At 40.2% G+C, this 58,360-nt stretch overlaps 1 protein-coding gene across 6 annotated transcripts; it reads right to left on the bottom strand.

Moving 5' to 3' along the window:
- Positions 1–5,257: 5,257 nt before the first annotated feature.
- On the bottom strand, positions 5,258–58,034 carry LOC140192102 (MFS-type transporter SLC18B1-like). 6 transcript variants are annotated; one of them, XM_072249919.1, is made up of 19 exons: positions 58,019–58,034; positions 57,611–57,705; positions 54,538–54,674; positions 52,198–52,293; positions 51,168–51,241; positions 47,941–48,032; positions 43,735–43,871; positions 41,395–41,490; positions 40,287–40,360; positions 33,626–33,773; positions 26,933–27,089; positions 24,241–24,377; positions 20,486–20,587; positions 13,860–13,951; positions 9,683–9,778; positions 8,688–8,762; positions 7,251–7,344; positions 7,073–7,119; positions 5,258–5,770 (listed from the first exon to the last, which is right to left on the bottom strand). In XM_072249919.1, exons 3-19 carry the CDS (start codon positions 54,577–54,579, stop codon positions 5,716–5,718), a joined length of 1,614 nt encoding a protein of 537 aa, XP_072106020.1. In that variant the 5' UTR covers positions 54,580–54,674; positions 57,611–57,705; positions 58,019–58,034; the 3' UTR covers positions 5,258–5,715. The 6 variants fall into 6 exon arrangements, with proteins under 6 accessions (XP_072106020.1, XP_072106016.1, XP_072106018.1 ...); XM_072249915.1 differs by lacking the exons at positions 57,611–57,705; positions 58,019–58,034 and adding an exon at positions 56,897–57,066; XM_072249917.1 differs by lacking the exons at positions 57,611–57,705; positions 58,019–58,034 and adding an exon at positions 55,132–56,886.
- Positions 58,035–58,360: the final 326 nt, after the last annotated feature.

Raw genomic sequence — 58,360 nt, 5'->3', positions numbered from 1 at the left:
TATTTCCAGTTGTAATTTGTAGTCCACATCCCTGCAGCTGTTTGGAGGCCTATAAATAACTGCCATCAGGGTCCTTTTACCCCTGCTATTTCTTAGCTCAACCCATAAAGATTCTGCACCTTCCGATCCTATATCACCTCTTTCTAATGATTTAATATCATTTCTTACCAATACAGCCACGCCTCCCCCTCTGCCTACCTTCCTATCCTTCCGATACACCGTGTATCCTTGGACGTTCAGCTCCCAGAGACATGCATCCTTTAGCCAGGTCTCAGTGATAGCCACAATATCATACCTGCCAATCTGTAGCTGTACGACAAGATCATCCACCTTATTCCTTATGCTGCGTGCATTTAAGTACAACACCTTAAGACCAGTATTTGATATTTTTTGCTTTGATTTCACTGCAATTTTATTGCACTGCAACTCATCCCAATGGCTACAAATTTGCCCCATCACCTGCCTGTCTTTCCTGACATCTTTACTGCTCACTATCTTAGATTTATTTCTGTTTTCCCCTTCCTCCACTCTATCATTCCGGTTCCCATCCCCCTGCCAAATTAGTTTAAACCCTCCCTAACAGCTCTATTAAACTTTCCCGCCAGGATATTGGTCCCCTTCGGGTCCAGGTGTAACCTGTCCTTTTTGAACAGGTCTTACTTCCCCCAGAAGAGATCCCAATTATCCAAGAATCTGAAGCCCTGCCCCCTACACCAGTCTCTCAGCCACGCATTCATCTGCCTGATCCGACTACTATTGCCCTCGCTAGCACGTGGCACAGGTAGCAATCCCGAGATTACTACCCTGGAGGTCCTGCTTCTCAGCTTCCTTCCTAACTCCTGGAAGTCTCTCTTCAGGGCCTCCTCCTTTGTCCTATCTATGTCATTGGTACCAACATGTACCAAGACAACTGGCTGCTCACCCTCGCCCTTTAGAATATTCAGGACCCGATCCGAGACATCCCATACCCTGGCACCTGGGAGGCAACACACTATGGGGGTATCTCTGTCAGGCTCACAGAATCTCCTGTCTGTTCCCCTGACTATGGAATCCCCCACAACTACCGCATTTCTCTTCTCCCTCCTTCTCTCCTGCACAACAGCGCCAGGCTCAGTGCCAGAGACCCGGTCACCGTAGGCGTCCCCCGTCAGGTCATCCCCCCTCAACAGCATCCAGAACAAGATATTTGTTGCTGAGGGGGACAGCCACAGGGGTACTCTCCACTATCCGGGCATTTTCCTTCCCTCTCTTGACAGTGACCCAGTTTTCTGACCCCTGTAGCCTAGGGATGACTACCTCCCTGTAGCTCCTGTCTATCACCTCTTCACTTTCCCTGATAAGCAGTAGGTCATCAAGCTGCAGCTCCAGATCCCTAACACGGTCTCTGAGGAGCTGCAACTCGGTGCACTTGGCGCAGATGTGGCCATCAGGGAGGCTGGAAGTCTCCCAGGATTCCCACATCTGACACCTTGAACAAAGCACTAACCCTGCAGGCATGCTATCTAATTCTACAGGAATGAAACAGGAAAAATAACTGTACTCACCTACTTACCTCGCCAAACAGACGAACTTTTTAAATCATTAGCTCGTACCGTCAGCTGTGACAGCCCTGCTGTTCCTGTCTGTCTGGGCCGATTCATGAAAGGGGTGGCGGGGGGGGGGAAGAAAAAAAAAGTTGGTTCTTCGCTCTCGCCTCTTCCCGTTTACCGCCGAAGCCCGTTGAAGCCAAAGCCCTACAGTCTGCTACCACTCACTCTGCTGCCCGCTGTATAGGGAGGGAGCAGCCAACAGATGAGTGACATGGGCAGTGAGGTTAACTTGGTTTAAGGTTGACATGAAATATAGGAGCAGAATTAGGCCATTTGGCCCATTGAGTGTTCTGCCATTCAATCATGGCTAATCCTTTTTTCCCCTCAACTCCATTCCCTGGCCTCCTCCCCATAAGCTTTGATGCAGTGTCTATCAAGAACCTATCAATCTCTGCCTTAAATACACCCAGCGACCTGGCCTCCACAGCTGCCTCTGTTAACAAATTCCGCAAATTCACCACCTCTGGCTAAAGAAATTTCTCCACATCTCTGTTTTAAATGGACGCCCCTTTATCTTGAGGCTGTGCTCTCTTGTCCAAGACTCCCCCACCATGGGAAACATCCTTTCCACATCTACTCTGAAAGGCTTCAATGAGATCCCACTCATCCTCATGAATCCCACACGGATGCACATAGCTGAGATTGAGCACGATTGAAGTTTCAGGCTGAGATCCTTTAGCAGGACTGGAGAAAAAGATAATTGATTGATTTATCGTTCCACTTTATTTGTAGGAATTTGCAGAGAATTTCTCCAGTATCTCGGGAAGCTGATCTCTGATGCACATGGGAGGGCCAGAATTACTGCTGCCCACTAAAATATCAGTTTTGTACCAGATCCAAGCTTCAAATATCAATTTCCTTGATCAACCAAAGTTTGTGATGGTACATTGAACAGTGGAGAATTTCATTGTTTGTGATAGAGAGGTGAAATATGGAAAATGGCAAGTAGCCTACATTTTCCAGGAGCTTATGAACCTTTGTTAGCAGAGGGCAGTGTGGTGAAGCACGTAGGTCGGAGGAGGACCTTAGCCTTGCCGCTGCTGAATATAAGGTTCATCATCCTATGTTTTGGTGAGTTAATGATGTGTTCAAACTGATTACACACAAACTCTAGTGATATCTACATACCTCAGATGGACTACTGATTTCAGATAATAATGATTATAAAGTGTAGTTTTCACAGTTCTAACTTTTTGCTAATACTTCTAAAAATTAAGCCTACTGCCATGTTAAGTCTTTGCCAGTGAGATACAAATGGAAAAATGGTTCTGTTGCAAACTCTTGGTTAGTATCATGGTTTGCATACTATTATGGAACACTCATTTCTGTAAACATATGAATTTAAGGAGGGCATTCCACAATCCTTCCTGGTTGATGGAGTCAAAAGCTTTAACGAGACTGAAGGAGACAACATAGAACATATGAAGCTGTCAACCAATATCAAGTCTGTTGTGCATCTACACAAATGAAATGATTAATGGAGCAGCTCTTTAGCCATCAGGAAAAGGTGGTTAAGGAGAACCTTGGCGATGACCTTCCCTATGGCCGACGTATGGGAAATCTCTGTCTAATTGCCGCATTTGGACACATCTCCTTTCTTGAAGAGGTTATGATTACAACATCCTTGAGGTCCTCTTCCTTTTGTTCCCAGATGAGAATGATAGAATTGTGGATTTGTTACTGAAACTCTTCACTTCTGAGCTTTAGGATGACAGTGGGGATACTGTATGTTCATAGAGCCTAATATTTTGGGTTGGGACATGTCATTCTTGTCGTTGGTCAGGAGTGGCAACCAGGCTGGCCTGAATGAGCTGGAGTCATGGGCATTCACATCAAGCACAGAGTCATAGTTGAGAGGGTCTTTGAGGTGCTTCTATCAGTGGGCATTGGCAACCTCTCCATTTCTGATGAATTCATCACTATTCTGGCTGCAGAGATTTGGACCTTGGGCACTTCAACCATGGTTGACATTGCAGACCCATGAGACCCACGTCATTACTATGAGTGAGTTATAGACCCGCTTGCATGTTCTCTACCCATCATCTGCTCTTACAGTTATGGGTTTCTGTTGGACATCTGCCTCCAGCTACCTGTAGAATTGTTTCTTTTGTCACCCACGTCAATCCAGTTCTGGTTCTCTCTGGCAGAGATCAGGAATTTCTTCACAGGTGCTGTTTTAGCAAACTTCAGGGCAACACATAAGTAGTGGTCATTGTGGATCTTGTAGACTGGAAGCTACCCCGTTTCTATGAGTTGCTGATGAGGAAAAGATGTCTTGTGTGGCCGTTAGCCTTATTTCAGCAGTTCTTCTTTTGATAGTGATATGGTTGAGCCAGGTTGATGGAGATAATAGAGGTTAGGTGATGTTCAGTGCGGTGGTTATAAACACCTGGAATGGCACGGGTTCCTTGTTTGGATAATGTTTTAATCCAGCCAAACTGGGGTGTTGGCCAAGACAGTCTTCATGAAATAGGGTGCTCATTATGACAAGGCTACAGATGTTTTGTCAAGAGAAGGACCTCAATGGAATCAATCATTCCCTGTTCCTTCTTTACCAGTTACACATTGACAGAAGGACACCTCTCCTCACCCATGTGTTACAGTCACCTCAGACAATCAGTTTTCTTCCTTTGCCATAATTTTTCCACGGTTAGAATGCAAGTACTCCTTGGTTCATATGAAAGTACTAAGGTGGGGATGGCCATGTTAATCAGTTTAGCACATTGAATCCTTTTTGAGAGAGGATTGGTGCAACGGTAACAAAAACCAATTTTCGTCGGGATCAATAAAGTATAGCTATGACTATGATTAAGGTCACAAAGTGATTATTAATTCTACTAAGAAGCCAAACAAGTTCTTCATGACAAACACACACACTCAGCAGACCAGGCAGCATCTATAGAAAAAAAGTACAGTCCCTGTTTCGGGCAGAAACCTGTTGGCAGGACTGGAGGAAAAAAAGCTGAGTAGTAGATTTAAAAGGTGGAGGAAGAAGAGTGAGAAACACAAAGTGATAGATGAAGTCTGGAGGGGGAAGGATGAAGTAAAGAGCTGGGAAATTGATTGGTGAAAGAGACAGAAGGCCATGGAAGAAAGCAAAGTGGGGAGAAGCACCACAGATCCTTGCTAAGGCAGGAGTTCAGTCTAGCATTGACAAAACTCTCAATGCATTTCATCACGGTAGGTGTGAGTGCTACCAGGCAACAGTCATTAAGGCAGCTCACATTATTCTTCTTAGGCACTGGTATAATTGTTGCCTTTTTGAAGCAAGGTCTTGATCCATCATTGACCAAGACAACTGGTAGACAGTCCCTGCTACACGAGTATTAATACCTCAGATGAAGTCACAATCTGGTATGTGCACACTCATTCACAGGTGCCACGCACACATACCCTTCGTATCTCACCCAGTAACCAGCTCCCAAGTTCGGGGGTGTAACTAAGTTTGCTATCAGGTGACCATTGCCTGCTGCAAGCTTCCAGAATTTTGTTTTTATGTATTATGTATTTATAAAATAATTTCAATATGTTCAATTTTTTTAACCCAAGATTGTAAAAAAGATCCCAACTAATCAATCTGGTTGTTACTGAAGATTCTCAAAACTATTCCAGTAGAGTAAAATGATGAATTTATTTTACAAATGTCAAAATAAACTTTTATTACCAGCTTTTTCTCAGTACTTCAATTGTTTTCACAGTATCCTGATAAAGGAGATCTAAAGGAAATAAAAAACCTACTTCCGTCTTCTTTCAGAAAACACACTGCCACATTTCAAGTTTATGAAAAAGGGTTACACGTATTTGAAGGTAGGAAGTGAACAAACAGAATGGAATTCCTAGTGTAGCTTTATTTGTGACAGGTTGATTGTGGTGTGAAGGACTTCAAATTGCACTGGGAGAATGCAATTTTCATACTTCTACATCATAAAATGGTATTTCACATAGAGCTTTGTAGAAGCAATGTAAAATATTTAAATTTAATTATCAAATAGAAGAAATAACAAGCAATGTAAATAGTCCAAACACTTGTGAAGTTGCTCACTATGTAGGTGTGTGGATATCCTAATAATTAAAAAATGATCTCCAGAAAGACTGTAGTGCATGTAAATATTCAAAGCTTCCACATTCAATCTGATAATAGTTGTTCTGTTTCTTCTGCTGTGTTGCTCCCAGAATGTGACCTTCATAAAAACAAAAATCTAAATCACATTTCCTTCAAAGACATTTCACTTAAGAGGGGTAGGAGAAAGACCGTATCACAAAGAACCAATTAAAGCAAACATTTTATTGTTAAAACATAAAACATAATTACAGGCAGATTATTTCTCTGATCCAAATGTTAATTATTTCCCAAACAATGTGTGGAGCAACAAATACTCAAAACAAAAAAAACACATTTCTGTGACCCATTTTGGTTTTAAGGATCTGCTGAGCACCCACAAAGCAATTTTTTTTTTGCATCAATGAAGTACAAGAACAACCAACTTAAAGAACAGAGAAATGTGGCTGGAGTGCATTTAATCAAGGTATGTGTAGAATAGTATGGAGTTACAGAAAATGGACACAGAAATGAAGACATACAGATGATAAATTTCCAAGAAGATGCCTGATTTGAAGGTGGAGGTGTTTCCAACTACAGGTCAAGATATGCCAGGTCTTAGGTAGATTAGTCATTATTTTGACCATTAATACTGACGAAACAGCTGGAGTGCTTTTTAAAACTACAGCCATATTGCGGTCAATGGAAAAGTGAATGAAACGTCCAACTGGCTGGAGTCACTAATGAAAATTGTTGTGGTTGATGAAAACCAAATCAACTATGCCCCAAACCTTAAATGCAGGAGCTCTTGCAAAAGCTACAAATATTTAAAACTGACTTCCATACACATGCCAAAAGCAACACCTTAGCAGTGTGAGAATCAACCAAAGCATCTGTGAGGGAAAACATCACACCTGTATCTGTAGAAGTCTCTTCCCTTGTTTGGGGAAATTCCCATCCTGAGCTGTTTACCATCTGCAGGTGAACACCCAGACTTACTGGCAAGAAATTTTCTGGATTCTCACAGAAAACAGAAAATTTATTCACTGGGATTATGTACAGAATCAACAATGCAACAACTGTCAGCCTCAATTTCAACAAACAGCTACCTTCAGTCATGTAATTTGTACCATGAACATGGAAATGGAAATCATTTTTTTTTTACATCAGCCACTACTCTCTCTTCTGACTGCTACCCAAAACTATCTGCTATAAAGTACATATTCTCTTCCAACATTTCAACTGCACCTTCAGCCAACCTCCACTTGTGTATAAACAAAGTTTATGGGCACACTCTTCAGAGTTTATGGGCAGTTAATGCCCCACCCAGTAAAATGGAAAGGAAGACTCACAATATTAAAGACTATTCTTTAAAACCTTATGTTTCTTATCTGCATATTGTGCGAATGCTTTATATACATGAATATTAAAATATACTACAAACCTTTTGCGCACCTTTTCCACTATTAAGTACACACCCAATAATGTACCCTAAAAGAGAGAGGGAGACCATCATGCTGAGAGGAATTTGATACCTAATTTTATTTTTTTTTTAAGAAATAGTAGTGTATAATTAACACTACACTGATTTCTCTGTACATATTCAAAACATGCTTACTTACAAAGAGAAATGGAAAACCTCCTTGCACAGCTGCAGCCCACTCAAAATCTAATCTGTCATACAAGTATCCGCCCAGTGTTGGTCCTACAAATGATCTGGTTTAAAAGACAATGTTAGTTACCATCTGAAATAGTAAAACATGCCAAGGTAAGCTTTGCAACTCTTCACTCTCATAACTGGCCCTGGTTCACACCATTAGCTATATTGGTGTCAAAAGGTCTTCTTCCTGGTAGGAAGCCAGAGTGTAAGGTAGGAGAACTATTACCGCCTTACCATTCGATGCTGATAACCAAGGTTACCACCAGCATTATTGAAATCTGCAAAGTGATAGGAACAATTTATCAACTAGTGGATGATACAATCAATTTAATTCATCAAAGTTAATACCTGTATTGACCCTTAAAATCCTTGCTTCTTTACATTTGGATCCAGGGTTACAAAAGTAGTAGGAAGCTGTACATTATTATTATTAATCCATGAGTTGAAGAAACCCAAAGCATCAAAATATATAGAGTCGGTATGTCTTGAATGCAGGATCTTCAATGCACTCATTGCTGACTCCTACTTGCCATCACAAGCCAGGAAATTAGGGATGGTCATTAGATGTCGGTCATGCCAACAATGAGAAATTCCCATGAATGAATAAATAAAGATGGGTGCAAAATAAATCTGCAGCAAGTACATCTGTCACAGCACACAATTCTGCTCGTTAGCAAATTGATATGGCACCATTATTCTATTTTAGAATGAAGTACTCTTTTAGAAGTAAACTGGCAAGATCTTCTCCAACACTATTTTTTTTTTTAAAAACACCTAGCAGACATAGGTCAAAATGTACTTATGGATTATCACACAACACTGCCACATTCAAGACATTATTTTTCATATCCCTAGTTTCACTGATTTCTAGTACAGGAAGTAAATCAGCCTATCAGGAATTACATAACTTAGACTCTTCGTGAGATTTCAAATGCCTAGAAGTGAATCTACTAGTGTCCAAATCATGTTAGATTTTTTCCCCATGATCTGACTGTCTATACATGGAAACTATCTCTGCTGTCCATACAGCCCGGTTTTATATCTGAGACTGTGCTTTTTCGTATGGGTGTCAGATATCTACATCAGCATGTAAATTTGCACCAGTTTTAATAAAATAAAAATATTAAATTCAAGATATGTTACTCATTAATACCTGCTTCTTAAATGTGCTGCTGTCAATTTTGTATGTTTGTGTTTCTATGCTGTTGGATCATACAATGACAATACTTGGAGCATAAAGTATCATTTATATGATTTGCAGACAGCTGCACAAAGTTCAGTCATGTTGAGTTGAGAGTTTAGAATGGAAATTTAAATAGAAAAGCATTGAAACTCCACAATACACTTGGTTAACTGAGGAACTACTCATTCAAGGGTTTCTAAGTAGATAAGTACATACCCAAGACACCAAAATGCTCCAAATAATCCAGACACTAAACCTAAAGTGCCTAGTCCTTCTTCAAATCCATTTTCACTGAACAAAAGAAAATCACCAGCGTCAATTATTACATTGAAATCTCTTTCTAATGCCTTAGAATAGTTTCCTACCTATGTCCTATGCATTGTATGCACCCTCTAGTGATCAGACATTGTGTAGCCTTCTAAATTATTCAGTTAAAATTATCACACAGCCAAGTAAAAAAGCCCTACCTTCACTTTAAAAATAAATGAAGATCAAAAATAGAGATCATAACACTGAACATCCCAACAACATTTTGGTTATTCATAAATAGTAGGTCTATATTAAAATTAATTCATGTATATAGATATATTTATTAGCCAATTCAGAAATGTACAGAACCTCTGTGGAGCGATTTATCTACTTGATATTGAATTTGCATGGAAATAATTGAAGTCAGAACTTCAGGGAAATCAACTTGGTTTAGGAATTAGTTGTGTTCCTGGAGGTCAAATGACAGCCTGCATCAGTGCAAAGCTGAAACCATTAATGCAGGCATTAAACTTATGGAGTTATTGCAGCATGGCTATCATAAACTAACAGACAACTTTAAAAGATAAGAAATTTTCTTTATAGAAAATTACACACAGAATTCTGGAGATGGTGCAGTCTCATGCATCAAAGAGGTAAACCATTTGATCAAACAAGATATGCTACTTTAGGGCCATAAACTGAAACAACTCACAAAAATCATAATCTGAACATCTGGATATTTCTAACTTTCAATACAGCCTCAGGAAAGATTAAAACAATCCCGATATGGAACAATTATATTTTGCTACCTCTGCTTTCAGTAAAATTATATCAAACAATTTTAATAATGGGTATAATCGATTCTTTAAAAGTGCACGGGGCTTTGTGCTGATCCCTTCACAAACAAGGAAAAAATATACTACATCTTTCCTTAGCAAAGATTAAAAAATATTGGTACTTACTAAGCACAGGTAATGACTTCTGGAAAAAGGGGAATGCCACACAAACTAAGTGAAAACCCAGTTACCACCAGCATTAAAATAAACAACCACAGCTGGCTGCAAAGAAAGGAAATAAAATAAATCAGTGAGATTTTTAAATTAAATTTGTTGTCATACTTCCCACCCAAAATAACTTGAAAATGCTGCAAAATATCAAATTCCTACCTTCTGATCAGCACACAGAATGTAAGAAACACGAGCATATCAAAGGAGATCAGTCCGTGCAGCATCCCCCACCACTCAATTAATTATGGCTGACTACATCCTGTCCTCACACCACTTTCCCTTTCTCTCCCCATTCCAGCTAACACCCCTGTAGATCAAATTTCTGTTCATTTCTGCCCTTAATATATATGAATATATACATTAAATATATTATATATTATATCTCTGTGTGTGTGTGTATGTATATATATATATATAGTGAGGGAGGTTCCTCCCACACTAGACAACGTTTTCCTGTTAGATCCCAATGAAAATAAAACAGATAACCTTCCACTCTTTCCCAGTTCTGAGAAAGCTTCAAAGCTTCTCTGGTCTAAAATATTAACTGGTTTCTCTTTTCACAGATGCTACTTTATTGGCAGAGTTCTTCCAGTACTTGTTTTTGAATGGAAGTGGAAAACCCCTTATTCTAAAATTTGCCTTCTAGTTCTAGATAATCTCTCCAGGAAAACACTCCCTGAATATCCATCCCATTAATCCCTCTCATCTTCTCATACTTTTCAATAAAATTACTTCTTATTCCTTTAAATTCTAAAAAGAAAAGGGCCGACCTGTTCAATCTCGGTTTATACATCAACCACTTCACCCAAGGAATCAAATTAGTGAAATTTATCTGCACCATTTCCAATGCACGTACAGTATATCCCTCAAGTACGGAGTCTAGAACCTTACACAGTACTCCAGGTATGGCTTTATCAGCACTCTGTAAATCTGCTTTAATGTCTCCCTAAGTTTATACTCCACATCCAGACATCCCACCTCTCCCGGAAGTTCCGGGAGTCTCCCGCATATTAATAGTGGCTCCCTGATGCCCGCAAATTATATACAATATCATGGAAATCAATTTTTTTTGAGAGCGAGCGAAAGAGAGAGCGCGAGAGCGACCGCAAGAGAGAGCACGCGCGAGAGAGCGAGAGCAAGTGAGAGAACGCAAGCCAGAGAGAAAGCAAGCGAGAGAGCGTGCGAGCGACCACAAGAGAGAGAGAGAGAGTGGGAGCAAGAGAGCGCCATGGCAGAGTGTTCCAAAAAAAATATAAAACGTACGTCACCCCAGACTACACTAAAGTGCACCCCTGCCTAATACGGGTCAAAATAATGACAGTGTTGCTCGCTGCACTGTTTGCAACAGTGACTTTTCTATTGCCCATGGTGGGTTAAGACTGTAAAGGACATGTTGAGGTAAGTTTAACCGGTGTTATTCATTCATTAGCATAGCTAATGTCACTTAAACTAGCTGGCTAGCTGCTAAGGAGCTACTCTATTGCAGATATCCCACCTCTCCCGGAAGTTCCTGGAGTCTCCCGCAAATTGATGGTGCTACCTCCCTGAAATGAGTTTTTGCAAGGTGGGATGTCTGCAAATCCCTCCCAATAATGCCAACATTCCATTAGTTTTCCTAATTACCTGCATTCCAATCCTTTGTTTCATGCACTTAGATCCCTTTATAGAACTATGTTTAGTCTCTCTTCCCCTTTTAATAATGTTTTTCATTCTTCATTTTATAGTTATACTCTGCTAATTTCTTTCTCATTCTATTAACCTATCTGTATGCCTTTGCAAGCTCTGTGTGTCCTCAACACAACCAGTGCATCTATTACCTCTAGCCACTTGCTTTGAGAGCAATGATTCAGGAAAAGTCTTGGGACATATAAGCCTTCAGTCCTGTTACTTGGTATTTTTTTTCAAATAATACAATTTGCTTTGAGTTCCTCCCGTACTAGATTACCTTTCTCTGTCAGGTTGCTTTTTTTGTGTCTACTACCATGAAGACCAATCCCAATCCCAAATAATCATTCGGGATCACTGCCATTCCTCTATTTTCCAAAATCATTCCCTAAAAGACCCACAACTGCTTCAGCTATGCTCTACCTTTGGAGGTATTGAGAGAAGCTCTTACTGTCTAATATTATTTATTCTTCCTGTACTCTAAATACTTGCTGTACCTGTGTCCCAACTTCTCGCATCTAGACTTCAGATCCCTTTATACCACTATGCTTAGTCTCTCTTTTTTGGTAATAATATGCTTGCATGTTCTATCTTTAATCCTTTTACATTTTTAAAATAATATTTTGTTGGTTTCTTAAAATTTCCAAACGCTCTGACCTATCACTAATATTCACAATATTGTGTCTCTTTTCCCTCAATCTGACACCGCCCTTAATTTTCTTGATATATATGAGTGCCAGAGTAAATATTCAGCTTGCAGTATAGAAATAGAGAGACAATAAAGTTGTTGATATTATTTTGAGAAATCTAGTACTTTATGTCTCCCTGACCGTCTGGGTATAAAGGTGCACAAGATATGCAGTCAATTTATCACGAGCATTTGGTAAGTATTTGTTAGCCAACTTGTATATAAACTAATACTAATGCATTTATTTATTTATATTAGGAGCCACCCAATTAGTCCACTCCCTTACTCCCCCCCACTGTTCTTCAATTTCCTCCCCTTTCAAGTTATCATCCAATTTCATTCTGAAAGTTACGATTGACCTAACTTCAACCATCTTTTTGAGTATTATACGAGGGGTGATTGATACGTTCGTGGCCTAAGGTAGAAGGAGTCAATTTTGGCAAACCGAGCACATTTATTTTTCCTACATTTACACACTTAGTCCAGCAGTTGTGGAGCATACGGATCCCTTCTTTGTAGAAGTCAGTGTCTTGGACCTCCAAAAGTGGTCCACAGCAGGGGTGATTGATATGTTCGTGGCCTAAGGTAGAAGGAGATGAGTTATTAACTTCAAACTTTCTGCATTTTCACTCAAAGAGTTGAACTGCACGTGCATGTAACAAGAGTTGTGTAACTCATCTCCTTCTACCCTAGGCCACAAGCTTATCAATCACCCCTGCTGTGGGTCACCTGGAGGTCCAAGACGCTCTCATTACATGCACATGCAGTTCAACTCTGAGTGATAATGCTGAAAGTTTGAAGTTAATAACTCATCTCCTTCAATCACCCCTGCTGTGGACCTCTTCTACAAAGAAGGGATCCGTATGCTCCGCGACCACTGGACTAAGTGTGTACATGTAGGAGGGGACTATGTTGAAAAATAAATGTGCTAGGTTTTCTAAAATTGACCCCTTCTACCTTAGGCCATGGACTTATCAATCACCCCTCGTATTCTAGATATTGCATAACAGTCCAGATTTTGCTGCAGTTATAATGGCATGGCGTTGGCACTTGTCTTGTTCTTGTTACATACACCTGTTAGGGTGCATTCTCCAGTTTCCTTATAAGGTAACTGTAGCCTTCAGCCAGGAGCAGATGTCATCAGGTGGTTCCCAACCTTCACCGAGTGTTTCGACCCTTAACCATGACACTCTCCAGTTGGTGGGCTGGCAATGGTGGCCAAATCACTGCCCATCTGCTCCTGGCTTCCAGCTCCCCTCCTCTCGCCTACTCCAAATCCATTTAAGATTTATTATGAGGTAAAAATGACCATACTTTATTGACTCCACATTCAAAGTGTTGTATAGATATCCTGACTTTTGTAATAAAAAAGTCCCTGCAAAGGTTGCATTGATGCAATCCTTGAAATCAAAGATGTGGTATAATTCTGGGCTATTTCTCACTCTAAGGACTGATGAAAAATTTTAAAACGTAGATTTGGAATTTATATCTTTTTCAAACCAGTGGCAAAGTAAGTATGTTGCTCAGAAGGTTCCATTGCATGGAAAATTTAAATTTTGCTCATAGGGTGTTATGTCCTTACAAAACTAATAGTTCTCCTTCAGTGTTATGTGTACATGGTAGATGACTGAAAGTCTCTGTTAACAAACTTGTTAAAAGTTACATGGGCAATCTTATGGATACTGGAGAGTAGAAAGCCACTGATTCACTGCTCATAGCAAATTCCCAATAGTGCTACAAATAAACAAACCTATGGAGACAATAAAATTAAATACCTACCTCTTAATGTGAAAAATGGGTGCTGGCCCCAATAACAGAAAGCTCAATGCAATCATCCAATTTCCAACAAACACCAGCCCTGTTCTAATTCTCTGGAGTTGGGGAAAGAAGGAAAATACAAAAAAGACAAAATGAGAACCCTCAATTCCTTGTATGAATTCTAGACTACGTCATTAGAATTTCAAGGTACAAGCATCTACATACTATACCAATGTGCTACATGTGTATGCTTGGTGATAGGATGTAATGATTCCGTTTCAAAATCAATTAGTAGAAGTAGGATTCAATCCTTACATTTCAATCTAATTTGTGTTGTCAAATCAACTTAGCCTGTCTGAATGAACTGTGCAATCAAAGATGTAACTTTCTATCCTACTGGTGGTCAATGGGTTAAAAGGCACCAAAAGAAATCATTCAGGTCAACTAGAAGGGAAAACGCATTAGGAAGCAATCCCGAAGTCTACACCAAAATAACAAGTCAAAGAGAAATTGTTTATGGTTACTTTCTTCTTATGGTTGGAGTTTGACATCAGCCGATTGCTAAATATCACAAACAGGTGAAGATATTTCATTAAACAATAGATATCTTATAAATTTTCACACAGTATGGAGGTACCAAGTGATACTTAAGAGTTAAGCCTCTATTTTATTTTGACAAAATGCATACCATATCAGTCCTTCACAATTACACAATAAAGAGAATTCATTAGATGCTGATAGGCCAAATAACAGAAAATTATCAAAAAATTAACATTTTCTTTTCAAACAATGATATAGTGTAGCACATTTTGAGGTATTTGCGTTTTAATTTCATTGTTTCAGGTTTGACTTTTTGTTGTAATTGTTAATTGCTCCACAAGGGGTTTCAACAGCCTACTTCATTCCATCCCACTCATTAGCATAGTCTCCACACAGCTAATATACTTTACAAAGGCCTGCATTGAGTATAAATCTTCTGTTATGTATGATACAGAGGTGACTATACAGTACTCATAAAGTACTTGGTTAGCTGAACGACACTGCTTCACATTCTGAGTCATGAAAAATACTGTCTTTCCATTAAAAACCCCAAGGTTATCAGTTGCACTGAGACAACAAAACTGTACATCTGGTTTACACAGGCAAGCTTAGAGCTACAAAGCTTATAGCTGAAGACATGACAGTGGCAACTTTCACTAACTGTGAACAAGCTTGCCAGTGGCAGAGCCCAATCCAAGCAAGTAGATCATTTCTAGATGCACAACCTGAACATCCAGGAGTACAAAAACAAATCTTGCAAATATTTAAACTAGCTAGCTTATTTGAACTGTACAAACAGGGAATGGTCAAAGACTGCAGCTTTTGAAACAATGTCCAATGTAATAGGGATGTAAAAGTAGTTGCAATACCTATCATGATGTATATCACAGTAGCACAGAGGGCTCGTCCACTGAAGCAGTGTTGGGTAGAGCTCGGGAGTAAGAAAGATGGAGTCATACTGTAGGTCTTCCAATAACCCCACAGATGACAGAGGAACAGATGTACACGCAGATTGTGGAAAGAGGTGAGAGCAACAGGTTTGTTCTAGCGGTAACTTCCCCAATACTGACTGGAAGTTAGACTGAGCAGAATTTGTTTGGTGCATCCAGGAGGGTTTCTTGAAATAATATGTCATTAGTCCAACCAGGAAACATGCTTTACCATACGTCATATTGGAAATGAGTCTGGTAAAGGAACATAGAACACAGTACGTACAGCACAGAAACAAGCCCCTCTGTCTGTACCAATCATGATGCCAAATTAAACTAACTACATCTTACTGCACATAATCTATCAGCATCCTTTCCCTGTATGTTAATGTGTCTGTCCAGATAAACATAACTATCATATCTGCTTTTGCATGTTTCAGGCACCCAGTACCTTTTGTGTCAAAAAATAAACTTTCCTCGCACACCTCCACTCATCCTAAAGCTATAACCTGCAATATTTTGACATTTCCACTGTGGGAATGACTCTGACCATCTCTCCTACCTGTGTCAACTCTACCTACCCTATATACAGTTGAAGTGGGAAGTTTACATACACTTAGTTGAAGTAATTAAAACTCGTTGTTTAACCACTCCACAGATTTCATATTAGCAAACTATAGTTTTGGCAAGACATTGAGGACATCTACTTTGTGCATGACACGAGTAATTTTTCCAACAATTGTTTACAGACAGATTATTTCACTTTTAATTGACTATATCACAATTCCAGTGGTCAGAAGTTTTCAAACAAAATCAAACAAAATCAGCCAAGACCACAGAAAAATAAACTGTGGAGCTCCACAAGTCTGGTTGATCCTTGGGAGCAATTTCTAAACGCCTGAAGGCATCATGCAGCCGTCATACCGCTCAGGAAGGAGACTCATTCTCTCTCTCGAGAGAGAGAGATGAACATACTTTGGTGCAAAAAGTGCAAATCAATCCCTGAACAACAGCAAAGGACCTTGTGAAGATGCTAGAGGAAACAGGGAGACAAGTATCTACATCCACAATAAAACAAGTCCTATAATCTACATAAACTTGAAAGACTGCTCCAAAACCACCATAAAAAAACCAGACTACAGTTTGCAAGTGCACATGGGGACAAAGATCTTACCTTTTGGAGAAATGTCCTCTGGTCTGATGAACCAAAAATGGAACTGTTTGTCCATAATGACTATCGTTGTGTTTGGAGGAAAAAGGGTGAGGCTTGCAAGCCAAAGAACACCATCTCAACCATGAAGCATGGGGGTGGCAGCATCATGTTGTGGGGGTGCTTTGCTGCAGGAGAGACTAGTGCACTTCACAAAATAGATGGCATCATGAGGAAGGGAAATTATGTGAATATATTGAAGCAACATCTCAAGACATCAGCCAGTAAGTTAAAGCTCGGTTGCAATTAGGTCTTCCAAATGGACAATGACCCCAAGCATTCCTCCAAAGTTGTGGCAAAATTTAAGGACAACAAAGTCAAGGTATTGGAGTGGCAATCACACAGCCCTGACCTCACTGAAAAAGCATGTGCCACAAAGGAGGCCAACATACCTGACTCAGTTACACCAGTTCTATCTGGAGGAATGGAACAAAATTCCAGCAACTTACCGTGAGAGGCTTGTGGAAGGTGACCCAAAATGTTTGACCCAAGTTAAACAATTTAAAGGCAATACTACCAAATACTAACAAAGTGTATGTAAACTTCTAACCCACTGGGAATGTGATGAAAGAAATAATACTGAAATAAATCATTCTCTCTATTATTCTGACATTTCACATTCTTAAAATAAAGTTGTGATCCTAATTGACCTAAGACAGGGAATGTTTTCTAGGATTAAATGTCAAGAATTGAGAAAAACTGAGTTTAAATGTTTTTGGCTAAGGTGTACATAAACTTCCGACTTCAACCATATCTTAATGGGAGAGCATTTTGGAAATAGTGATCATAAGATAGTTATGGATGGAAGAGCCATGCACCTGTTCTCTATCTGCACTGTATTTTAAGTTGCATGTTTATTATAGTAACTAGGCATGAGCGGGGGCGTGATAAAAGTGAAGGGAATAAGTTATGTATTTGCGCTTTGCTCGGGGCAGTTTGGAGCTGCGGTCTGACGGATGTCATATCTTTTGTTGACCACTTAGCTACACTTCAAAATTGCATGTTTGTAAATACATACCTTTGATTTTTGGAACGATCATTACTGGAGTGAATGAAATGCATGTCATACAAGTATAACAAATCTGTGGGGGTTGCCAGCAGCAGCAGCAATCGGTTTGTTTGAATTGCCACTACAACAGATAAGATTAAGAAAAGACCTTGGGGAAAGTAGTAAACTGGAGGAAGGCTAATTACAACAGTATTAGGGAAGAGCAAGGGGAAGTAGATTGGGAGTAGCTGTTATTGGGTAAGTCCACATCTGATTTGTGGGAGTTGTTTAAAGGCCAGCTTAATGGGAGAGCATTCAGGACCAACGTGTTCCTGCAGGAAAGAATGACGAGGATAAGAAGATTCAGAACTTTGGATGGCGAAAGATGGTGTCAAAAAGAAAGCATATGTAAGGTTTAGGAGGCTGAAATCAGATAGTGCCCTTGGTGAAGTTAAAGGAGGCAGAAAAGAACTTAGAAAGGGAATCTGAAGGTTGCAAACAGGACATAAAATGTCCTTGGTGAGTAGGATTAAGTTGAATGTCAAGGCATTTTCTATACTGTATATATTATAAAGGAAAGAGTAGAAAGGAAGAGTGAATAACCACTCAATGCCTGGAGCCAGAGAAATTGGGCAAGATACCAAATGAGTACTTTGCATTGGTATTCCCCAAGAAGATGGACATGAAGGATAGAGAAATCAGAGAGAAGCCTGCTGATATTCCAAGACATATTGACATCACAGAGGAAATTGGTGTAGCTCATTTGAAGAACATTAAGATGAAGGAATTCCCATGGGCAGATAGGATCTATCCCAGGTTATCAAGAGAAGCAAAAGGCCTGATTGCTGGAGCATTTTTAAGAGATCCTTTCTAGCTACAGAATAATTGCCAATGTTATTCCTCTGTTTAAAAAGGGAAATACGGACAAACCAGGAATGTATAGACTGCTGAACCTTGCCTCAATGATAGGGATATTACTGGAGAAGATTCTTAGGGATAGGCTTTACTCACATCTGGAAATCCATGCACTTATTATGATAAGTCAATGTGATTTTCAGCATGGCAGATCATGTCTTACAAATTTGATTGCATTTGTTTTTAAAAAAGGTGACACAAATTGATGAGGGTGTTGTCTACATGGACTGCAGTGAAGCATTCGACAACACCCCTCAAGGAAGGCTGATCCAGAAGTTAAGACATGGGTTCCACAGACACAAGATAGATTGAATTCAAAATTGACTTGGTCTTAATAAAGAGAGGGTAGTGGTGGCACATGGCCAAGTGGTTAAGGCATTTGTCTAGTGATTTGAAGGTCACTAGTTTGAGCCTTGGCTGGGGCAGCGTGTGTGACCTTGAGCAAGGCACTTAACCACACATTGCTCTGCAACGATACCGGTGCCAAGCTGTATGAGTCCTAATGGGTCCCTTGGACAACAATGGTGGCGTGGAGAGGGGAGACTTGCAGCATGGGCAACTGCTGGTCTTCCATACAACCTTGCCAAGGCCTGCGCCCTGGAAACCTTCCAAGGCACAAATCTATGGTCTCATGAGACTAACGGATGCCTATGTATTAAAAAGGGGTGGAGGAGAGTTATTCTTACTGGGTGGGGTGTCTGTGACCTGTGCTGGTATCTCGATTGTGACAGTTGGACATAGGCTGATTAGCAAGTTCATAGATGACATGAAAGTTGGTGCCAATGTGGATAATGAGGAAAGTTGCCAAATGATGTAGCACGACATAAATTGATTGGAAATATGGGTGGAGAAATGGGAGATGGAGTATAATCCAGGTAAGTAAGAGGTGTTGCATGTTGGGTGGTCAAATGTAAGAGAAAAGCATACAGTAAATGGCAGGAGAATTTGAAGCATCAATCCGCAGAGGGATCTTGGGGTATAAGTCCACAGCTCACTGAAAGTGGCCACACAAGTTAATATGATGATAAAGATGTCAAAAGGCACACTTGTCTTTATCATATGAGGCATATAATGCAAATGTTACAGGAGTATAAAATTTTCGGTTCGGCCACATTTGGTGTATTGCGTGCAGTTCTGGTAAAATGTATTATAGAAAGGATGCAGAGGCGCAAAAGTTGGTGCAAATGATTCACCAGGCAGAAAAGTATTAGCTATAAGTGAGGTTGGATATACTTGGGTTGCTTTCTCTGGAGCATCGGAAGCTGAGGTATGATCTGATAGGAGATATAAAATTATGAGAGGCACAGATAGTGAAGATAGTCTTTATTCCAACTAGGGAAGTGGCAAATATTTAGAAGGCATAGTTTTAAAAGGCGAGAAGGGAAAAGTTTTTGTTTTGTTTTACAAAGTTGTAGCAGGTGCCAGGAACACACTGACAGGAGAGGTGATGGAACAAAATATTATGTTCATGTTAGGAGCAAATGAAGCGTCCATCCAAAGCATTGCTTGTAAGTTAATGTTAAATCATTTAGAAGTTAAGCTGAAGATATCAATCAGATTTTGCAAAAATAGAATGTTGAGTTTATTAGACACTAACCTACATGCTAATGGTTTACACGTTACTTACCTGTAGTATCTACTTGTCGGAATCTTAAAATATTTGCCTGCAGGAAACTTAGCTGAGCTCTTACTGAGTTCTGTCTATATCTACTTGTGTGAATGGAGCAGTGGAGTGACTGTACTTTATTTTGTTGTTTTAATTTCACTCCTTATTCACTATGTCATGCCATTGAGACTGCAATAAAACCAAGGAGCTAGGAGGCTATACCCTGACTCTCATGTCATTTTTGAATAGAATTTTGCTGACTCTCTAGTTAATGTTACAACACCTCAGCAAAGGCAGTACAGAAGTTATGACTTTTTAAAAATTTCTATAACAAGCATGTTAGATTTCTTGAATGCCATCAAAAAATCAATTGAATAAAAGGAATTTATTACGGTAGATAAACAGTCCGTATAAAACTCTTACTATAAAAAAGATATCAAAGCTAGTGTGCATACTTACAGGTACTTTATCAGACAGATATCCAAGAAATGGGGCGGATACTGCATAAGTCACAGAATGCCCCAGGAATACCAGTCCCACAAATCCAGTACTTAATTTGAACTGAAGAACATAAAAGCATGTTTTACAGTCAGAGCTGCACAAATCAGATGCAGTGCTAAGTCAATAGTATTTAAAAAGCAACTGATTAAACAAGCTATATTGGAATGACCTATAAACTGTGCTACTTATGAAATTGAAAAGAAGTAATTTATCCAGGATATCTGTTCTACTTTACTTCATACTTTTATCAGAAAAGTAAAAGGCAATTGTCCTCAACTTGAAAGAATAATCTTGAAAATGAGGAATCAAACAATTTCACCTTGTGTGTAGTTTATGCAAGTGTACATATAAGTACACTGCAAAGAAAAGGTTTGAGATTGCTCATGCTAAAACCTACAGAGAGTAAAGCTTTGAGAGTTCAAACAATATATGCAATCTGAGAGTTGAACAACACAGAAACAGGCAGTTTGGCTCTCCATATTCATGCCAGTCTTTTCACCCAGCTACACTAATCCCATTTGCATGCTTTAAGCACACATCTTTCTATGTTATCGCCTCTTCTGTTTGTGAATTCCAATTATCAACCGCAATGCTCAAAAAATACTTCAGAATCAGGTTTATTAACCATGTCTTATATAATGTGAAATTTGTTGTTTTGTACAGTGCACAGTACAGCACAGCCATACAATACACAGACTTAGTTATTATAAATTATAAAACACTGTAAATAGTGCAAAATAAAGGAATAATGAAGTAGTATTCAGGACTCTTCATAAATCTGATAGCAGAGGGGAAGAAACACTTGGCCATGGAGAGGCAAACTGCCTGTTTCTGAACTGTTAAATGTGGGTCTTCAGGCTCCTGTACCTCCTCCCTGATGGTAGCAATGAGAAGCGGCCATGATCCAAATGGTCCCTTCTTGAGGCACTGCTTCTTGACGATGTCCTCAAAGGTAGGAAGGGTTGCGCCTGTGATGGAGTCTACAACCATCTGCAGCCTCCTGTGATGCTCTGCATTGGAGCCTCCGTACCAAGCTATGGTTGAACCAGTCAGAATTCTTCCGACTTCAGAATTCTTCACTTACAGAAATTTGCAAGAGTTTTTGGTGACAGACTAAATCCCCACAACCTCCAAACAAACAGCAGATACTGGAGTGCCTTATTTGTGACTGCATCAATGTGTGGCCTTCGAGCCTCCCCCCCCCCCACCCCCGATCCACTTGAATACTCCTTTCCTCCCAACTTAAACCCAAGCCTTTTCGTTCTTGGTATCCTCACCATGGGAAAAAGATTCCCACTAGCTACCCTGCCTGTGCCTCTCATAATTTTATATACATCTATCAGGTCATCCATCAGCCTCTTTCACTCCAGGAGAAACAAATTCAGCCTATTGAACCTCTCCCACAATTAGCGCCACAATTGACCTCTAGATCGGTATGTGTGGGGGTTGTACATTCTCCCTTTGATGGCTTGGGTATCCTCCAGGTGCTTCGGTTTCCTTCCAGATCTCAAATGGTGAATGTTATTAGGTTAATCAACCACCATAAATGAGTCCTAATGCTTCGGCTTTATAGGCATCGGTCAAAGCATGTCTGGACTATTGTGAATAATTACAGGCCCCTTAAAGAAGATATAATGTGCTGGCAATGGACAGAGTCCAGAGGAGGTTCGTGAGAATAATCCTGGGAATGTAAGGTTTAACATACGAGGAGTGTTTGGTGGATCTGAGCCTATACTCACTGGAGTTTAGAAGAATGAGGGAAAAACCTCAATGAAACCTGCCAAATATTAAAAGACCTGGATAGACTAGACATGGAGAATACATACTGATTGTACACATGTACGTACTGATCTTACTTCATCTACCAGTCAGATCCACATGGCTCACTTCCCAGCTTCCTCTGCTCCCCCTTGCAGTAAGTTCCCCATTCCTACCAAATAAAGATTTTCCCAATAATTGATTACTGGATATATAAATGACTATCTAATCACTTATGAACTTGAATTTTAGATTTATCACCTACAGAAACACTTCCTTCATGATTATTTTGTCACATCATTTAAAGTTCTCTAACACAGTCATTACTAGCCTCTTCATTTTTCCCCACTCTACTTAGTTGTATGCCCTCAGTTATGGCATCGCTCATGTGAATCCTTCATAATTCCATAGAAACGTAGAAAACCTACAGCACAATACAGGCCCTTCGGCCACAAAGCTGTGCCGATCATGTCCTTACCTTAGAACTACCTAGGCTTACCCATGGCCCTCTATTTTTCTAAGCTTCATGTACTTATCCAGGAGTCTCTTAAAAGACCCTATTGTTTCTGCCTCCACCACCGCTGCCGGCAGCCCATTCCACACACTCACCAGTCTCTGCGTAAAAAACTTACCCCTGACATCTCCTCTGTACCTCCTTCCAAGCATCCTCATGTGCTAGCCATTTCAGCCCTGGGAAAAAGCCTCTGACTATCCACACGATCAATGCCTCTCAAACTTGTACATCTCTATCAGGTCACCTCTCATCCTCTGTCCCTCCAAGGAGAAAAGGCCAAGTTCACTCAACCTATTCTTATAAGGTATGCTCCCCAATCCAGGCAATATCCTTGTTAATCTCCTCTGCACCCTTTCTATGGTTTCCACGTCCTTCCTGTAGTGAGGCAACCAGAATTGAGCACAGTACTCCAACTGGGGTCTGACCAGGGTCTTATATAGCTGCAACACTACCTCTTGGCTCTTAAACTCAATTCCACGGTTGATGAAGGCCAATGCACCGTATGCCTTCTTAACCACAGAGTCAACCTGCATAGCAGCTTTAAGTGTCCTGTGGACTTAGACCCCAAGATCCTTCTGATCCTCCACACTGCCAGCAGTCTTACCATTAATACTACATTCTGCCATCATATTTGACCTACCAAAATGAACCTCTTCACACTTATCTGGGTTGAACTCCATCTGCCACTTCTCAGCCCAGTTTTGCATCCTATCAATGTCCTGCTGTAACCTCTGACAGCCCTCCACACTATCCTCAACACCCCCAACCTTTGTGTCATCAGCAAATTTACTAACCCATCCCTCCACTTCCTCATTCAAGTCATTTATAAAAATCACGAAGAGTAGGGGTCCCAGAACAGATCCCTGAGGCACACTACTGGTCACCGACCTCCATGCAGAATATATCCATCTACAACCACTCTTTGCCTTCTGTGGGCAAGCCAGTTCTGGATCCACAAAGCAATGTCCCCTTGGATTCCATGTCTCCTTACTTTCTCAATAAGCCTTGCATGGGGTACCTCATCAAATGTCTATAAGCATTTCAATATTTTTTCTTTACCTTATCCTTAATGTGAAAGACAGGAATGTGCAGATTTTATGAAAAAAGCAATATGATGGCTTTTTGTGGGCAATGCCCTGATACTGTCTAAAAATCTCTGTCAAAGCTCTGTCTTGAGCATTTGAGCAGCACAGTCACCCAGATTTCCGCTACCCTTTGAGAGGGAACACTCTTCCTTGTTTCACTTCTCAGTGGCCTTGCTCTAAATTTAATACATTGCTCCCTTGTTCTGGAGGAACAATCTTGAAGAAATGATTTGCTTCTAACCAGGCATATCATTTTTGCTTTTTCAAAAACTGAGTTAGTCCACTTCTCAACTCTTGGAACAAGAAAGTAAATGGAAGGTAAACAACACACAGGAGTTCTTAAAAAAAAAAAGTACCTTATCAATAACAAACAGTGATATAGTGGGATCCAGGAATCCAATACATGAACTTATGGAAAATATAATCATGGACATTAAAGTTACTTTAGGGATTAAAATCAGCTTCCATAAACTGGAATTACTGGCAACTCCATCTGAAAATAAAGAACATTAGTTACAACATATGAATACCAACAGTTAAAATATTTGACAATGTCTTTTCTTGCAAGTAGAATAGCCACTGTTACATTCATTCTGTATATCCTAATAATAGCATTTGTACTCAAAATCAAAAATGTCAGCTTGGCAATAAGCAATTTGTTTTTTAAATTTCTGCCCCAGTTAACATTGTAATCATTATCCATTAACTGCCCATGTCTTTCAATGGTAACCATAAAACAGATACATTTTCCTTTTATTTACCAAATTTTAAATATTATTCTGTCTTACTTCAGACACAGCTTGCTTATCAATGGCACGTTTATGCCAAACAATGTTAATAATTTCACCATTTGAACACTGGTAACCAGTAGATCTCACCATGCAGCAATCAAGTATTTGTTTAATTTTTTTCTTTTTAATTTGCTATCACCTCTAACCCATTTCCTTGCATTTATGAAATGCTCATAGCAGTTTGAAGTCGCACCTATTATCTGCTGACCATAAAAAACAGACAATGCAAGGGCTCCTGGGTTACAAATGATCCAACTTTATGTAAATTCTCCCAAATGTTTTTAAAACAATGTTCAAGATAGAGATGATGATAATAATGGTTTATGGCAGGAGTCCCCAAACTTTTTTGCACTGCGAACCGGTTTCATATTGACAATATTCTTGCGGACCGGCCGACCCGGGGGTGGGTGGGGGGGGCGGGGGAGGGTAGGGTTGCCAACGGACGAGAGTAGCAGTCAAGTACGCTGGGTTTACCCCGAGAAAGACTACAATGATCATGAAGCCTTGCACGGGCACCAGCGCGCATGCGTGTACGGTTTTTTTCTACAAATCGTTTTTGACAATTCTGTTCGGGGGATCAGAATTACGACCGGAATATCGGTGATAAGTGGCTAATACACTCAATTTCCTTTCTAAAAGGGTTTATCTAATGAATTTAATATTAAACACACAGCGCATATTTTCCTCGCATGAATATAGTGATAAGTCAATTGTCAGGGGAGCTTGAAGTAAATTTTGAACGAACTTCCAGTAGAAGTGGTAGAGGCAGGTTCGATATTATCATTTAAAGAAAAATTGGATAGCTATATGGACAGGAAAGGATTGGAATTATGGGCTGAGTGCAGTTCGGTGGGACTAGGTGAGAGTAGCGTTCGGCATGGACTAGAAGGGCCGAGATGGCCTGTTTCCATGCTGTAATTGTTAAATGGTTATATAAGTCAATAGCATCATAACATTTTAAGTAACGTTTGGATATTAAACACACAGTGCATATTTCCCCCGTATGAACATATAAAATCATTGCAACACACCAATATCGCTGAATCAGTGGGAGCCCTGAGCTTATTTTCTTGCAACAAGACTGTCCAATCGAGGGGTGATGGGAGACAGCGATACTCAAAGGGGGTTCCTTATGTCCAGTCTATTCCGCAATTTAGTCTTCGTTGCATTCATTGCAGAGATATGTTGGAAATGGAAGCAACGTTTTCAGTGCCTTCGTGGCTATATCAGGATTTTTACCCTTGACTTTGATCCAGAATGCCGGCAGAGATGTTATGTCAAACAAACTTTCCAGTCCGCCGTCATTTGCAAGCTCGAGGAGTTGATCTCCTTCCCGCGCTGACATGGATGACACACGGGTAATGACCTCGCATGCGTAATGGCTCAACAGTGGGCATGACAAGGAATGAGGAAAGGTGCAGCTGACTCCTATCGCCAGATCATATCGCTTCCTCACGGCCCGGTAGCGCATGCTCTGCGGCCCGGTGGTTGGGGACCGCTGGTTTATGGTGTTCATTAATGATGGGATACAATATATATTCTGTTTAATTATGGATAGTGTTAGCATGATTATTCAATGAAATGAGATCTATTGCACATACATGTACAACCATACAATACAGGTAACTATCGAAAATGGATGTTTCTGACTTAAGAAAATTTTAGATTAAAGACAATTCTTAGGAATGGAACCCTTACATAACCTGGGGATTGCCTGTAGCTCATTGACTGCAATTCCAATAGACTAGTTCTATTTTTCTCCATTTGGTTTATTGATATACTGATTGTGATTATTTTTTTTTGTTCCTTCTAATTTCTTTTACTCCCTTAAAGGAGTCATGCAGCAACTGGGTTCGGTTCCAAAGGAACTGGCTACCTATTCTTCTGTTAAATATCATTCTAAGTCTGGGTGGGCATCCAGCAATTCAACCAACTGTTTAGCAGTGGAGGAATACGCCAGGTAAATCTTACATCTCTATGTCAGATATGATGAGAACAAAGATCACTGGAAATCAATCAATGCAGAAACTCAGATTAATATGATGGCCTCAGTTTACATTACATTTTTCAGAATAGTTGTGAACTGAATCTATTCAGCTGCTGATCACGTAACTAGTAAGCTCTGCAGTTAACTGGATTAATGGATTTACTGGCTTAAAATGGTTTTAAAAAAAAATTGCCTTTTAATTTGCAAGTAATTTTCAAACTATACAGTCAATAACAGTAAGCTAGAAAAGATGAAAATGCAGAATCTTACCGCATCTTGGTAAAATGCACATGTTCAAAGGTAGCATTAATAAAACCACACATCCCAGCATAACAAAAGGAATCTGATATCCAAATAATTGATACAAATAGCCTCCAATTGGTGGACCCAGTGATAGGCCAAGTCCAGTGAATACTTCCAGGGATCCCTAAGGAAAACAGAGTTTGGAGTTTGCGTTACTGCAGCTTCTATTTCTGGAAATACAGACATCATGAGAAGCAACAAACATCACATTGGGTCAGGCAAATAGTTCATTCTCTGAGCCAACCTACACAGAGGAAGTGGAAGAGCTCGAGGCCTGATGCCACGAAAGTAATCTCTTGCTTAATGTCAACAAGACAAAGGAGATGGTTATCGACCAGAAAAGCTCAGACCACCTTTTACATCAGCCGTACAGCAGTGGAAACTGCAATTCGCACAGAATTTTGGAGGCACGCAGCAGGCCAGGCAGCATCTAGAAAAAGAGTACAGTCAACATTTCAGGCTGAAACACTGACTGTACCCTTCTCCTAGATGCTGCATGGCCTGCTGAGCTCCTCCAGCACTTTGTGTGTGTTGTTTGGATTGCTAGCGTCTGCAGAAACTGCAACCAGTTTTCAAACTTCTGGGAGTGCACATCTTGCACAGCTTCTCACAGTCCCAGAATACTTCCTTCGTAATTAGGAAAGCTCACCAATGCCTCCACTTTCTGAGGCTGAAGAGAGCTGGACTATGCACATCTACATTCACAACCTTCCACAGGTGCGCAGTAGAGAGCGTCCTAATACACTGTATTACTACATGGTACGGAAACTGCAATGCGTTGAACAGAAATGCTTTACAACGGGCAATCAAAACTGCCCAATGCATCACCAGCACCAACCTACCTGCCATCAGGGATATATATATTCAGAAAGGTGCTGGGAAAAGGCCACCCACCCAGACCAGTCCCATCGGGGAGAGTACCAGGATCACCAGGCTCAAAAACAGTTACTTTCCCCAGGCAGCAAGGCTGATCAACAACTCCAAATGTCGAAGTTTAAAGTAAATTTACTATCAAAGAATGTACATGTGACCATATACAACCCTGAGATTCATTTCTTGTGGCTATTTAGAAGAAACCGGTTGGCTGGTGGTGGAGTGGATCAGCACCAACTTTGATGCAGAAGACAACAAACTGTGAAAATGCAAAAAGAAAATACAAGAAATAATAAATAAGCAGTAAATATCTAGAACATGAGGTGAAGAATCCTTAAAGGTGAGCCGATAGGTTGTGGAAACAGCTCAGCGATGGGTGAGTGAAGTTAAGTGAAGTTATCCCCTTTGGTTCAAGAGCATCATGGCTGAGGGGTAATAATTGTACCTGAACCTGGTGGTTTGGGTCCTGATCTTCCTCCTGATGGCAACACTGAGAAAAGAGCATGGCCGAGGTGGTGGGGTCCCTAATGACAGATGCTGCTTTTCTGCGATGGCACTGTGTATAGGTGCGCTCAGTGGTAGAGTGGGCTTTACCTGTGATGAACTGGCCACCTCTTTTTGTAGGCTTTTCCACTGAAGGCCATTAGCATTTCCATACCAGGATGGAATGTAACCAGTCAATATACCCTCCACCCTACATCTATGGAAGTTTGTGAAAGTTTTAGATGACATGCCGAATCTTTGCAAACTTCTAATAAAGTAGAGGCGCTGTGGTGATTTCTTTGTAATGGCACTTATGTGCTGGACCCAGGACAGATCCTTTGAAATAACACTGAGGTGTTTAAAGTTGCTGACTTTCTCCATCTCTGATCCTCCAGTGAGGACTGGCTCATGGATCTCCTGAAGTCAATAATCAGCTCCTTGGTCTTGCAGACATTAGGTGAGAGGTTGTTGTCGTACCACTCAGTCAGATTTTCAGTCTCCCTCCTAGATGCTGGTTCGTCACAACCTTTGTTTCAGCTACCCACTAATCCACCCCACCACTGCTACTCTTATCATTTCCTGTCAGTCACCTTACGTACAGACACTCCTGCACCCAGTGTCACTTTATGCACATATAATTAATCTATCTTTTATTTATTTATTGTGTTTTTCTACTATTGTGTTCTTTACCCTAGCATATGCTGCATCAGATCCGGAGTAACAATTTTGTTTTCCTTTACACACGTCTACTATAAATGACATTAAACAATCTTGTACAGGTGTGACTCATTCATTGAGAATTGAGAAGCTGGTTGGTTGTATGATTGCCGGCCGGTGGTGTAGTAGCATCTACACTGGACTTTGAGGCGAGTGGGCCTGGGATCGAATCCAGCCGGCTCCTTGCTCGCTTTCCATTCGTGCTGGGTTGAACATCAATCCAGCAACTTGGCCTTGTAAAAAAAACACACAAAATACTAAAGGAACAGCAAGGTTGCCGTCCGATGTGCCACAAGGTAGGGAGAGGAATAACATAACATTTCCTGTATGAAGACTGCAATGAAGTCGTATCCTGTGCTGCCCTGACTGCCACTTCTAGGAAATGTGAGCTGAAATAAAACACTGTATCATATACAGTGGAGGTGGGAGGAGAAGATGGTGGCGCGCCTGAGCGTGTGCAGCCCTCCGGTGAAAAATGATATCGTATCTGTTAAATACGGGCCGTGGACAATTCTGATTTGATGGAGAATGGACGTGAAAGCACAGAGGAACATCTGGAGAAATTTCTGAAATGCCGGTTCGCTGCTGTCATTACTGTGTGGTCGGGAATCTTTCGGAGGGAAGGCCTCAAAATCTCCGGCCTTGCCTGCTTTTGGCGACCGAGAAGGAGGTCAAATCGGTCGGACTGAGATGGCGCTCAATACTCGGTGTCGGAGAGCTGCTCAGAGCTCGAAGTTTTCGGATAACTCAGAGTCCAATTGTGGTCGGCATGGCAAGGAGAGTTTTTCTTCCTTCTCCCATCTGCGTGAGATGTGGGACATTTGAGCAACTTTGAACTTTACTGTGCTCACGGACTTCTTCATCAAGTTATGGTATTGTTACACTGTTGCAATTATATGTTATAACTATGTGGTTTTGTCAGCTTTTTCAGTCATGGTCTGTCCTGTGTTTTGTGATATCACACCAGAGGAAATATTGTATCATTTCTTAATGCATGCATTACTAAATGACAATAAAAGAGGACTGCGTGTCTTCATAATCTGATATTATATCGGAAGAAGGCGGCGCCAGTGAACAATGCAACCAAGGGTGATAGATTGGACTCACGTTATGATGCATTTCTGGTTTCTGGTTACTCCTTTTCCTGTAACCTTTTTTGTGCTATTTTGATCAGGGTGGTCTATAGATAACGAATGACACAAGGCTAGATTGAACTGAACTGAATATGCCTGGACTCTTTTGATGACTCTATGGGTTGGTGTTTTACATTGTATTTTTCGCTCTTTTTTTTTGCCAATTGAGCAATTTGTTTTTTTTGCACTTGGGGGGGGGGGGGGGCGGAACCTTGATGCTTTTCTCCGAACGTGTTCCATAGTTTTCCTTGTTTCATGACTATATGTGGGAAGACGAATCTTAGGGTTGTATACTGCAGATGTACTTTGAATCTTTGAATCATAGCAGTAGATGGCATGGAACAGACCTTTGGCCCTCCGATTCGATGCTGACCATCAGCCAGCCGTTCACACCACTATGCCGATTCTCTTTTGATTCTCCTCACATTCTTGTCAACTCACAGATTCAGCCTACGCTCTGCAGGCAATTTATAGACCATAAGACAAAGGAACAGAAGTCGCCCATTCAGCCCATCGAGTCTGCCCCGCCATTTTATCATGAGCTAATCCAATCTCCCATTTAGTCCCACTCCCCCGCCTTTTCACCTTAACTTTTGATGTCCTGGCTACTCAGATACCTATCAATCTCTGCCTTAAATACACCCAATGACTTGGCCTCCACTGCTGCCCACGGCAACAAATTCCATGGATTCACCACCCTCTGGCTAAAAAAATTTCTTTGCATCTCTGTTCTGAATGGGCACCCTTCAATCCTTAAGTCATGTCCTCTCATACTAGACCCCCCCACCATGGGAAACAACTTTGCCACATCCACTCTGTCCATGCCTTTCAACATTCGAAATGTTTCTATGAGGTCTCCCCTCAGTCTTCTAAAATCCAAGTACCGTACAAGAGCGGACAAACTTTCCTCATATGTTAACCCTCTCATTCCTGGAATCATTCTAGTGAATCTTCTCTGAATCCTCTCCAATGTCAGCACATCCTTTTTTAAATAAGGAGCCCAAAACTGCCCACAGTACTCCAAGTGAGGTCTTACTATAGAGCCTCAGCATCACATCCCTGCTCCTATACTCTATTCCTCTAGAGATGAATGCCAACATTGCATTTGCCTTCTTCACCACTGACTCAACCTAGAGGTTAACCTTAAGTGTATCCTGTACGACTCCCAAGTCCCGTTGCATCTCAGAAATATGAATTCTCTCCCTATTTAAATAATAGTCTGCCCGTTTATTTCTTCTGCCAAAGTGCATAACCATACACTTTCCAACATTGTATTTCATTTGCCACTTCTTTGCCCATTCTTCCAATCTATCCAAGTCTCTCTGCAGACTCCCTGTTTCCGCAGCACCACCGGCCCCTCCACCTATCTTCGTATCATCAGAAAACTTCGCCACAAAGCCATCTATTCCATAATCCAAATCGTTGATGTACAATGTAAAAAGAAGCAGCCCCAACACGGACCCCTGTGGAACGCCACAGGTAACCGGCAGCCAACCAGAATAGGATCCCTTTATTCCCACTCTCTGTTTCCTGCCAATCAGCCAATGCTCTATCCACGTATGTAACTTCCCTGTAATTCCATGGGCTCTTATCTTGTTAAGTAGCCTCATGTGTGGCACCTTGTCAAAGACCTTCTGAAAATCCAAATACACAACATCCACTGCATCTCCCTTCTCTAGCCTACTTGTAATTTCCTCAAAAAATTGCAATAGCTTTGTCAGGCAGGATTTTCCTTTAAGGAATCCATGCTGAGTTCTGCCTATCTTGTCATATGCCTCCAGGTACTCCGTAACCTCATCCTTGACAATTGACTCCAACAACTTCCCAACCACCGACGTCAAGCTAACAGGTCTATAATTTCCTTTTAGCTTCCTTGCCCCCTTCTTAAATAGTGGAGTGACATTTGCAATCTTCCAGTCCTCCGTAATCATGCCAGAATCTATTGACTTTTGAAAGATCATCGCTAATGCCTCCGCAATCTCCACAGCTACTTCCTCCAGAACATGAGGGTGCATTCCATCTGGTCCGAGAGATTTATCTACCCTAAGACTATTCAGCTTCCTGAGTACTTTCTCTGTTGTAATTATGACTGCACACACTTCTCTTCCCTGACACCCTTGAGTGCCCAGTATACTGATGTCTTCCTCAGTGAAGACTGATGCAAAATACTCGCTCAGTTCCTCTGCCATCTCCTTATCTCCCATTACAATTTCTCCAGCATCATTTTCTATCAGTCTGAGATCTACTCTCACCTGTCTTTTACTCTTTGTATACTTGAAGCTTTTAGTACCCTCTGATATTAGTTGCTAGTTTCCTTTCATAGTTCATCTTTTCCCTCTTAATAACCTTCTTAGTTTCCTTTTGCAAGCTTTCTAAGACTTCCCAATCCTGTCTTTCCAGTAATTTTTGCTTCCTTGTATGCCCTTTCCTTTGCTTTAACTTCAGCTTTGACTTCTCTTGTCAGCCACGGTTGCATCCTTTTTCCATTCGAAAATTTCTTCTTTTTTGGAATATATCTGTCTTGCACCTTCCTTGCTTCTTGTATGAACTCCAGCCACTGCTGCTCTGCTGCCCTTCCTGCTAGTGTTCCTTTCCAGTCAACTTTGGCCAGTTCCTCTCTCATGCCACCATAATTTCCTTTACTCCACTGAAATACCGACACATCGGATTTCGGCTTCTCCTTCTCAAATTTCACAGTGAACTCAATCATGTTATGATCATTGCCTCCAAAGGGTTCCTTCACCTCAACCTCTCAAATCACCTCTGGTTCATTACAAAATACCCAATGCAGTACAGCCGATCCCCTAGTGAGCTCAACAACAAGCTGTTCTAAAAAGCCATCTCGCAGACATTCTACAAATTCTCTCTGTTTAGATCCAGCACCGACCTGATTTCCCCAATCCACTCGCATGTTAAAATCCCCCACAATTAGCATAACACTGCCTTGCTGACAAGCCTTTTCTACTTCCTGTTGTAACTTGTAGTCCACATTACTGCAGCTGTATAGTTGCCAATGAGCCTGTGAACTTGATATCTTTGGGAGATGGGAGGAAACCACTGCAGCCACGGGAGGAAAATGCAAAGTCCACAAAGACAGCGCCAGAGGTTGGGGTTGAATCTAGATCACTTAAGCTGTGAAGCTGTGGCTCTGGGTCGTGCAAAATTGCTGGGCAGATAATTCTCTCATTCTTAACTCAAATTCCCCCAGGCTTGGTGAGGATCTCTTACCGATGACTGACAGAACTTGAACTGAACTCTACAGTTCAGTAAAGGTCGCTTCCCTTTTGCGGCCCAAGACAAAAGTTAAAGAACAAACTGAAATCTGGGAAACATTTTCATAAACCGTTTTGACTCTACATCAGAAATTAATATGTGCACAATGTAATAATACTTTTCATGACCCTTTCGCAGTGTTTAATTATCATATTAGGATTAGCTTTAAATTTCTTATTACCAAGACTGTAGCAACATTGTTTGGAAAAGTTGCAGCAAGAATAGAGAACGAGGCAGTGGAACTTGCAGCAAACCCAATTGCATCTACTGATCTTACGATGAAACACAAAGAGATAAATATGGGTCCATCTGGTGCCAAATTCAGTAAGCTGAAAAGGGAAATAAAAACTGACATCAACTCCTGGGAAGGATTACTATATATTTTCCTTTATTTTCACAGATAGGCTTTGTAAAAATTCAGTGAATTTATTTCAGTTCTTTATATATGGTCATATAGGTTTACTTCAATATATCCACCCACTTCTTATGTTACAGCTTCGGGCTGCAAGAATGCTCAACAAATTTCAAACTGCCATTTAAAACACTCAAAAGAGCCAGCTTCAGGTAACTTTGCCTGTAAACTCATGCCATTCATTTAATGAAGCAAGTAGCCAAAATGCATGGTCCCTTTAACAAGCAAGATTTAATTTATATAGGTGTAATGAAGAAATCTCTGTGTAACATTTGTGCTGCCAAATGTCAATTAAAACACAGATGTTTCAGTGAAAGGGAACTTGAATTGTAACTTAAAGCAAATGTTTTACAAAAAGGAGAGGCTTTTTCAGTACTATCTCATAATGACAGATAATAAATTTAAGAGCATTAAATTGGATACCATACAACAATGTCATAAAAGAGTACTGAATAATGCAATAACAACTGTTTATAGATATCTGAAGTACAAAGTGCAATCTCAAAATAAATTTATAATCAAATTACGCATCATATCCTATCTTGCGATTCATTTTCTTGCAGACATTTACAGGAAGGAAAAGAAATACAATAGATTTCATGATACATAAAGTTCGAATGACAAACACCAATCTGCAGAAGACAAATTGTACAAATATTACAAGAAACACTGACAACAGGAATTAAGAGGGCTTCTAAGTGAATTTGTAGTTTGTAGAATCAGTTCAGAGTAGTGGCGATGAAGCTATTCATGCTGTTTTCAGAGACTGATGATTGAAAGATAATTTTGGTCCCTGCTAGCCTACAAAGTACCCAGGACATCTTTAGGGAGTGGTGTCTCAGAAAGGCTGCGTCCATTATTAAGGACCTCCAGCACCCAGGGCATGCCCTCTTCTCACTGTTACCATCAGGTAGGAGATACAGAAGCCTGAAGGCACACAATCAGTGATTCAGGAACAGCCTCTTCCCCTCTGCCATCCGATTCCTGAATGGACTTTGAAGCTTTGGACGCTACCTCACTTTAAAAAAAAATATACAGTATTTCTGTTTTTGCACATTTAAAAATAATGTATTCAATATATGTAATTGATTTACTTGTTTATTATGTTTTATTTTATTAATTATTTTTTTCTCTCTCTGCTAGATTATGTATTGCATTGAACTGCTGCTGCTAAGTTAACAAATTTCACGTCACATGCCGGTGATAATAAACTTGATTCTGATTCTGAACCTGGTTCTGTCGGACCCAACGCTCCTGCCTGATGGTAACAGAAAGAAGAGGTCCTGGCCTGGATGGTGGGGGACTTTATGATAGATACTGCTTTCTTGCACTGACTTTGGAATGACGCTGATGGTATTGAATGACCTTGGAGTTGAACAGGTGCTCCTAGGTTTATCGCCAGTCAGTGCTGACAGGAGGAGCATGCCCAGAATCCAGTGCCAACCAGAGACCCAGGATGCTGTTGAAGGGAGATGAAACAGCTGTGGCCATCCTGGGAGTGGAGTGGAGTGAGGTGAGGGTTGGTGGTGAGGTCTATCAGTAACGAGGACCTCAGTGGTCAGTGACCTTGAGATGTGAAGAGGTGATGACTGAACAAGCTCAGGAGAGAAAATGGTGACTCTAGGGACAGGGTGTGGGTCGGATCTTGGGAGATGAGACTTTGTGGCCAGGGATCATGGAGGAAGTCAAGATGGTACCAGGACTCAGAAGGCTGATCAGAAATTGAAGGGGTGACTGGAATTCAGAGGTGAGAGGTGTTAATTAGAACCGTGGAGGACCGCCCCTGTCTGCCAATGGAGTAGCAGTATTTTTCTGCCGCTCTTAGTTTTCTTTCTTTCCCCCAGTTTAAGCTTTGAATTTAAAATTTTTACTTGTTGATTCTTGAGGGCGATCAATATGTCTATGTCTACAAGAAGTGGGAAGAATTTACCTGAACCTAGTGATAAAGGTAATGGGAAAGGAAAGGTGCAAAAGGAAAGATCTGATGAAATGCCATCGTGGGCTGAAGATATCGTTCGGACACTGAATTCAATTAAGGATCAGAATGGATCAATTAATGACCAACTGGAAAAGAATAGTAATGAAATGAAGTCATTTCTGGGAAAACTTAAAGCCCTGGAAACTCAAGCTATTTCACACGAAGAGGAGTTGAAGATAACTAAGCAAAAGTTGTCTGAAGCTACAACTCATTTGGAAAGATATCAAAATAAGATTATAGACCTGGAAACTAGGTCTCGATGAAGGAATATAAGAATTGTTGGGCTGCAGGAAGGAGCTGAAGATGGAGATCTAACGGCTTACTTCGGTAAGCTTTTCCACACTTTATTTCCTACCATTCTATCAAAGCAGCCTGCTATAGAAAGGGCACACAGGGCATTTATCTCGAAATCGAAGGACTCTAGTAAACCAAGATCTGTTCTGGTTTGCTTTCATCACTTTAAAATTAAAGATCAAATAATACGACAGGCAAGAAAACAGAGAGTTTTTAGATTTATGGAATCTGAGCTCTGCTTCTACGAAGATTATCCAAGAGAGATAACGGAACAAAGATCAAAATTTGCCCTGGTAATGAAACAAGCATATGATAAAAATCTTTTCCCGTCTCTGAGGTACCCGACAAGAATTAAAATTTTCCCTGCTAATTCTCCTCCTCGTACTTTTTTTTGATCCAAAAGCTGCACTGGATTTTGTTCAGGCTTTGCCTGCCGCTGTCACCGACGCCGCTGTTGAATGATCCATCTGAAAGGTTGTTTGGCTATTTCTATATTATTCGCATTTTGGAAAGAAGATTTATGCAGGTCACTTGTATATTTCATCGAGAGACTAATTAAACAAGACGGAGTGTAGTTCTTTATTGCATATTATTAGTTTTCCTTTGGAAAGATTTATCGTTTAAGTATCTCTGTTCAAATGACCTCTGGACATTCCATGACTGAGGGAAGAAGATAAGGTGATTTGTTCCTTTAATTTAATACTTGGTAGCTAATTAGTAGTTTTTTCCTACTAATAAGGCTTTTTATATTTTTTTTCCTGTTTTATTATAATACTTTATAATTGAATTTAAAGCTTTTTTAGGGAATTAATATTAAACTTAAACATGGCGCTAGTTTTGGTTCTTTCTTGTTTATTAGTTGATGGAGTGTAAATACCTTATTTTGCTGAGACTTTATTGCCTTTTCACAAGGTCACTCTACTTTTTTTACTAACTGGGGGTGGAGGGAAAGAAAACACAGACAGAGCAGTCAGCAGCTTCGAATTCTATCATAGATCGCTTGCCTCTTTCGGGTTTCTGGGTGTGGGTGGGTGGGTTTAGAGTTAGGAGTTTTTTCCCATTGGTTGGTTCCAGAGCATGCATGTTTTTTATTTGGTTGTATTCTTCATCACCGCCATCTTTGATCATCCTGTATTAGTATGTGCTCTGTGCATGTATAAAGTAGAATGAAATTATAGTATGCAGTTCAAACAGATTAATATAATAAGTTGGAATATACATGGTTGGAATCATCTTATTAAACGAAAGAAGACTTTTAAAATTATTAACTGATTCCAACCTGATATGATTTTTGCTCAAGAGACACATATCAGGGCGGGAGATCAAAATAGATTTTTTAGATGGTGAAATGGTTTGCAATTCCACTCTACTTCTCAGAGTAAAACAAAAGGTGTGTCTATTTTCATTAAACCTAATATATTTATTCAAGAGGATATTGAATCAGATTCTAATGGTAGATTTTTAATTGTTAAAGGAACAATCTGTAACAGAAAAGTTGTTTTGGTTAATTTGTATGGTCCTAACTTAGATGATCCTTCTTTTTTTAAAAAGTATTTGCTTTACTGCCTGATTTAAATGAATATATGCTCATAATGGGTGGGGATTTTAATTGCTGTTTAAATCCTATGATTGATAACAGCTCAACCAATCAGCGACTTCCAAATCGATCTGCGTCATTGATTAATCCTTTTTGATTGATTTTGGGTTGATTGATTTGTGGAGGTATGTTCATCCCGATAATAGAGAGTATTCTTTCTTCTCATGTTTATAAAAAATATTCGAGGATCGCTTATATTATAATCGATCCCCGCTTCTTGCCTAGTGTTAAAACTTGCGAATATGATGCTATTGCTATATCTGATCATGTGCCTCTGAGTTTATCTTTTGAATTTGATGATGTCATTTGATGATAAGAGTGATCGGCCAATTTGGGTAGACCTGGAACTGAAAGTTGTAAAACAGTTTTATTTAACCTCGTTTTGGGAACTGCTTTACCTATGCAATTAGCTAAAGTTGTTAATTTAAACCTATATCCTGTGATTAAGTATGCTTTACAAATTTGGCTCCAGTTCTGCAATTGTTTTTAAATCTTAAAAAATTCAAACTTTGTAGTTTAATTTACCGAAATTACTTTTTTTAAGCCCTCTTTGAGTGATCCAATTTTTTTACTTTGGAAAAATAAAGGTATTAATTCCTTTTTGGATTTATTTAAACAAGATAGATTGATGTCCTTTGAACAATTAATTGATAAATATTCTCTTTCATACCCACACTTTCTGCAAGTGAGATATTTTTTACAAAAATATTTAAGTAATTTCCCTTACACATTGGAGGCTGACCTGTTAGATACTATTATGAGTATGAATCCTTTGATTAAGGGTTCTATTGGAAGAATTTATCATTTATTATTACAATGGGATACGCGTCCTTTATCTAAGATTAAACAGGATTAGGAAAAGGAACTTAATTTGACTTTTATGACGGAGGATTGGATGCGGATATTGAAGTTGGTTAACGCTTCTTCAATTTGTGCTAGCCATTCATTGATTCAATTTAAAATTGTACATCGTTATCATTTGACAAAGGAGAGACTTTCTAAAATCTTTCCTAATGTTGATAGTCATTGTGATAGATGTAAAACTGAGGTAGCTACACTGACACATATGTTTTGGTCTTGTTCTATATTGGAACAGTTCTGGAAGTCGGTTTTCTCAACAATTTCTAAAGCACTTAAAATTAATTTACAACCTAATAAATTAACTGTGCTTTTTGGAATAGTTCCTCAAAATATTCATGGTATTTCTGTGTCTGACCAACATGTTATTGCATTTGTTACATTGATAGCTAGGAGGGCCATTTTGTTGAAGTGGAAGGATACATCAGCTCCCACTTTGTCACAATGGTTCTCTCAAGTGATGCTATGTCTTAGTTTGGAGAAAATTAGAAGTCCAACCTTTGAACCTTTACTTGATTTTGAGAAAAGATGGGGCTCATTTGCTCGTTATTATCATTTGAGTTAATTGATATAGTTTTTCCATGATCTAATTGTAAATTTTTTAGTATATTTTCTTTTCTTGCTGGCAGCTTGATGTTTATTTTTAGAAGCTTTTTGTATGAGGCATGGCTCCGGGGTTGAAAACCTAATGGGTTCTTTTTTTTCCTCTCAATTTTCTGCTCAGTAGGTTTTTTTTTGTTATCACAAAATTTTGTTTTCAATCTTTAAGATAATGTTTTTTTTGAGGCATTGTAAGTGTTGTTACTTCGATGTACTCATGTTATTTTTCCTATATTTACAATAAAAAGATTTGAAAAGAAAGAAAGAAAGAACAGTGGGAATTGACTGAGAGAGCCAGGTAGGTAATGAAGACTTGGTATGACGATGGAGGGTTGGGTGAGGGTGATCGGGACCTGTGGGATGGGGCTGATTCCATTCCGAGTCTTAGAGTCAGCAGTCATACATCATGGAAAATGGCCTTTCAACTGAGCTGCATCAACTACACATTTACACGAATCCTACCTGAATCCCTTATTTTGTTCTCCCCACATTCCCATCAGCACCCTCTAGGTCATACCACTCATGTAGACACCAGGGACAACTTACAAAGGACAACTAAGCAAACAACCTGGCCAACTTTGGGATGTGGGAGGAAATAAAAGCACATGAATGCAAGGCACATGTGCCACAGGAAAAACAGACAGCACCTGAGGTCAAGAATGAACTTGGGCCACTGGTGGTGTGAGATATGCTAAAAAGAACATGGCAGAATGTGGATTTAGTGAATATTAAATAAAAAAACATTAAAATTCCATGCAACAGGATGTTTTAGAACCAACATTTACACCTGGGAATTAATCCTCATTTATATAGGACTTTGATAATTAGTGCAGCATCATTAAGACCACTAATGTGGTCAAATACAATTACAGTACCTGACTTTAAATATAAAATTATAGTTATGTTAATTAATGTTTATAATTTCATTATAACTTTCTTTCACCTGGCCATTTACTGAAATATACAAATGATTATTAAATTACTTTTACAGATTGTTTAACACAGTTGGAAATACATCACAATCTCAATCACCAATACACAACCTCAATAACGAGATAAGAAAGAAGAGATGTTTGTAAACAAGTGTCTTATTAGTAACTTACCCAAAGAGAATAGTGCAGCAACCGGAAATAAACATACCAGTTACAAACATAAATTTTGCACCAATTTGCACAATCTGCGGGGAAGAAAAAAACAAATTAGCAAATCATTCAAATGGTCAATTAAACAAAGGCTTATCATCTTATGTTTAAATGATCAAGTACAGCCACAACATGAGCAGCTTTCAACCCATTGTTTCATGCTCAGGTTTTGTAAATTGCTAGTCCCCACATATAATTGTAATTGAATTCTAATTATAGTAGCCTCCATTTCAACCAGAAGTATAACCGTTAGTATATTCCTCAGCAATGCACAAAATTTTGGAATGACTCAGCAGATCAGACAGCATTTATGGAGGGAAATGGACAGTTGACATTCCTCACAATGGTTTAACAATTGCCAAGAGGCTACTTTAAAATTCAACTGAATTAAATCAATCAAGTTTCATAAACCTCTGGACTAGCAACTGCATCTTAACAGACAGCATTAGGTCATGTTTTTACTGCTTCAACTAGATTTTAGAGTGTCATATTATGATTCCCTCTTGTAAGATACATGGGTATTGCTTTTGTAAATTGTCAATTAAAGAATCTTGTACTCCATTTCCTTAGGTAGAAATGCTGTTTAGTCACTAGCATGTGCTCAAACACACATTAGCTTCTGAAACTAACACCAATGTAACAGAAAATGTATTGTCTGGGGTGTGTAGGAACAAGAAAAGGCTATATGTAGAGTAATGTTTATAGGCAGCACTGACTTCCACTTCCTAGACCAATAACTGTCATGAGATAGGAAGATTTTTGGTTTATTGTTGTATTGTCTAAAATGTAGTTACACTGCTTTCTTATAGAAATAACATGAAATAAAGCAAATTTGCAGGGAAATAAGACATAATAATGTCTTATTTTCTACACCAGACTAAAATGTAATTATAGCCCTGGACAGATTTTATACGACAACAAATAATGGCTGATGTTTCCTAACTGCATAAACATTGTAAAAGAGTATCACTGTTCTAACACTCAAACAATCAAGACTGCAGAAAAGCTAGCTGCAAACCATAAAATCCCAGTGCACATCAATTTACCAGAATAAAAATATTATACTTACATATTTTCCCATTATCAGTGAAAATATTAAATTGAATAAAGAAAAGCAACCAAATATCATTCCAACAATACTGGCACTAACTCCTTTAATTTCTGCCTGCAAAGAGAGGTAAGAATAAATTTATGATGCGTGATTAATAAACTGCTGGTTGCGAACGTGCATTTGCAATCTAACTGTAAGTCTTCCCCACCCCTATCCATCTACAATGACACTCATTATTGTACCCAATACTTGATCAGTAAGTCGATGAGATACATCTCACCATAAACTAAGCTTTCTGCATCACCTCTAAATCAGATTCATGCCTGATCTCCATTCTCAGAAGTTCCTCCAGGGAGATCTTAGAATCTGGTTTTTAACTATAACCATATCAATTTAAAATGGCCTGAGCCAAATGATGCATAACATGTGCATTTGTTTCACTCCCAAGAGGAACTTTCAATCCCATATTTCACCTACAAAAAAAATTCCTACATAACATTGCCTATCTCAGCCCAGCTTTACCTCATCTACCACTCAAAACCTTAGTCTTGCACATCATCTCCACGTTCCAATGCCCTGCCAACCACCCTCCAAATCACTAACTGCCTGTTACGCCGCTGGCATGTAGGGCTGCAAAGAAGGTCCGCTGGCAGTGTTCAGGACTTCCTCCATCACGTCAGTAGCTTCCCCTTGGTTTTCACTACTGTCAGTCATGCAAGTCCCGGGTGGATCCTCCAGAATACAGTCACACTCAGATATAAGGATTCTTCATTGCTGTTTCCATGACAATTTTGTTTTACCAGTCAGATGTGTTAGCCCTGATCTGAAGCCCTGAACCTGGAAGACCAGTGGACTATTCTTAGTCTGTCCTCTACCCTTTGACCTGTTTGGCATGGGTGACCCCACCAAGAGACAAAGGATAAAGCCCTGACTCCAGCCAACGTAGCTCTCCGGGTCATTGAGGCACTCAGGCCTCTAAACTGCAACTGGGTTGTGGTCCTCTTAGAGGTCCAAACCTCTAGGACGTCTAAACCTTCTGCCTGTGTACATTAACTTATCAAAACCCCTGGCCTTGCTAAAGACTACACAGCATCCCTGGCCTTGCTGACTAAACAAGACCCCACAGTCTTATATTCATGCCATTGACTGCTCCACTTTCATGATCATTCCTAAAATCCAACTCTGACCAAACTTATTATGTGTTGCATTTCCACCACTCTTCCCGTTTTTTGTGTTAGTGAATTGCTTGTGCGATTCTTCTACGTAAGTGAGCAAGATTAGGTAACCTATGGGATTACTGATAAACACAAATTAAACAGATAAGAACAATCTTCCTGAAATGGCTGGAGGAACAGAATAGTGGGAACAGGGCATAGATAGGATGGACAGTCAAAACTCTTCTTTTCCCTGGTTGAGGGAAAATAAGCAAGGCATAGGTTAAGAGGGAGGTATTTTAAAGAGGATCTAGGGCAAGTTTTTTTAAAAATAAAACAGAGTAATTGATATCTGGAATGTTCTGGTGGAGGAGCTGACTGAATCAGATAGAATTTTTTTTAATGTTTAAGAGGTACTTAGAAAAACACTTATATAGACAGGGCAATGAAGGGTACAGTCCTGCTGTAGGGAAATGGGATTAGTGTAGATGACCTGAAGGGATAATGTGGGCACGATGAGCCAAAGGGCCTACTTCTGGCCTGTATAACTAGGGGTCTGTATCCATGATAGAGCACAACAAAGGTTCACCAGAACAATTTCTAAAATTGGGGCAAGTTTGTTTATTAAGCAGCCTGGACCCATGCCCTCCAGAATTTAGGAGAATGAGAGATAATCTCATTAAAACATTAAATTCTTAAAGAGCTTGACAGGGGAGATGTGGAGATGATCAATAGTTCAGGACAAAGGATAGCAAATCTCGGAAGGTTTTTAACCAAGGACACTCTTTTGCTGACTACTTTCAAGACCAAGGTTGATTTATAGTTACTAAAGGAAACAAGAGATATGGAGTTAGTACAGATAAGTGGTGCTGAAGTAATGATCAGGCAAAATCTTTTCAAAACGGTGGAGCAGTCTCAAGGGAATGAATGGCCTGTTCCCCTTTCTTATGTCCTTATGACACAAAATGATGCAGAAATGGTCATTATTATACTTTGGTCAAGAGAAAAAAATCTACTGCATTCTGCTCATGAATTTCCATGTAATGTTTTTCACATCAATAGTTATTAAACCATTCACCGTAAAGTCTATCGAGTCTATTGACTGAGCGCTGTTTGTTAAACTCACCCCGAGATCAAACTTTCTAAAGATTCATGAATAGTTTTCACAAATGTTTCTTAAAATTACTATCTAAATGCTAATTACCTCTTTTGGAAAGAAAGGTCCTAGAATCGAATAACAAACCATGGAGCTGAAATTTATTGATGCTGTAGATACCAGTGTGAAAATCTGAGATTTTGTCCATTTCGTTGATTCTTCCCTTGAATTCTCATCTTGATCACCTGTTACGAAGATAAAGTAAGAGATTAATGTCAATTTGCACAAGCTGCACTAGATTATTGGAGATATAGGCTTCATTTACTGAAGGCAATGGTGACAAAGAATCCTTAAGAAAGTGTAACGAAGATCAGCAAACTGTTAAGGATTGACTTGAGACACAAGAGACCATGTATGCTAGAATATGCAGCAAAAATAAAACTGCTAAAGGAACTCAGCAGGTCATGTTGTATCTTTGAAGGCAAAGTGTGGTTAGGATCTGCATCAGGACTGACTGGTATTGTACTAAGTAGGAATCAAGAAGGCATTCAGCTCATGGTCAACCAACGTTACCTAAAACTTGACCAAAATTTCATCCCAACAGGAACCACGAGTATTTTTACAGAAATATATAGAACACATTGAAATATAGATACAAAAGAAGTTATTCTCAAACAAGACTAAACCAAATAAACTACTTACTCAACCCCTTCCTCCAGGGTGTTTCTGTGGTATGACTTTTCAGATCAGAATATATGTACGGTATTCACTAGAGCAGGGGTGGTTTTCTGGCTTTTAGAGGTGTAGTTGTTTTGGATGAACATCACTTTCTATATGCAAGCCATTCTTTAAATCATTTCCCATGTGGGTTAATTTTGATTCAATTTGAAGCACACAGTGGAAAGATATTCAGCTCCATCCTCTCTTTACTTGCCCTTGAAACAGCAATTTCTGTGAGACTTAGGTTTTTGTTAATATTGGTAAACGTTTAGTAGATATTTTTGAAGGCAGTATTATGTTTATTGTTTATAGTTACTAAGATTTTGTTGCACAACAAATTTACTCTTAGTTATGGAGTTCTACACTTGCCACCTCTTGTATGCCCCATTAATTTAAATAATTCCGGAAAATGAATTAAGCTATAAAATAAAACAGAACAGTTTAGAAATTAACCTTTAACTTTTAAGAGATACAGGGGGTCCCTGTTAACATGACTGCTGTAGCAGTGGGATTTCTGGTTCAGAACTTGTTGTGGATCCAAACAAGACATTACAGTACCACTGCAATATTAACAACTTTCTGATCATGTGAAAAAGCGTCCATGTGTCCTGTCAGGACAAATCCAATCTGTCTACTCGGCACTGACTACATCTCAATCTTCAGCAGTGTGGAGGAGGGCATTGCTGGAGGGTTTGGTGATGAGTAATCTTGCTCAGAATCTTTCAATCAAATTTAACACCCTCCTTATTGTAAACAATGAACTATGGTTTGGAGATCAATAATGCTCAATCCAGGATACGTAGCTGTGGCCTACCGTCACGTTTTCACTGCTCGGAGCTTCACAAACACACGATAATTCAGAACCAGCCGTTGGAACAGGTCAGAAGATCAGTTCAATGGAAGAGAATGGGAAGACCACAACCAACACTCACATGAAAATTGCAGAAGCACAGGGAACCAGACAACAGGGCTCTCTGCTGCCACTCAGTTCAATTCTGACCTGCACTTTTATCCGTGTGGGGCTTGCATTTTTTCCAGATTTAACTCCAGAGTTTGGAGTTAAATCCCGATGTTATTTGTAAGGAGTCTGTGTACGTCCTCCCCGTGGGATGGGTGGGTTTTCTCTGGCTGCTTCGGTTTTTTCCCCACAGTCCAAAAACAGACTGGCCAATAGCTTCAATGGTCACTGTAAATCCCCCGTGGTTAGGCTAGGGTTAAATCGGGCTTGTGGGGCGACACGTCTCAAAGGGCCGATTGCACGCCGCATCGCTATCTAAATAAACAAATAAAGCGGGTTTCCCTAGACTAGAGAGTTCATGTTTCCTACCACATCCCTAAGACTTGGTTGTATTCTCAATCGCTAATGCAAATCACAATCAGCGCAGATGGGAGAGGCTGGTGTGCAGGTATCAGAGAGCTGGCGTGGACTCGATGGACGCAACAGCCCGCTGCTGAAGCAGCAACCATTCGGCTGGAGGATTTCACAGGATCAAACAGCATCCGTAGGAGGAAAGGAACTGTCGACGTTTCAGACGGAGACCCTGCATTAGGGAACCCCGGGAAACCCACAAGGTCACAGGGACGAAGTACAAATTCCACACGGACGGTCGTTCAGGGCGGGATTGAACACAAATCCCGAGAATTCCTTCTGCGTGGTGCGGAAATAACACCGGGTAAAAGGAAGAGAGCGGGTAGGATAGACAGCAGGCAAATTGAGAAGTCAGCAGCGGCAGAAGCCGGAGACAAAGTTACCGCTGTCCACTGGGGTTGCCATGGTGGTAGAAGGGACGAGCAGCGGGGGTTTCACAGACTCTCTCTGCGAGGGCCGTTGCCGTACAGTACAATCCCGCGACGACCCAGCCGCGCAGCTCTACTTCACCGCAGAAACAACTCGCCTAGTGAGGATGTGGAACCCAGCCGTTTCATTTGGCTTCCTTTGGTCACCACCCCTCCCCAAAACAACCTATCGTAAGGTGCAGAAGAACCGGAAGCACTCTGACATAATTCCACAAATAAAAGCCGTGAGCTCAAAGACGGATTCCCAAAGCTCTGTTCGTAAACTTCTTGTGTTTCCACACTGTGAAAGTTGTTTAAACTTCCCAATGAGCATGATTTCAAAACTAGATACACCAGGCTGTGGCGGGCAATACACGAGAAAATCTGCAAATGCTGGAAATCCAAAGCAAAATGCTGAACGTGGAGTTCGCACCTCTCCATAAACTGTTTGTTTTTCTGCCATCAGGCAAACGTTACAGGAGCATCAAAACTAAAACCACAAGGCTACTAAACAGCTTCCTCCCACAGACAGTCAGACTGCTAAATAGCTGCTCTACCTGACTCTGCTTTGGACAATTTTAACTTGCAATGGACACTTATAACTTGATTTTAACTGACATGTGGCTGTTGTGTTTTACTATTTATGTTTATTATTTAGTGTTGTGTTTGTTATGTTATAATTGCACTGCTCCTGGGGAACGCTGTCTCATTCTGCCCTGCAGAGCAGATGTACGGTTAGAATGACAAAAAAGTTTTTTGAATCTTTGAATCTTAAATGTATTAACTTATTGTTTTGGATGACCTTTCACCAGTTTGATGCTTATCAGTGAAAATCCTCAGTTTTCATCACCACTGATTAAAGAAGCCCTTCTGCACAGTCATTCACAGGAGCGAGAGAGGCACAGAATTTTTTTTTTTGGAGGAGATATTCCTAGAATACGTTGCTACCCTTTGATCAGGAGAATTGGAACTATTGAGAAAGCCAGATGGAGCATGATTCCCCCACCGGCTGCCCGCCTGGTTGTGTTTACTTAACCTTTTACTCATTCCATCTCCAGCCTTTTCTTGCTAACAGTCCGATCCCCACAATCCAGAAGTAACAGGCAACGTGATCAATCAGTTTGAAGAGTTCTGAAGGAAAACAATGGAATATTGAAAAACTGGAATATGATTTACATTTCAATCTTTGCACAAGAAGCAAAATAGCAGCTAAGTAGGGGTGCACCAAAAGGATTAAATGAAAAACTGAAACAGCTCAAAACAAGCCTAAAATGGGAAATAAGTATGATTTGCAAGATCACATACCTTTTAAAAACTGAATTGATTTTATTTTTTACATCCTTCACGTACATGAGTAAAAATCTTTATATTACATCTCCATCTAAATGTGCAATCTTAGTAATTCATAATAATTTATAACAAATAGAACAGTCAATGTAACATAAAAATACCCTCAAATCAGCATGAATTAATCAGTCTGATGGGCTGGTGGAAGAAGCTGTTGGTCCTGGCTTTTCTGCTGCAGTAACGTTTCCCGGATGGTAGCAGCTGGAATTGATTGTGGTAAAAGAGGAAATCAGATCCAATTCTTAGCATTTTCCAGCACAAGAGAGGTTGTTTAGTAATATTTATGTCCTAATACTCTATTAAAAACTTACTTGCACCTGATTGAGCTGGGCTGAACATTCACATCAGGTTTTAAAGCAAAAACAGTTGTAAAAAAGCTCATATTCATGACTTTATCATGGGACCAGGAAGGCACATTCTGTGGGAGAAGCAGTGACTGGAACTTCTGGTTTCACTCAAGCTTGCACTGACCGATGATTATGAGGCGATGAAGGGTCTCAGTCTGGAATGTCGACACTATTCCTCTCCGTTGATGCTGCCTGACCTGCTGAGTTCCTCCAGGACTTTAGACAGAAGACATAGGAGTGGAATTAGGTTATTTTTGCAAATTGAGTTGCTCCACCATTCCATCATGTCTGATTAATTATCCATCTCACCCCCACTCTCCTACCTTCTCCCTGTAATCTTTGACACTGTTTCTAATTAAAAACCTATCAATCTCGATCTTAGGTACACCCATTGACCTGACCACCACGGCCAGCTGTGGCATTGAATTCCACAGATGCATCAGTCACCCACTGGCAAGAGAAAGTCCTCCTCATCTCCGTTCTAAGGGGACAAATTGTACAAATCTTACAAGAAACACTGACAACAGGAATTAAGAGGGCTTCTAAGTGAATTTGTAGTTTGTAGAATCAGTTCAGAGTAGTGGTGATGAAGCTATTCATGCTGTTTTCAGAGACTGATGATTGAAAGATAATTTTGGTCCCTGCTAGCCTACAAAGTACCCAGGACATCTTTAGGGAGTGGTGTCTCAGAAAGGCTGCGTCCATTATTAAGGACCTCCAGCACCCAGGGCATGCCTTTTTCTCACTGTTACCATCAAGTAGGAGATACAGAAGCCTGAAGGCACACACTCAGTGATTCAGGAACAGCTTCTTCCCCTCTGCCATCCAATTCCTGAATGGACTTTGATGCTTTGGACACTACCTCACTTTTTAAAAAAATATACAGTATTTCTGTTTTTGCACATTTAAAAATAATGTATTCAATATATGTAATTGATTTACTTGTTTATTATTGTTTTATTTTGTTTATTATTATTTTTTTCTCTCTCTGCTAGATTATGTATTGCATTTAACTGCTGCTGCTAAGTTAACAAATTTCACGTCACATACCGGTGATAATAAACTTGATTCTGATTCTGAAACCTGGTTGTGTGGGACCCAAGGCTCCTGCCTGATGGTAACAGAAAGAAGAGGGCCTGGCCTGGATGGTGGGGGACTTTATGATAGATACTGCTTTCTTGCACTGACTTTGGAATGACGCTGATGGTATTGAATGACCTTGGAGTTGAACAGGTGCTCCTAGGTTTATCGCCAGTCAGTGCTGACAGGAGGAGCATGCCCAGAATCCAGTGCCAACCAGAGACCCAGGATGCTGTTGAAGGGAGATGAAACAGCTGTGGCCATCCTGGGAGTGGAGTGGAGTGAGGTGAGGATTGGTGGTGAGGTCTATCAGTAACGAGGACCTCAGTGGTCAGTGACCTTGAGATGTGAAAAGGTGATGACTGAACAAGCTCAGGAGAGAAAATGGTGACTCTAGGGACAGGGTATGGGTCAGATCCTGGGAGATGAGACTTTGTGGCCAGGGATCATGGTGGAAGTCAAGATGGTAGTGGGACTCAGAAGGCTGATCAGAAATTGAAGGGGTGACTGGAATTCAGAGGTGAGAGGTGTTCATTAGAACCATGGGAATTGTTGAGAGCCAGGTAGGTAATGAAGACTTGGTATGACGATGGAGGGTTGGGTGAGGGTGATCGGGACCTGCAGGATGGGGCTGATTCCATTCCGAGTCTTAGAGTCAGCAGTCACACATCACGGAAACTGGCCTTTCAAATGAGCTGCATCAACTACACATTTACACTAATCCTACCTTAATCCCTTATCTTGCTCTCCCCACATTCCCATCAGCACCCTCTAGGTCATACCACTCATGTAGACACCAGGGACAAATTACAAAGAACAACTAAGCAAACAACCTGGCCATCTTTGGGATGTGGGAGGAAATAAGAGCATATGAATGCAAGGCACATGTGCCACAGGAAAAACAGACAGCACCTGAGGTCAGGAATGAACTTGGGCCACGGGTGTTGTGAGATATGCTAAGTGGAACATGGCAGAATGTGGATTCAGTGAATATTAAATAAAAAACCATTAAAGTTCCATGCAACAGGATGTTTTAGAACCAACATTTACACCTGGGAATTAATCTTCATTTATTTAGGACTTTGATATTTAGTGCAGCATCATTAAGACCACTAATGTGGTCAAATACAATTACAGTACCTGACTTTAAATATAAAATTATAGTTAAATACTTTATACTTTATTGTCGCCAAACAATTGGTACTAGAATGTACAATCATCACAGCGATATTTGATTCTGTGCTTCCCACTCCCTGGATTACAAATATTAAATATTAAAAATAGTAAAAATTAGTAAATATTAAATATTTAAATTATAAATCATAAATAGAAAATAGAAAAATAGAAAGTAAGGTAGTGCAAAAAAAACCAGAGGCAGGTCCGGATACTTGGAGGGTACGGCCCAGATCCGGGTCAGGATCTGTTCAGCAGTCTTATCACAGTTGGAAAGAAGCTGCTCCCAAATCTGGCCGTACGAGTCTTCAAGCTTCTGAGCCAGGCTGTAAAAATAGGGGACACGCTCTCCTCTACAATCACTCTGAGCCCCGGTGCCCCACAAGGCTGTGTACTCAGCCCCCTGCTGTACTCACTGTACACCCATGATTGTGTAGCCAAGTTTCCATCAAACTCAATATACAAGTTTGCTGATGACACAACAATTGTCGGCCGTATCTCAGGTAATGATGAGTTTGAGTACGGAGAGGAAATTAAGAACCTGGTGGCATGGTGCGAAGACAATAACCTATCCCTCGACATCAGCAAGACGAAGGAATTGGTTGTTGACTTCAGAAGGAGTAGTGGACCGCACGACCCAATTTATGTCAGTGCTGCGCAAGTGGAACAGGTCAAAAGCTTTAAGTTCCTCGGGGTCAATATCACAAATGACCTGAATTGGTCCATCCAAGCAGAGTTCACTGCCAAGAAGGCCCACCAGCGCCTTTACTTCCTGAGAAAACTAAAGAAATTTGGCCTGTTCCCTAAAACCCTCACTAATTTTTATAGATGCACTGTAGAAAGCATTCTTCTAGGGTGCATCACAACCTGGTATGGAAGTTGTGAGCTCCTGAGTTATGTTAATTAATGTTTATAATTTCATTATAACTTTCTTTCACCTGGCCATTTACTGAAATATACAAATGATTATTAGATTACTTTTACAGATTGTTTAACACAGCTGGAAATACATCACAATCTCAATCACCAATACACAACCTCAACAACGAGATAAGAAAGAAAAGATGTTTCTAAACAAGTGTCTTATTAGTAACTTACCCAAAGAGAATAGTGCAGCAACCGGAAATAAACATACCAGTTACAAACATAAATTTTGCACCAATTTGCAAAATCTGCGGGGAAGAAAAAAAAACAAGTGAGCAAATCATTCAAATGGTCAATTGAATAAAGGCTTATCATCTTACTTTTAAATGAACAAGTACAGCCACAACATGAGCAGCTTTCAACCCATTGTTTAATGCTCAGGTTTTGTAAATTTGCTAGTCCCCACATACAATTGTAATTGAATTATAATTACAGTAGCCTCCATTTCAACCAGAATTATACCTATTAGTATATTCCTCAGCAATGCACAAAACTTTGGAATGACTCAGCAGATCAGACAGCATTTATGGAGGGAAATGGACAGTTGACATTCCTGAAGCTCTGGACTAGCAACTGCATCTTAACAGACAGCATTAGGTCACATTTTTACTGCTTCAACTAGATTCTAGATTGTCATACTATGATTCCCACTTGTAAGGTACATGGGTAAATTATCAATTAAAGAACCTTGCACTCCATTTCCTTAGGTAGAAATGATGTTTAGTCACTAGCATGTGCTCAAACACACATTAGCTTCTGAAACTAACACCAATGTAACAGAAAATGTATTGTCTGGGGTGTATAGGAACAAGAAAAGGCTATATGTAGAGTAATGTTTATAGGCAGCACTGACTTCCACTTCCTAGATCAGTAACTGTCATGAGATAGGGAGATTTTTGGTTTATTGTTGTATTGTCTAAAATGTAGTCACACTGCTTCCTTATAGAAATAACATGAAATAAAGCAAATTTGCAGGGAAATAAGACATAATAATGTCTTATTTTCTACACCAGACTAAAATGTAATTATAGCCCTGGACAGATTTTATACGACAACAAATAATGGCTGATGTTTCCTAACTGCATAAACATTGTAAGAGTATCACTGTTCTAACACTCTAACAACCAAGACTGCAGAAAAGTTAGCTGCAAACCATAAAATCCCAGTGCATATGAATTTACCAGAATAAAAATATTATACTTACATATCTTCCCATTATCAATGAAAATATTAAATTGAATAAAGAAAAGCAACCAAATATCATTCCAACAATACTGGCACTGACTCCTTTATTTCCTGCCTGCAAAGAGAGGAAAGAATAAATTTATGATGCGTGATTAATAAACTACTGGTTGCGAACGTGCATTTGCAATCTGATTGTAAATCTTCTCACCCCTATCCATCTACAATGACACTCATTATTGTACCCAATATTTGATCAGTAGGTCGATGAGATACATCTCACCATAAACTAAGCTTTCTGCATCACCTCTAAATCAAGATTCATGCCTGATCTCCATTCTCAGAAGTTCCTCCAAGGAGATCTTAGAATCTGATTTTTAACTATAACCATATCAATTTAAAATGGCCTGAGCCAAATGATGCATAACATGTGCATTTGTTTCACTCCCAAGAGGAACTTTCAATCCCATATTTCACCTACAAAAAAAATTCCTACATAACATTGCCTATCTCAGCCCAGCTTTACCTCATCTACCACTCAAAACCTTAGTCTTGCACGTCATCTCCACGTTCCAATGCTCTGCCAACCACCCTCCAAATCACTAACTGCCTGTTATGCCGCTGGCATGTAGGGCTGCAAAGAAGGTCCGCTGGCAGTGTTCAGGACTTCCTCCATCACGTCAGTAGCTTCCCCTTGGTTTTCACTACTGTCAGTCATGCAAGTCCCGGGTGGATCCTCCAGAATACAGTCACACTCAGATATAAGGATTCTTCATTGCTGTTTCCATGACAATTTTGTTTTACCAGTCAGATGTGTTAGCCCTGATCTGAAGCCCTGAACCTGGAAGACCAGTGGACTATTCTTAGTCTGTCCTCTACCCTTTGACCTGTTTGGCATGGGTGACCCCACCAAGAGACAAAGGATAAAGCCCTGACTCCAGCCAACGTAGCTCTCCGGGTCATTGAGGCACTCAGGCCTCTAAACTGCAACTGGGTTGTGGTCCTCTTAGAGGTCCAAACCTCTAGGACGTCTAAACCTTCTGCCTGTGTACATTAACTTATCAAAACCCCTGGCTTTGCTAAAGACTACACAGCATCCCTGGCCTTGCTGACTAAACAAGACCCCACAGTCTTATATTCATGCCATTGACTGCTCCACTTTCATGATCATTCCTAAAATCCAACTCTGACCAAACTTATTATGTGTTGCATTTCCACCACTCTTCCCGTTTTTTGTGTTAGTGAATTGCTTGTGCGATTCTTCTACGTAAGTGAGCAAGATTAGGTAACCTATGGGATTACTGATAAACACAAATTAAACAGATAAGAACAATCTTCCTGAAATGGCTGGAGGAACAGAATAGTGGGAACAGGGCATAGATAGGATGGACAGTCAAAACTCTTCTTTTCCCTGGTTGAGGGAAAATAAGCAAGGCATAGGTTAAGAGGAAGGTATTTTAAAGAGGATCTAGGGCAAGTTTTTTTAAAAATAAAACAGAGTAATTGATATCTGGAATGTTCTGGTGGAGGAGCTGACTGAATCAGATAGAATTTTTTTTAATGTTTAAGAGGTACTTAGAAAAACACTTATATAGACAGGGCAATGAAGGGTACAGTCCTGCTGTAGGGAAATGGGATTAGTGTAGATGACCTGAAGGGATAATGTGGGCACGATGAGCCAAAGGGCCTACTTCTGGCCTGTATAACTAGGGGTCTGTATCCATGATAGAGCACAACAAAGGTTCACCAGAACAATTTCTAAAATTGGGGCAAGTTTGTTTATTAAGCAGCCTGGACCCATGCCCTCCAGAATTTAGGAGAATGAGAGATAATCTCATTAAAACATTAAATTCTTAAAGAGCTTGACAGGGGAGATGTGGAGATGATCAATAGTTCAGGACAAAGGATAGCAAATCTCGGAAGGTTTTTAACCAAGGACACTCTTTTGCTGACTACTTTCAAGACCAAGGTTGATTTATAGTTACTAAAGGAAACAAGAGATATGGAGTTGGTACAGATAAGTGGTGCTGAAGTAATGATCAGGCAAAATCTTTTCAAAACGGTGGAGCAGTCTCAAGGGAATGAATGGCCTGTTCCCCTTTCTTATGTCCTTATGACACAAAATGATGCAGAAATGGTCATTATTATACTTTGGTCAAGAGAAAAAAATCTACTGCATTCTGCTCATGAATTTCCATGTAATGTTTTTCACATCAATAGTTATTAAACCATTCACCGTAAAGTCTATCGAGTCTATTGACTGAGCGCTGTTTGTTAAACTCACCCCGAGATCAAACTTTCTAAAGATTCATGAATAGTTTTCACAAATGTTTCTTAAAATTACTATCTAAATGCTAATTACCTCTTTTGGAAAGAAAGGTCCTAGAATCGAATAACAAACCATGGAGCTGAAATTTATTGATGCTGTAGATACCAGTGTGAAAATCTGAGATTTTGTCCATTTCGTTGATTCTTCCCTTGAATTCTCATCTTGATCACCTGTTACGAAGATAAAGTAAGAGATTAATGTCAATTTGCACAAGCTGCACTAGATTATTGGAGATATAGGCTTCATTTACTGAAGGCAATGGTGACAAAGAATCCTTAAGAAAGTGTAACGAAGATCAGCAAACTGTTAAGGATTGACTTGAGACACAAGAGACCATGTATGCTAGAATATGCAGCAAAAATAAAACTGCTAAAGGAACTCAGCAGGTCATGTTGTATCTTTGAAGGCAAAGTGTGGTTAGGATCTGCATCAGGACTGACTGGTATTGTACTAAGTAGGAATCAAGAAGGCATTCAGCTCATGGTCAACCAACGTTACCTAAAACTTGACCAAAATTTCATCCCAACAGGAACCACGAGTATTTTTACAGAAATATATAGAACACATTGAAATATAGATACAAAAGAAGTTATTCTCAAACAAGACTAAACCAAATAAACTACTTACTCAACCCCTTCCTCCAGGGTGTTTCTGTGGTATGACTTTTCAGATCAGAATATATGTACGGTATTCACTAGAGCAGGGGTGGTTTTCTGGCTTTTAGAGGTGCAGTTGTTTTGGATGAACATCACTTTCTATATGCAAGCCATTCTTTAAATCATTTCCCATGTGGGTTAATTTTGATTCAATTTGAAGCACACAGTGGAAAGATATTCAGCTCCATCCTCTCTTTACTTGCCCTTGAAACAGCAATTTCTGTGAGACTTAGGTTTTTGTTAATATTGGTAAACGTTTAGTAGATATTTTTGAAGGCAGTATTATGTTTATTGTTTATAGTTACTAAGATTTTGTTGCACAACAAATTTACTCTTAGTTATGGAGTTCTACACTTGCCACCTCTTGTATGCCCCATTAATTTAAATAATTCCGGAAAATGAATTAAGCTATAAAATAAAACAGAACAGTTTAGAAATTAACCTTTAACTTTTAAGAGATACAGGGGGTCCCTGTTAACATGACTGCTGTAGCAGTGGGATTTCTGGTTCAGAACTTGTTGTGGATCCAAACAAGACATTACAGTACCACTGCAATATTAACAACTTTCTGATCATGTGAAAAAGCGTCCATGTGTCCTGTCAGGACAAATCCAATCTGTCTACTCGGCACTGACTACATCTCAATCTTCAGCAGTGTGGAGGAGGGCATTGCTGGAGGGTTTGGTGATGAGTAATCTTGCTCAGAATCTTTCAATCAAATTTAACACCCTCCTTATTGTAAACAATGAACTATGGTTTGGAGATCAATAATGCTCAATCCAGGATACGTAGCTGTGGCCTACCGTCACGTTTTCACTGCTCGGAGCTTCACAAACACACGATAATTCAGAACCAGCCGTTGGAACAGGTCAGAAGATCAGTTCAATGGAAGAGAATGGGAAGACCACAACCAACACTCACATGAAAATTGCAGAAGCACAGGGAACCGGACAACAGGATTCTCTGCTGTCACTCAGTTCCAGAGTTCAATTCTGACCTGCACTTTTATCTATGTGGGTCTCGCACTTTTCCCAGATTTAACTCCAGAGTTTAAATCCAGATGTTAATTGTAAGGAGTCTGTGTACGTCCACCCCGTGGGATGGGTGAGTTTTCTTTGGCTGCTTCGGTTTTTTCCCCACAGTCCAAAAACAGACTGGCCAGTAGCTTCAATGGTCACTGTAAATCCCCCGTGGTTAGGCTAGGGTTAAATCGGGCTTGCTGGGCGACACGTCTCAAAGGGCCGATTGCACGCCGCATCGCTATCTAAATAAACAAATAAAGTGGGTTTCCCTAGACTAGAGAGTTCATGTTTCCTACCACATCCCTAAGACTTGGTTGTATTCTCAATCGCTAATGCAAATCACAATCAGCGCAGATGGGAGAGGCTGGTGTGCAGGTATCAGAGAGCTGGCGTGGACTCGATGGACGCAACAGCCCGCTGCTGAAGCAGCAACCATTCGGCTGGAGGATTTCACAGGATCAAACAGCATCCGTAGGAGGAAAGGAACTGTCGACGTTTCAGATGGAGACCCTGCATCAGGGAACCCCAGGAAACCCACAAGGACGAAGTACAAACTCCACACGGACAGTCGTTCAGGGTGGGATTGAACACAAATCCCGAGAATTCCTTCTGCGTGGTGCGGAAATAACACCGGGTAAAAGGAAGAGAGCGGGATAGGATAGACAGCAGGCAAATTGAGAAGTCAGCAGCGGCAGAAGCCGGAGACAAAGTTACCGCTGTCCACTGGGGTTGCCATGTTGGTGAATGGTGGTAGAAGGGACGAGCAGCGGGGGTTTCACAGACTCTCTCTGCGAGGGCCGTTGCCGTACAGTACAATCCCGCGACGACCCAGCCGCGCCGCTCTACTTCACCGCAGAAACAACTCGCCTAGTGAGGATGTGGAACCCAGCCGTTTCATTTGGCTTCCTTTGGTCACCACCCCTCCCCAAAACAACCTATCGTAAGGTGCAGAAGAACCGGAAGCACTCTGACATAATTCCACAAATAAAAGCCGGGAGCCAAAGACGGATTCCCAAAGCTGTGTTCGTAAACTTCCTGTGTTTCCACACTGTGAAAGTTGCTTAAACTTCCCAATGAGCATGATTTCAAAACTAGATACATCAGGCTGTGGCGGGCAATACACGAGAAAATCTGCAAATGCTGGAAATCCAAAGCAAAATGCTGAACGTGGAGTAGTAACATTGTTTTGGACGACCTTTCACCAGTTTAACACTGATCAGTGAAAATCCTCAGTTTTCATCACCACTGATTAAAGAAGCCCTTCTGCACAGTCATTCACAGGAGCGAGAGAGGCACAGAATTTTTTTTTTGGAGGAGATATTCCTAGAATACGTTGCTACCCTTTGATCAGGAGAATTGGAACTATTGAGAAAGCCAGATGGAGCATGATTGCCCCACCGGCTGCCCGCCTGGTTGTGTTTACTTAACCTTTTACTCATTCCATCTCCAGCCTTTTCTTGCTAACAGTCCGATCCCCACAATCCAGAAGTAACAGGCAACGTGATCAATCAGTTTGAAGAGTTCTGAAGGAAAACAATGGAATATTGAAAAACTGGAATATGATTTACATTTCAATCTTTGCACAAGAAGCAAAATAGCAGCTAAGTAGGGGTGCACCAAAAGGATTAAATGAAAAACTGAAACAGCTCAAAACAAGCCTAAAATGGGAAATAAGTATGATTTGCAAGATCACATACCTTTTAAAAACTGAATTGATTTTATTTTTTACATCCTTCACATACATGAGGAGTAAAAATCTTCATATTACATCTCCATCTAAATGTGCAATCTTAGTAATTTATAATATATAGAACAGTCAATGTAACATAGAAATACCCTCAAATCAGCATGAATTAATCAGTCTGATGGGCTGGTGGAAGAAGCTGTTGGTCCTGGCTTTTCTGCTGCAGTAATGTTTCCTGGATGGTAGCAGCTGGAATTGATTGTGGTAAAAAAGGAAATCAGATCCAATTCTTAGCATTTTCCAGCACAAGAGAGGTTGTTTAGTAATAGTTATCTCCTAATACTCTATTAAAAACTTACTTGCACCTGATTGAGCTGGGCTGAACATTCACATCAGGTTTTAAAGCAAAAACAGTTGTAAAAAAGCTCATATTCACGACTTTATCATGGGACCAGGAAGGCACATTCTGTGGGAGAAGCAGTGACTGGAACTTC

The sequence above is a fragment of the Mobula birostris genome, chromosome 2, assembly GCF_030028105.1.
Source record: "Mobula birostris isolate sMobBir1 chromosome 2, sMobBir1.hap1, whole genome shotgun sequence".
NCBI lineage: Eukaryota > Metazoa > Chordata > Chondrichthyes > Myliobatiformes > Myliobatidae > Mobula > Mobula birostris.
Note: the sequence above shows the minus strand (reverse complement) of the source record. Positions and strands in the feature narration are given on the sequence as shown.

Excerpts from the sequence above, each read along its gene's own strand:
- LOC140192102 (XM_072249915.1), bottom strand. The coding sequence starts at position 56,918 with ATGGCAACCCCAGTGGACAGCG. Across the intron at positions 43,872-47,940 it reads TCATCGCCTCATAATCATCG|GTGATCAAGATGAGAATTCA; the intron begins GTCAGTGCAAGC and ends TCTTCGTAACAG. Across the intron at positions 40,361-41,394 it reads CACTGATAATGGGAAAATAT|ATTGTGCAAATTGGTGCAAA; the intron begins GTAAGTATAATA and ends TCTTCCCCGCAG.